Here is a 66,941-nt window from a genome sequence, read left to right on the forward strand (position 1 = left end):
TATATATTTCTTAAAGAAATAAAGGTTAAAGTAGGGGTGTCAAACACATTTGTTATGCTGACCGAATCTGACATAAATGAGACCTTGTTGGGCCAGGCTACGTGTGTCATAAAATGTAATGCCAGGTAGCAGAGGTATAATTTTTATAAAGGACAATTAAAGACTTTAAAATAAAACTTTAAATAAAACATTTTAAAAAGATTAGCACTCTTGCAATATTTTACTTGACAGTAACTGATAACTGATGCCTCTTGCTTTGAATAATTGCATCAAAATCTGGAGACAATGTCTGTGCAATTTTGAGTATGCTGTTCAGGTGTTGTGCAGGTGTGTATATGTTAGTTGCAAGCCTACTTTTTATTTATTGACATTCATTACAGAAATCTCATGGTCAATGCTCGAAGACTAAGACCCAGAGGAAAACATGAAATGGTTGGGCATTGTGAGCTTTTGTACATAAATTGCATCATGTGCTGGTGAACATGTGAAGGCACCATGACACAGACTGAGCGCTATGTGTTTGTCTACAAAACTATAGTCTTCCCTAGATAAATAACTACAACTCCTATGAGGCAGTGCAAGAATACAGAGACAGCAATATATAGTGGGAAGCCTAGGTTAAAAATCCCCAGTCTACAAAGGAAATGTGCTGGTTTGGACGTGGCCTGAACTTGCTTGTCTGAACTTGGTCTGGACACACACCCTCAGCCTAATCCACCTCACTGTATTGTTGTTATTCCTCATCTAAATAGTTCACATTGCTTTCCTACTGAAAAAAGATGATCACAAAGGAATGGATACAATGAAAAGGGGATGCAAACTCAGTTGCACCCAGAAAAGCCCTGGCATAACAAGCCAACAAAATGCACACACACTCTGTCTATATATAGCAATGCAAAAAGCCCATACCTTGAATAAAACTTTGTTGGTCTTAAAAGTGCTTTGTATCTCTCTTGTGTGATAGAGGGAACTGAGCAAAGGAAGCTCTAGCACTTTCCCTCCCTCCCCAGGAGATGAGGAAGGTGAGGAGCCTCAGCCAATAGAAGGAAGAGAGGCTTGGCTCCGTAGCTCTGCTGTGTGATTTAGAGAGCCTGGCAAACAGGCTCTTCTCCCTCCCTTCCTCCCCAAGGGAGGCCCATGGAGAAAACAGAGGCTTTACTCTGTAGTTCCTGTGCAATTGAGCAAGCCTAGAAAAGCAAGCTCTGATGCAGAAGGAAGCAAGAGAGAGGGAGAAGGTAGCAGACTTGCTTGTGGACCTGATAGGAGCCCTTGGGTCACATGTTTGATTCCCCTGGGTTAAAAACTTGCAACCAGTGTTCCCTCTAAGCTGAGTTAGTGTGAGCTAGCTCACAATTTTTTAGCCTCCAGTTCATACATTTTTGTCTCAGCTCAGAAAAAATGGCCCTAGAACAAACTAATTTATGCAGTAGCTCACAACTTGAATGCCAGTAGCTTACAAAGTAGAATTTTTGCTCACGAGACTCCACAGCTTAGAGGGAACATTGCTTGCAACAACAAAATATTTCAATAGCATATAAATCTAAGTTTTATTGCTATGGAAAGCTTTCAGCAAATGCTTCAAAATGTATTCAGTATGTAGAAAATTTGATATGGGTGAATGGAATTCAAATCTCAGTTAAGCAAGTGATTTATGAATATCTCAAGAAAATCAATATCTTTTTGTGTACGTTATTCATGTTGGTATTCATTCAGAGTCTACAAATAATGGAAACCTATAATTGTAATTCATTGAAACAATTTGAATTCTGGATGCTTTTTTCATTCTGGAAAAGTAAAAAAGCAAAATAAAACAAAGATAATCTCACATTTTGCTCATTAAAAAAAGAATGTAATTGCATGTATAAATAACACATGTGATTACTGTTTTAATTTGAACCAAATGTCTCATTGGTATTTATGACAGTCACTTTTATATAGCCTTTCACCCAAGGCACAAAGGAAAGTTGTTAAATATTTGTGAGTCAGCTTCTCTGAATATTTACTTCAAGAAGTGGGGTCATGAGTTAACACAGAGCCCTATTTGTGACACTGTGCCTGGGTGGGGATCTGTTACATCAAACAAGGCAGACTTAACATCCTTGTGGGGAATTGTTCCCTAATGTGACCGTCTTTTGTTTGGATTGGCTGGAAGAATGCTCATGGAGGGTGTCCATCCACCCTGAGAAGTTGACACTGCTTTGCACAGAGTGACCAACAGGCTGGGGAGAAGCATGGAAGCCATGGGGAGGCTTTTTGATTTTTTTTTTAAACAGAATTCTGCATCCCAAGATATCTCATCACTTGGCTACCTTGTTCCAGTCTGAAGGCACCCACTTGTCTTCCTGGGAACTGGATATCTGGCTATATGGGATTTTATATGACCTATTTTCCTGGCTACAGCTGTAGACGTTTTGGCAGGAGCAGGGCAGGGAGGAGCACACTGCTCTAGTGGTGATAATAGAATGGGAGCAGATCAATTGAAGAAAAATTGGCCTGCATGCCATTTTTTGGAATATGGGGATGCCAATAAGGATCTTGGGATGAGATTGCTTGGGGGCTGCCCAGTTTGGGGGCTGCCCACAGGTCACCCAGTGGGGACACCCACTCAGGGGACAGGGGAGACCATAGGGTTGCCAAGTCCAATTCAAGAAATATCTGGGGACTTTGGGGGTGGAGCCAAGAGACTTCGGAGGTGGAGCGAGGAGACATTAGGGGTGGAGCCAAGTTAAAGGCTGTGACAAGCATAATTGAACTCCAAAGGGAATTCTGGCTATCACATTTAAAGGGACAGCACACCTTTTCAATTCCTTCCTTCCATAGGAAATCATGAAGGATAGGGGCACCTTCTTTTGAAGCTCATAGAATTGGACCCCCTGGTCCAATATTTTGGAAACTTGGGAGGTATTTTTGGGAGAGACACTAGATGCTAAACTAAAAATTTGGTGCCTCTACCCCAAACAACAGCCCCCTCAGAACCCCAGATACCCACGGATCAATTCTCCATGATTTTCTATGGGAATAAATCTCTATAGGGAATAACAGAGTTCCCAGCAGACATTTTCCTCCCCTCCCCCTGCTTTCTGATGACCCTGAGGCGGGGGGAGGGCCTCCAAACTGGGGGATTCCCTGCCCCCACCTGGGGATTGGCAACCCTAGGAGACCACCTAGTGGTGGCTGCCCCGATGGAATCCCAGATACCTGCCATTCCCATCCCTAGCCACCTGGCTGGGGAGCAACAGGGCCACATCAATGCTAGATCGGGAGGGGCAGTCGATGCTGGATCTATAGGCCCATGCTGTGCCAGTGCTATTTACAGCTGTAACCAATAAAAGTTATGGCCATTTTTATTCCACATTCATTCCAAATGTTATGTGTAAGTGTTTTACTGGGTTAAAGGGGCAGTGGTTTAGGTCCGTAACCTTGCTGCAACTCCCACCCCCTGGATAGACACTGCAGCCATAACTTGAATACTTGCTTTATTAGACACTGTTTGTTTTGGGACATTGCAGGAAGGCTTTTACCAGGGGAAAGTTTTCAAAAGCATGATCTCCCAGTTGCAATCTGAAGGGACACAACCCAGCTGACCACTTCCCTAGCTCTTCTGTCTTCCTGCTAGCATGTGACTATCCAGCTTTACACAAAAGGAAATGCCTTTAAGATTTTATGTAACCTTTTTAATTTTATCCCACTGTACACAAGCTGTTTAATGGCATGGGAATAAATAATGCAGCTGCCTTAAGGCTAGTTCACATGGTCAGTAAGCAGTTTGTTTGTCCAATGACAGAAATGTTGATGGTAATTTTTAGAATACTTCTGGCACTTTTTGGGTCACTGTATATTTTATTTTATTTGTATTGTATATTTATTTGTATCTTGCATTCACCCCCACCCGCAGACTGTGAAAATGGCTTGGAGACAAAGTGTTAAACCTCCCTCTCTATGTTGCAGTCTATACAGCTGCACTTTAAAGTTTATACAGCAGTATTCATTTTCTTGTTCCTGAGCTAATAGCAGGATTGGTCCAGCAAAATGAAGAGCTAGAATCTGCTGCAGCAATGGTCCAGCTACATTCAGAGTAAAAAGCAGATTCAGAACAAGGAACAGGACAGTAGCTTATAAAGGAACAATAAGAGTTGCTTTAGGTAGGAATGGCTATGAACTGGGAAAATGCAGTTTGTGGATTGAACCTGAACCAAACCACAAAACAAATTGAACTTAAATGGCCTCATACAAGGCTAAACTAGTTCGTGAAGTCTGTGACATAGCAGAACAACCCCCTGATTTGCTAGAGACTCCAGATGACTTTCCTCTACCTGCTCACCAAATTTGGTGAGGACTGGACTTAGGGGGTCTGAATTATGACCCCTCAACATGTGTCCCAGGAAAGTGCTTTTGGTGAAATGTCGGGTGCAACTTCAGCAGTTTATAGAATGGAGCCTGTGCAAGCTAGAGTAATCAAATTCAAAGTGGAAAACCTCAGGATGGCCAACCCACCTCCTCCTCTGGGCCCAGGAGCCACCTGCACTGTTGCAGGTGGCCGCGTCCTGGACCTCATTCACTTGCCATAGACAAGGTGATAGCTGGGTATGGCCAACCCTTCTCCTGCCCTGCCTGGACCTCAGAGCCATTTACACTGTTGTGGGTGGTCATGTCCCTGCCTAGGCCCTGTTCACCTTTCACCATCAAAATGACTACGGGGTATGACCAACCCTCTTCCTGTCCTGCCCTGTCTGAGCCTGAGAGCCACCGTACTGTTGTGGGTGATTACAACCCTGGGCCCCAATGAAGGGATGGCTATAGAGCCATGGAACACAGTGCCATGAAAAGGAAGTCCTGCATACTAATTGCTTTGGAAAGTTAACCATGGAGTCCAATCACCTTGTCAATGGTGCAAATGAAAGGGGATGGCTCTGGAGCCCTGGAACAAAGGGAAGGCCCCCTCATACTCCTCTAAGTAATGCTGTGTCTCCATCTGGGTTCTGGCTTGTTGCTGGTATAACAAGGACATCGTGACTCAGATCTGTGTCCCTGTGTCCCAGAAGGATTGGCCATGACTTTGCCAGTGGTGCAAATGAAAGGGGATGACCTTGGATCCCTAGATCAAAGGGAACCCCCAAACTCCCAAATACCCTGCATCATGCCCCCATCTGGGCTCTGGCTTGCATCTGATATAAGAAGGACATGGCCATTTATAACCCCCAGCCAACTCCCAGGAAGCATTGGCCATACACTGAAGTCACCTTGCCAACCGTGCAAGTGAAAGGGGGTGGCTATGGGTGCATGTAACAAATGGAAGGTCCTTAAAGACTCCTATACAGAGAAGTCCTCAAATGCAGAAGCTAGTGACTAGTGGAAGGATTTGCCATGCACTGTAATCAATCAACATGCCAGTGGTGTCAGTGAAAGGGGATTGCTCTCAAGCCATGGAACAAAGGGAAGACCACTTGAACTTCAAAACAAACCCTTGGGAAAAGCCTTGGCCATGCACAGCTATCATCTTGATAGCAGGTCAAGTGAGAAGCTGGCTCAAAGCCAAGTACAGCAGTCATCCAATCACCTTGGAAGGGTTGCCCATGCACAGATATCAGCTTGATAGTGGGGTGAGTGAAAGAGGAAGACCATAGAGCTCTGGAACAAATGGTGCCATGAAAAGTAAAAATCTTTAAAAACAACAAAAAAGCCTTGGCCATGCACAGCAACCACCTTGCCAGCAGTGCCAGTGAAAGAGGGTGGCTCTGAAGCCATGGAACAAAGGGAAGGCCATAGACTCTGGGATACAATATGGCATGCTCCCCACCAAAGCTTTGGTCAGTCAGATCTGTGATGCCCAGTGAATACCCCAGAAGGATTGGCCATGCATTACAGTCACCTTGCCAGCAGTGCCAGTGAAAGGGGATGGCTCTTTGGAGTAATGGAAGAAACTCTTGCTGTGAAATGAAAGACCTGACAAGTTGCCTTTGGAAAAGCTTTGGCCATGCACTACAATCACTTTGACAATAGTGCCAGTGAAAAGTGATAGCTCTGGAGCCCTGGAATAAATGGAAGGCCTTTTGAGACTCATATACAAGGCTCTGGGAAAAGCCTTGGCCAGGGCTGTTTTTGTAGCAGGAATTCCTTTGCATATTAGGCCATATTAGGCCACATCCCCAATGTAGCCAATCTTCCAAGAGCTTACAGGGCTCTTAGTACAGGGGTGGGTGACCTAACATGCAAAGGAGTTCCTGATACAAAAAACCCCCTGGCTTTGGCCATGCACAGCAATCACCTTGCCTGTGGTGCCAGTGAAAGGGGATGAATCTGGAGCCATGGAACAAGGGAAGGCCCTCCAGACTCCTGTATGCAATATGTTGTGCTCCCCCTGTCCGGCAGCTGGTATAAGAAGGATGCAGTCACCAGGGCGTTTGGGGTAGAAAAAGCCCAGAAGGAACTCATTTGTATATTAGGCCACACCTCCTGACATCACCCTTGTTTCACATAGGGCTTTTCTGTAGAAAAAGCCCAGTAGGAACTCATTTACATATCAGGTCACACCCCCTGACACCAAGCCAGCCAGAACTGTGTTCCTGTGTGTTCCTGCTCAAAAAAAGCCCTGGCAGTCACTCAAACATATATTATTCTACTCTACAACTCAGAGTGCACCCATCTAGTGGGGTAAATTTGTGTATTCTGAAGATAAATGAAACATATGTGAAACTGGCAGGGCCACCCCTCAAGTCTAAAAACACAGGTTACGAAGGACAGAAAGGTAGACCAGGCATCCTCAGAGCTTCACCGGGGGCTCCCTAATATTACCTCACATCCCCGTCTGAATCACTGCCATTGGAGTCCTTTCTTCCAAACAGTGTAATCAATTGCCACTATTTGGGCAGTACCAAAAACGCTTTAGTGTTCTGCAAGAACTCCATGGACTGAGCAGAGGAAGGGGGTTCCAAGACCTGTACTGATGACATGCTGGGGACATCCTCTATGGGAGGCTGAACAGCTACAGATGGGTAGGTGAAGAGAAAGTCTATTAAAAATTAGCTCTGTTTCCCATTGGTAAAGAGAACATGAGTTAAACTTTGTGGGTGTTTGAGCATCCCTAATTTAAACAAGTGATCCTCGCTTGCAATCTGATGTGGAAAATCCAAAAAAGTTGGATTGTACATGATTTGGAAGCACTGCCTCAGAAAGGAGGATAAAGATAAATAACCATTGAGAGAAACAGAAAATACTATGTTTTGCACTGCATGTTTCTGAGTACTAAAGTGTTCATGGAATTTTACATGAGCTTCTGCATGTATTCAGCATATGTGCCAAAATGAACTTTAAGACAATTGCCTGCGGTGAGGATCAAATGTCATGAAAGAGGCAGAAAAAAACCATTCAGAATGAAACCCACTCAGCAGAAATGTCACACACAGGAACTTTATTTGAAGGTACTTATTTCCTTAAAATAATCTAGCCAGTATTAAAAATTAAAAATAGAGTATGAGAAATAAATATAGGTCCTATTCATATTAGTCTGGAATTTCTTTCAGGGCACTCCCTGACCCGAATATCACTGGCATAGAGTGTGCTGGCTTGGTGTGGGAAACTGAGGAGAGTCTGGTGATCTGGGTGGTGTACTGACCACCTAACGCACCACCAGAGAGCCTACTGCCCTGCTGGACGCGGTGTCTGCTTGGGCATTGGACTACCCCAGACTTTTAGTTCTGGGGGATTTCAATGTCCACGGTAACGATGTGGCGTCCTTGTAGGCGCAGGACCTGTGTCATCCATGGAGACACTGGGACTCAACTAATTTATATCGGTTCCCACACACTGAGACAGTCACACGCTGGACTTGATCTCTGGGTCAGGGATATCAGTGGATCTGATAGTGGCAAATGCTGTCCCAGGGTCAGACCACTATGCCTTGAAAGTCCGGCTGGACCTGCAACTCCCACCCTGTTTAGGCGGCAAGCAAGTTTTCGCTCGCCCGCAGAGCCAAATGGACCCAGAGCGGTTTCAGAAGGCCCTGCGGGATCCAATGCCCCCTGGTGGGTCGTTAGATGAGCTTGTGGAGGACTGGCACTCCGAGGCCTTTGAAATGTATTTTGCAGATAAAATCTTGACTCTCCACCGGGACCTCCCCGCCATGGTTGATATAGCATGTGAACTGGAGGCCCCTTGGCCGTCGGAGGGTTCAATATTGGACTGCTTCAGTCAAGGATGTAGACCTCTACATTGGAGGATGTAGACAGGATTTCGGCCACAGTGAAACTTACCACCTGCCCCCTGGACCCCTGTCCATCCTGGCTTGTGATGGTGCAGAAAGCAGGGTTTTAAAGGGACTCTGAGTCCCTTTAAGTCCCTGCTTTATGTTCCTTGCAAAAACCACAAGAACGGAGCCGATGCAATCCCTGCCGCTTAGCTGTTTTGGGATGTCTTGTGCAATCCCTTTAAAATTTAAAAAGACTGCAAGAGGCAACCTGAAAAACAGCTTCATAGAGATGTCTTCCTACCATGCAGCTGCTTAGGGCTGTCTTGTGTAGTCCCTTTAAAGGGACTGCTGATTGAATAGCGGATCCAATTTAAGGTTATGGTCTTGAAACCCTGAAACCCTATATGGCCTGGGACCATCATACCTGCGGGACTTCCTCTCTCCATATGAGCCCCAGAGAACTTTACACTCTTCTGACCAGCATCTCTTTATAGCTTCTGGCCAAGGGATGTCTGCTTAGCCTCAACCAGGGAAAGGGCTTTCTCAGCCCTTCCCTCAACATGGTGGAACGTGCTCTCATATGAGATCAGGGCCCTGCAGGACTTCCTTCAATCTGCAGGACTTCCTTCAATCTGTTTGGCCAGATTTTGGCTGAGGCAGCAGATGTTTAATTATTCTGGCCTCCCCTGCTTATGGCCTTCTCCCAGTGCCTGTTGTCCCTGATATTATTTGGGCAATGGAGCCTCCTGGGGCACCTATTTTCTGCCTGACACGAGGCATAACCTTTTTGTCCTATTTGTTGTGCCATCTATGTTTTATTGTTTTTTTGCTGATGGGTTTTTATATTGTAGTTTTATTGCTGATGGGTTTTTATATTGTAAGCCACCCTGAGTCCACTTGTGGGATACGGCAGGATAAAAATAAATAAAATAAAGTGACTGCACAAGGCAGCCCAAAAAACAGCTGAGTTGGGAATCTCTATCACACATTTTCTGATGGTTATTTAATTGTGTGGCATTAAGGCAATTGTAATAATGGAGCATATCTGAGGGGAAAATATTTCTGTTGCATGTGAAATGTAAACAATTATTTTGTAATTTCATGTGACAAGTACAGAAAGTGATGCCATTTTGGTTTTCAGTAGGAAGCAGCAGGATTGTGGAATGGATTCAAAGCAAAATTCCAAAGTCTTATACACTGGAGGAATCATAGAATCATAGAGTGGAAGAGGCCTTACAGACCTTACTCAACACAGGATCAGCCTAAAACATCCCTGACAAATGTTTGTTCAGTTGATGCTTGAAGACTGCCAGTGAGAGGAGTTCAACACCTGCCTCGGCAGCTGATTCCACTGCGGAACTGCTCTTAATGTCATTTCCCCCCTAACATCCAGCCCATAATTCTAACCCATTATGCCAACAGGAACAGCTCCCTGCCTTCCTCTAAATGACAGCCTTTCAAATACTTAAAAAGAGCAATCATATCCTCCTTAACCCCCTTTTCTCCAGACTGAACATGCCCAAGCTCCTCTGCATTTCCTCATAGGGCTTGGTCTCCTGGACTCTGATCATCTTTGTTGCTCTCTTCTGCACATGCTCCATTCTATCCACATCCTTTTTGAAGTGAGGCCTCCAGAACTGAACATGGTACTCCAGGTGCAGCCTAACCAACGTGGTGTACAGTGCAACTATGACATTGTGATTTGGATGTTATGCTTCTGTTGATAACCCCAGGACTGCATTAGCCTTTTGTTGTCACTGCATCATACCGATTGCTCATATTCAGCATACAGTCCTCCCATACCTCAAAGTCTCGTTCACATACACTACTACCCATAAGTGTTTCTCCCATCCAGTATGGATGCCTGCCATTTTTCAAACTCAGATATAGAACTCAGCATTTATCTTTATCGAATTGCATCTTATTCACATCCCCACAGTTTTTCAGTGTGTGTAAGATCTCTTTGAATACTTGAGCATTGAATGGTGGCTTAGGTATTTATTAAATAAATAAGACACACAAATGCCAGGAAGGAAAGAGCAAAGTGAACTTCCCATGGGAGGGGATTCTATAATCTCAGCATGACACTATTGAGAAGACCAAGTCTCTTTCCCCACCCCCACTGTACATAGTTGGAAGAACACACATAAGATTAGAACCAGTATGTTGCCACAATCCACATATCCCCAGTGGCCCCTTGCCCAGTTCTCTGGGACAGCATGGTGACTGTGGCCCTCTGATCTTTTATATATCTGCTGTTGCAAACTTGGTGGCCCTGAATATATTAAAACCAACACCAAGAAAGGACATAACAGTATGACCCAATATACCTAATGCTGAACAAGAAGACACACCAATGTCTTGAAAACTTATGTTTTACTGCTTGTGACTTTCCCCCTAATCATCTGCATTTGTTAAGACACAGAATAAGCAAATTTGAGCCGTAGTAAAAACATTCTAAACATGCTGCAATGAAGAACTTTGGGCTTATAAATGATCAACTATTGTAGGCTGCCTTTTGTTTTCTGTACTTGGCTCATGATTAATTGTTAACTTAAATGTTTTCATGATATGATGTCATGCAATGAGCTGCAGCATAGTGAGCCTCAGAGAAATACAGCATAAAGGATTTGGGCTTCTGGAAGGTCTAAAATGTTTTCCCACTTGACCATAGTCTTTTGAACAACACATTTGTTCTGAACATGTTTGGGAGGTCCAGTAATCAAACAGGCATTCCAAGAGCATCACAGTGTGCAATTCATCACTGCTGAAACAGTCAGAACAAAATTGAAATAAGTGACACCTGCTCCAGTCCCTTGGTTAGGATGAAACTTACAGTTCCAATCAAGTTTGAGCACAAGCCAAGACCTGGGCAGCTGCTGTGAAGGAAGAGGCACAATATTTTACTTACAAAACAAGCAGTGGCTGCAGAAGTAGACTACTGGAAGGTTACCTTTAGATAAAGTTTTCATTTTAACCTTTTCCATTAGTGTAACTGAGCAAAAGAGAGCAGAAAATCTAGTCAACTTGACTGATTATCAAACACAAAACAAGAACAATATATTTGTTGATGTGCTTTACCAGTAAAATAGTTTCTTTCTTCCATTATTTTGTTTTCAGCCATAGTACATACACAGTAGAACTCAGGTTTCTGGTTCATGTGTTCCAAAGCTGAAAATTCACACATTGTTTCCTTCAGAAAAATGACAATCACACAGATTGGGATAATTTTGTGTACTGTACACTTTTGATATGCATGGTTGCTGGGGTTCTTGTACATGTAACCATAATGACTGAAAAGGAGTAAGCAGAGGGACAATGTGTTCCTTTAGGTGCTTACCAGCATAATGGATTATTTCTCACATTACTTTGTAGCACTGGAGATGCTGAAACATTTTAGATGCCTTGGACCACACTAGAAAGGTATCTGCACTAGTCTTCTGAGCCTTTAAGAGAGGTGATAATGAGAGGGGAAAGAGGGGAGGAGCTGTAGCTCAGTGGTATGGTGAATGCTTTGTTTGAAGAAGGTTCCAGATTCAGTCTCTGGCATCTCTTGTTAAAAGGTTTGGTGGTAGGTTAGGTGGGAAAATCTCTGTGTGTGACCCTGAAGAGCCGCTGCTAGTCAGAATAGATAATAGCAAACTGGATGGACCAGTGGTCAGACTCACTATAAGATATATTCATGTGTGTAGTCTGGCACACATTTAATGATTTATTACCTGAACTGTGCTGCAGCAGTTAATATTGTATAAGATAATACAAGAATTGCGGATATGTGCAAGACAAGGATGATAGGTGGAAGTATAAACTTCTGTTAATTTTGAGATGAAGATACAATTAATATATGATGACAGAATCCATAGAATAAATGAGGGAGTTATGTGACACCCAATGAGAACTGTACTTGTTAAGGAGTCCAAGCCTGGAACCCAATGGGGGTTCAAGTATGTACAAGAAAACAATCATAAAAATATAATAAATGTAATTGAATATTTTTCAGAAATAGTTTTATCTCGAGGCAATACACCACAAAAGAAAGCAAGAAAACTAATTTAACTATGTAACACATTTGAAAACTGCATTAGATGGTTGCCGTCTATTGCAATATAAATGTACCATAGTCCAGACCATTGGACCATCAGAATCCAAGCTAGTTCCCTTCTCCAGGCTCTTAGCTCAATTATAGGGTGTTTTTTGGCCAACCAGCATCAAGTGATGATGACAATTCAATCAGCACACCTTGTTGGAACCTTGTAGGAAGTTATCTCATCACTCCTGATTCTCCCCTCCCATCCTGTGGCTCACAGGTTCTCATAAAGAGCTAATGATCACATTCCTGGCTCTGGCCTTGAAGATGATAAAGACTATGTAGGCAGAGAAGCCTTCCTGCAAGATGGAACAAGCTGTTACTATTCATTTTAACCAGGGCTTTTTTTTTTTTGCAGAAAAAGCCCAGCAGGGACTCATTTACATATTAGGCCACACCCATGGGCACCAAGCCAGCCAGAACTGCGTTCCTGCTCAAAAAAAGCCCTGGTTTTAATCCTTGGGAAGAATCAGTGGGGTTTTGGCTCACAGTACACAATTTTACTTTCTTCCCATGAAGGACCTTGATTTCTTGGTGCCTAGTACAATATTAGGCACAACAATAAAAATAGTTATAAAAATTATTATAATGATTACTCAACAAGTTGACAATGAAATATGAAAAGCCTTTCTATGATATTTGATCTGCAATGGCTTATTCACCCATGCAGGCCAGCTCTGGATGATGAAGCAATCATCTGAACAACATGCATGAGTCAATCATTGGGTGCTTTTACACGGCAACTGTTTGTAAGTGGGTTTTGTCATTCTTACACAGTTGAAAAGCATGTTATTTAGTGTTTGTGAATGCACCCATTGTTTCCCCATAATTTACCCATCCGATCATTAATATTAACTGGAGCTACAGGAAAATCATCATTACTCCTAATATAATGATTTCTGGGGTGATGTTGAAATGCCCAGTCATATGAATGAGCTAATAGCACAGATCCCAACCTTCTAGTCTGGTAGAGAGAGCTTGTTTTATGGGATTCATATGATCAGCCTCCCACCCCGAATGTAGTTGAGTTATTACTTGAATTGTGTGGAGCCCTCTACAGAAAAATGGCTCTTTAAATATCTGAGTAATAATCAAAGGCATTACTTACAGTACCATGGTTATGAGTTGCTCTCATTGATGCTGTACTGGCCCTGGAAATGAACAATGGGAAGTTTACATCAAAATATTAGATTGCATTTGTATATTGTATTCTCAAGTACTGCCTCTTGTTCTCATTTCAAAGAATTTGGATATACATGTTACTTTGTCTTCTCTTTTACTGAAAACAAGATCAAAATCTCATGGGAAAATGTTTGTTAGTAGTCTAGTGCCTAAGGACTTGGACTGGAAATGTATATTTTGGTTGGAATATATAAGTTGTGGTAGTAGCTATTTTAGTCATAGTAATTCAAATTGGAAAATTTCCCCAAAGATAAATCATGATATGTATATGCAATTGAACAAAAATTATATGCTATTATTTTCCCTAGCATTTTCCATTTTTGTTTCCAAGGTACAATTTAGACATGGTGACACTTAGTATTTATGTCTTGCTTCAGACTGTAGTAATCGTAGACCTATTACATTGCTTATTAAATGGCTTATCATATTGATTACATTGATTTATAATGCGTAATTTGCCTTGAGCCTCAGTGACAAGGTCAAACTAGAAACAAAGTAAATAAAAGAAAGAAAGAAAATGGCATCAGTACAGTACCATCGGTCTATACAGTACTCTAAATAGCTAGGAATGTGCATTTAAATATTAAATAATCAAAGCTTGCACCCAAATGCTTTCTTTGTCAGTACATAATTATAATTAAAATTGAATTAAATGACAGAAGACCTAGAAATTTTCAGTGCAAGAGTCCCCAGTGTGTTGCCTGTGGGCACCATGATGCCTTACAACACCTTTCCTTTTTATGAAGGGGGCATATTCTTATTTCCTTTTTGCTCTGTGATGATGTATATCCTTTTCCGCCCCATCAAAGAGATTTTCTTTGAGGCCAGTTCACACATGCATGTACACTGCTTGAATACCTGATTATCTAACATATTGTCATTTACTGGTTTCATTAAAAAGCATCATTTTCCTATCTGCTTCAATCTATCTACATTCTATTTTTACGCAGCCTTGCCTCTGAGGATCACAGAATAGATTCTACCCTCCTCCATGTTTTTTAATGACATAATCTGGTAGATTCTCAGAGGTGTCTGCTGTATAATGGTTCATTCACACACACAGACATTGATTAATCTTGCAATTTATCTTTATGAACAGTGCAGATTTAAGCAGTTACCAAATGTTAAATCCATTAATTTCAAAGGACTTCCAAGGGTGTAACTCTGTTCAGGATTGTATTTTGATAAAGTTGAAAGTGAACTTGTATCAGTCCAAAAAGAAGTCACTCAGGAAGATTTTTGTCTTGTGTAACCATGCAGTAAATGTGCAACAGTATCTATTTACATTATTTATAGTCTGCCTTTCTCACTTCACTCAAAAAGTGAGTCAATGCCATCATCAAGACAGGACATTCAATAAACAATGGAATAGGATTTGAGTTGTAGAACCAACCAGATGTCTAAAAACAGAACTGAAGCAGAGCATGGTTGTTAACATGAGACATTAAATGATGCAAAATTGCAAAATAGGATCCAATCCACAGCAAACGGTACACAGTAGTACAGACCACAGTCCCCAATAATTTCTCTAAGTAACTTTGTGACACCTTTTGTACAGTGCTACTTTATTGCCTGTGTAGAAAAGCTTGCTTGAATATAATTCAGTTTTGCATAGTTTGCAGAAAGCTAGGACAGTGGGACCTTTCCTGCCATCCTAAGGTTCTCTACAAAGGGCAAACAGGTCAAACCCTGCATCAAAGGTAAAAAAAGGGGTAAAGGTAGTCCCCTGTGCAAGCACCAGTCGTTTTCGACTCTGGGGTGACGTTGCTTTCACAACATTTTCACGGCAGACTTTTTACGGGGTGGTTTGCCATTGCCTTCCCCAGTCATCTACACTTTCCCCCTAGCAAGCTGGGTACTCATTTTACTGAACTCGGAAGGATTGAAGGCTAAATCAACCTGGAGCTGGCTACCTGAACCAGCTTCTGCTGGGATTGAACTCAGGTCGTGAGCAGAGGGCTCCGACTGAAGTACTGCAGCTTTTCCACTCTGCGCTATGGGGCTCTTTTGCACCAGAGGATAAATGGACACAAATCTGACATCAAGAATTATAAGACTGAGAATCCTGCAGGAGAACACTTCAGCCTTCCAGGACATTTTATTGCAAAGGAACTTCAGGAACAGACTAGAAAGGGAAACTGCTATGTTAAAGTTGTTACAATGGAACCCCAGACTTAACAGGGATATTGGTTTATCACTCACTATATATGCTAACATCATTCAGTCCTTACATCTGTATTCCCACCAACCCCACAGAAGGGTTATATATCCTCTCTATTATATTTTATTTCTTATTTGGAATAGCAGATTGTAATGTAATGAATATTAGAATATCATGTAATTTGGAATGGTAGATTGGAATGTATTTGTCTTGTCTGGGGACAGGGGAAATACACTGCACAGCCAATTGCCCCACCTCAAAGAAGAGGATGCTGTAAGTTGCCTCCATGTTTGAAAGAAGACACATGAAGTATGGTAGAAGGGCCTCACTTAATTACTTTTAGCATTCCACGGTTAAGAAAGATACACCTGCCTATCAATCTCCAATCCGGACATATTTATTTCCTTCACTATGTTTTTCCTGGAAGTAAACCTAAACAAATGGTGATCCTATAAACTAAGCTTGTCATTCCATTTTGGTTCCTGCATCTGTCAAACAACTTTAATATGCTATATGCTAATTTGCCGCTTATCCTCTCTCTATATTATGAATTGGTAACTTCCATTTCAATGTATCTGAAGAAGTGTGTATGCACATGAAAGCTTATACCTTGAATAAAGCTTTGTTGGTCTTAAAGGTGTCACTGGACTTGAACTTTGTTTCTTTCATTTTTTCTGTTTGTTGTTTCCTGAGTAAAAGACTTTGTCATTTTATGACAGAAATATGTCCTAATCCAGCCCTCTTTAGTTCCCTTGCTCCCAGGATTGCAATGTTTAAATGTTCCATTTTTCACTTTATGATTTCAAACTTAAGAAGAAGAATTGCAGATTTATACCCTGCCCTCCTCTCTGAATCAGAGACTCAGAGCAGTCTACAATCTCCCATATCTTCTCCCCCCACAACAGACACTCTGTGAGGTGGGTGGGGCTGAGAGGGCTCTCACAGCAGTTGCCCTTTCAAGGACAACCTCTGCCAGAGCTATGGCTAACCCAAGGCCATTCCAGCAGGTGCAAGTGGAGGAGTGGAGAATCAAACCCGATTCTCCAGATAAGAGTCCACACACTTAACCACTACACCAAACCTTGATTTGTACCTGTCATGTTCCATGTTCCTATTATATGCATTGAACAGCTTTGGACTTTCTTTTACATCTGTTCACAGAAATAACTGAATATCCTTTCAGCTTCAATCCAGGGTTTAATCCAGGATTTTACAGGGTTTTCAATGTATGAGGTTGTGAGAAGTGGTTTGCTTTCTTCTGTGCAGTAGGACCATTGCCGTCTTCTGTGCAGTATGAATGAGCACAAACCAGGAAAATACAGTTTGGCTTGGTTCACAGCTCATGGCTAAACCATAAATCAAACTGAAGCAGGAGGTTTGTATGTGAACCAGACCAGTTTGTGGTTTGTGGTCCTGCAAACTCCATTTGCAGTCCCTTTCAATTATATTTGCAGAAAAGCAAAAAACAGCTAAGCAATGGGAAACAGCAAGGTGTGCATCCAAGAAGGAGGAACCCCAAAGCAGCCTTCATTAATTTGATAATCTAACTATTTTAAGTGTCAAGTTTGCAATTACAATAATGACATCTACATTTGGTACTTCATTTTATATGATAGTCAGGACACTATCTAAAGCTCCAATAAAATGAAGAATTTACTTCTGAAGTCAGCGTTCCTACTATGATGACTGATGCACAGAATTGCATTGTATGAAAAAATTATTTTCTCTCTTTTACAAAACTGCAGACTCTTTAGTTGTAACCAGTGCGTAACTTTGAAATTAAATACTACACAGCAGCAATAAATGTACCGACCTTTTCTCAGCATTTCATAATTCTGAATACTTTAGCTGAATCTTTTTATACTGCCTGACTAAGATTAATCTAGCATCCTTTAAGATACTGATTCATCTCTTGGCAATTTCAACTAGTCTCTTTTATTACATCCAGATGGGATTATGAAAATGCAAGCCAATTTATAATTTATGAACCAGTGATGCAAAATTTTGACTAGTTATATAATTGAGTTGAAATGTGAAGCACTACAGCAGCATTCTGCAACCTGCTCCACCACCACTACCATAAAAAACCTTCCACAGTTGCAGGGCCAATCACAAAATGGTGGGAGGTTCCAAACCAATCAAATTCTTGCAATGGAAGCAGCTGCTTCTAAACAGATATTCCCTGCAGATGTAAAGATGATCCCACCTGGCTTATTCTGAACACCTCCTGCACTGGGGAGACAGAAGAAAGTCAAACTTGTCTCTTTAATTTAAGGAAGATGTATGGCTTCAATTTCCAAGGAATTAGGAGGGATTGCTACAGAGAGATGTTTCTAAACCCTGGGCCAAGCCAAGGGCTGTGATATGCCCACCTAGGATGAACGCAGCACTTTGCCAAAAACTATTGGGGTGTAAACTGTAGGTTTCCTTTTTTCCCCCTCTTGCACTTGAGGATTTTTAGATTTTTATCCCCAGCATTCAAGAAGCAAGTGAGCACTGGCGGGAGGGGGGGCGGGGGGGTGGGTTTACAAAAAAAAAATATCAATATTTTTCAGGTTCAGGTAAATTGAACCCAAGAAATATTAATATTTCCCAATATTCCTGAACCCCAATATTGGTATGGTATTCAGGATTGCCAATTTTTTTTGCTCTATTTTACCCTATGAGGACCATTAATAGACTATAATGGAGAACTGATCTGGGGGTATCTGAGGTTATGGAGGGGCTGTTTTTTGAGATAGAGGCACCAAATTTGCAGCATAGATGCTGGTGCCTCTCCTTAAAAAACTTCCCAAGTTTAAAAAAGATTTGACCAGAGAGTCAAATTCTATGGACCCCAGAAGAAGGTATCCCCATCTTCCATTGTTTCCAATGGAGGGGGAAAAAGGCATTTAAAGGGATGTGGTTTCTTTAAGTGCCTTCTCCAAGCTACAGTTCATGAACTTGAAAGGCATTTAAAGGGACTAAGAGCTCTTTAAAATGCCGAGTTACTGTGGCTATCCACAGGTCCTGTAAAATCACAAATATTTTTTGGAGTTGCCATTTTCTGATAGCTGAATCACTAGCCCCCTTGGTGATTGGCTGAGAAAATACTTGATAAATTCTGGTGATGTATTGGGTATTCTTTTGGCTCTGTTTATGAGCACACATCCCTGGTGGGCACCAGAAAACACATTAACAGAGAACACACTGGGAATCAGTGCATTAGAAAAGTTTTTCTTTATAAATTGAAATAAAACATTCCTGGAATTTGCAATTATTTCAAAAGTGAGATGCAAGTGTGAGTTGCATGGTCACTTGAAACTTCACACTGCTGAAAAAGCAGAAAGAAGGGAGATGAACCACAGATATGAGAATCGGATACAAATAAAAGAGAAAAGTCCTAGCAGGGCTCCAATACAAGCTGAAGTCTGACCCTTTTGTATGCATTCTACTTTTGTTTTTTAAATTATGATAATGTACAAGACCGTACAAAGAGAGCCACCTTGTGGCAACAAAGAGTATTCTATACAAAATAGGAGGGCCTCATAGTTGTACAATTCTTTGACTCAAAGTGGAAGAAAAGGCTTCTGTATACTTTTAGCCAAAGTTATGAGTACTGTCACTTGTACCATTTAATGTTTCCCAGAGTCAAATTGTACCTAATTACAAAGTTGGGATATGATGTTCATGTTCTGGTCATGCATCTAAGTGTCAAGACAGGAGGAAGGATAGTTTGGAATTTAATCAGAAAGAAAAGAAACCAGGTCAGAGTTTCTGGAGCTGTTTGCTTGAGGGTCATGGGTTTGCTTCAGAATTACTACTGCCAAATTTGTAAAATTCTATTTCCTCTCCCTCAGAGTCACCTTGTTTATTTAGACACAAAAGTCTACAAGTCCCCAATAATCTTTTTTTCAAGAGGAAACTCCCCTTTTATTCATTCCTGGAATTTCCTATCAACTAAGGAAAGCAGAGAATGCAAAATAACCACAACTTTCTGCATTTATTCACTCTGTTATCACTGAGAGTACAACAGCTGTCTCCTCTGCCAGTCTTGAAAGAAGCAAAACCAGGCCAACTAGAGTTGATGTAGGTATCTCTACATATTTGGTATGAATTTTTTAAAACATTGAGAGAAGATGCGGAAAAGAGAAATTAGCCTGCTCAAACCCTTAATAACCTAGAAAGGGAAGTCAACACTAGGTAAACTGTCCAGACCTAAGCCAGTTCCCAGACTCACAGAAAGCCCTCCCCCAACCTCAAGAGCCACACACAAGGGAAAAACAGTAATCAGGGGCTGCAAAACTGGCAGCTCCTGACTCACTAGAGTTGGCAGGAGCTCACTAGGGGCCCCTGAGAGCTGGAATGGCAGCAGAGAAGAAAGCAGCAAGCACGGCAGTGTTGCATCACCAAGAGAGGCAGTCTACCAATACAGAGGAGGGAGAACAAGCAGCATGGGCAGCCACTGAGAGTGAGCAGTTTCCTGGGAAGCCAGCCCAGCTGGTGGGAATTTCCCTTCTGGCAGATATTCTTGGTCAACTAATCAGTCACTGATAGGCAGCCCAAGGGAGGACCTATTATGAAGACAGTAGGAAGAAACCAGCTCTATCTGCTTTGACAGGTCAGACCATCTAGAACAGGGCTGTCAAACTCCCAGCCCATGAGCACACCCAGTGTTATGTATGTGCCTTAAAGTATCTACTTCCTGACAGCTCATTGGAGCTAGGAAAGCAGAGCTTGGGGACTATATTAACAATGGATAGTGGGATCCAAATACCTGCCACCTTGCACCTATCACAGACCCCTGCCTGTTTGAATGAACCAATGGCAGGCTAGCGCAGGAGATTAGAGTTGTATATAGGTTTGGCCCACAGGCCCTTAGTCAGTCTTTGTTGTGAGCAGCCTTCACCATGCTTCCCTTAATAAAGAGCTGTCCTCACTATGATCTCGTCTCAGCAATGCTTTGAACCCACTATATTATAGTGGCAACGAAGGTGGGATCCTGGTAGGTGATGCAGCAACCGGCAATACACCGTGCCTTGCAGCAAGCTCCCGCTCCACGCATAGCACCACCATTGCTCACAAGGGTCGCCACTCCAGGACAGGAGATGAGTCAAAGCCAAGCTTCCGGCTCCGCCAGCGCCGGATAAACTAATTCTCCAAGGGCCAACCTTGACCAGGCCACGGCGCCTGGCCCCCATGGGCAACTGCCAGAGTTCAACCCCAATCAACCTGAAAGATGGGACCAATGGGTGAAGTGACTCAACTTCTATCTCCTCTATCACCACATCGAAAATGAGCGGAAGCAAAAACAGCTTTTGCTCAGCCTCTGCGAAGAAGACATGCTAGCGCTGGCAGAAAGCCTGATGTCGCTGGTGCGGCTGACCGATGACGCCGCCACATACAAGGCCACTGAGCATTTCTCACCCAGCCGACGTTCACGGCCCTGCGACTAGAATACCACAAGAGGGTACAGAAGGCCGGCAAGACCGCTTCGACTTTCTTAGTGGAGCTGTGCCACCTGGCCCGAGATTGTGTTTTCGCAAGCCTCGACGAAGCGCTGCTGTGCCGTTACGTGGCAGGCGTCTGCGACGAGAAGATACAGGCCAAACTGATGAGGCACAAGAAACTTATGCTGGCAGACGCCCTGGATGAGAAGACCACCTACGAGAAGTCACATAAGGAGCGTCAGGCCACTGCAACGAACCAGCTTGCCATCGGGTCCAACTCGGAAGACTCCAGTGAGGAAGGCGCACTGCAGACACACCGGGCCCCGAAGCACCAACAGCTACATGCCACTGACCATACCCCGACGAGAGGATGCGCCAGCTGCGGGAAAGCCCACGAGTGCCATTCCTGCAAGTTTCAGAATACCGTCTACCACACGTGTGGAAAAACGAGGCACCTCGCATGGCTCTGTCAGTTAAAGTTGCTGCGCCCTGGTGGAAAACCAAGACAGAAAGATGGCTACCACCATGAGGTTGCGTTCGTGGATGACATCCAGGTGCTCACTGAGGCGAGGGACCAGGTATGCTAGCTTCCCATGCCCTCCCTGGGAAAGTAGAAGGTGACTGTGCTCATAGCGGGCAGGCCCTGCCAGATGGAAGTCGATTCGGGGGCAGGCCAGACGGTGATATCGGCCCGGACATCCAGGGAACTGTGCCCAAGGAGGGAAGCCCAGTTGAGCCCATTCCCCTTCATAGTCCGGGACTTTCAGAAGAGGGAGGTCGCAGTACTGGGAGTAGGAAATGTCCATGTAGAATATGGCCAGTTTTGTGGCTGGATGCCCCTGATTGTAGTCGCGGGGGACCTGTGAATTCTACTGGGGCAGTCCTGGTTCAAGGCCCTGGGAATCTGGGTAACTGGCATCCATCACGCGCCTGCGCCCTCCTAGACCAATTTCCAGAGGGTGTGCGAAGAATTCCCCACCATTTTCGACGGCAGTCTGGGTACCTGCATGGGAGAACCAGTGACCCTACAACTAGACCCCAATGTACAGCCCATTAGATTGAAGGCCCGGTGGGTACCCCTGGCATTAAAGCCCAAGATAGAGAAGGAGTTGGATCGCCTCATAGCTCAAGGGGTACTGGAGCCGGTGGCGAACACCAAATGGGAAACCCCCATAGTCACTCCAGTGAAGCCCAACGGCAGCATGCGCATTTGTGCAGATTACAAATGTACGATAAACAAGGCATTGCAAGGCCATGGTTATCCGGTGCTGGTGGTGGGTCACATGTTGGCCTCGCTGGCAGGAGCTAAGATTTTTGGGAAACTTGATTTGGCCCAGGCTTATCAGCAGCTTCCAGTAGACGCCACCACCGCAGATGCACAGACTATTGTCCCACACAGGGGGGCTTTCAGGGTCAAATGGCTGAAGTTCGGCATCAGCGTGGCCCCGGGGATCTTCCAGAACTTAATGGACTCTCTCCTTAAAGGCATTCCCGGGGTCCAGCCATTCTTCGATGATGTGTTGCTTGCCTCAGCCACAGAGGAGGAATTCGCATCTGGCCTCTGAGCAGTTTTACAGTACGTTTCGACGGGGCGGGGTTGAAGGTCAAGAAAGAGAAATGTGAACTGGGGGTGACCAGCACTGACTACCTGTGGTACAGGGTGGATGAACAAGGGATTCACCCGGGTAGGGACAAAATCAGGGCGATTTGTGATGCACTGGCCCCCAGGAACAAAGTGCAATGACAATCATTTATGGGACTTCTCGATTTCTACCAGCCTTCCTTCCCCACAAGGCAGGAGTAGCAGAACCTCTGCACCACCTACTGGACAAAAGGGCTCTGTGGATTTGGGGTCGCCGGCAAGCCTTGGTGTTTCAGGTGGTAAGGACATTTTTACTTCCAAAGCTTGCTAGCGCACTTTGACAAGTGGCTGCCAGTTGTTTTGGCTTGCGATGGGTCTCCATACAGGGTGGGGTTGGTCTTAGCTCATGTGCTGCCGGATAGCTGCGAGGTCCTGGTGGCATACTATTCCTGAATTTTGCAAAAGCCGGAGTGCAACTACATGCAGATTGACAAGAAGGGTCTGGCTATAGTTGCAGGGGTAAAGAAATTTCATGACTATTTGTACAGCCGGCCCTTCACAATACACACAGACCACAAGCCCTTGCTAGGACTGTTTGCCCCTGACTGCCAGACGCCACAAATGCTTTCACTGAGGGTCTTGTGGTGATCCATCTTCCTTGCAGGATACCAATACGGCCTGTGCTACCGACTGGGGAAGGCGATGGGCCATGCAGACGCGTTGAGCCGACTGCCACTGCCTTCCATGGACCAAGATCCTGCCCCGGCTTACCAGATTATGTTGTTGGAGTCCCTTCCGGACCACCCGGTACATGCTACGGACATTGCCTGATGCTCCAGGAAAGACAAGACCCTCCCACGGGTCCTGGACTGGGTGTGGAAGGGATGGCTGGCGGCCCGGAGTTCTCTGTGTCTGTATCCCACCGGGATGAATTGTCTGTACATGCGGGGTGTCTGTTGTGGGAAAACAAGGTGGTGGTACCCCCGGTTTTAAGGCAGTGGGTCCTCAGTGCACTACACGAGACACATCCCGGTATTGTGCGCATGAAGGCGCTAGCCCGGAGTTATGTCTGGTGGTCAGGGATCGATGACGCCATTGAGTCCTGAGTAGCTCATTGCCAGTCATGCCAGGAGACTTGGCCAGCTCCGCCTAGAGCCCCAGGTCAACAGTGGGAACACACACGAAACCCCTGGTCCTGCCTGAATTTAGATTTTACAGGGCCCTTCCAGGGACAGGGATTCTTGCTGATCATAGATTCCCACTCCAAGTGGTTAGAGGTAATCCCAGTAGCATCCACTTTCACCAGGGCGGCAGTAGGGGCGCTCCGAAGGGTTTTCGCCACACACAGGTTGCCAGACACCCTTGTCTCGGACAATGGGACAGCATTCACTTTGGTTGAGTTCCAAAACTTTTGTGGCTGAAATATAATAAAGCATATAAGGTCGGCCCCCGTCCATCCCGCCACAAATGGCCAAGTGGAGTGGATAGTGCGGGCTACCGAAGAATTGCTCCGCTGCATCATCCAGGGCGACTGGGAAGCACGCCTAGCTGAATGTCTGCTCACCCAACACTACACCCCTAGTATGGTAACCGGCTGAAGCCCAGCGGAACTGCTCATGGGTGTGAGGCTTAACACATTACTAGACTGCATGCACCTGGACCGGGCCCCAAACCTACTGACGGTCCGGGTGCCCAGAGGGTTTGACACAGGGGACCTGGTGTTAGCTAAAAATTTTGGAGGGGGAGTGGCATGGATACCAGCCCAAGTCTCCAGGGTACTGGGAGCAGTAATGTATGAGGTCATCTCAGAAGAGGGATTGACAATGAGGTGACACATAGATCAGTTTCAGCCCCATGAGGCACCAGGGGGTGGGGTAGTAAGCCCCGATGCCTCACTGGCCGACAGCCCAGAGGTGGAGACAGAAGAAACGGCAGCCTTGGCAGCTGCGGCTCAACAGATACCCGTGCCGCAAGGGGAATTGGAACATCCAGCCGGGGCCAAGCATCAGGAAGACCTCGAACCATTGGCCAAGGCTACTATGCCACCGGATCCCCAGCCCGCTGCACCCGAGGCCACAAGCCCCCCCGCCTGAGGCCCCAGAACTCAGAAGCTCAACATGCAAGTGGCACAAGCCTACAGAACTACGTACAATAGGGCTTGCGAACTTAGGGGGGAGGGATGTTATGTTTGTGCCTTAAAATATCTGCTTCCTGCCGGCTCATTGGAGCCAGGAAAGCAGAGCTTGGGGACTGTATAACAACAGGTAGTGGGATCCAAATACCTGCCACCCTGCACCTATCACCAACCTCTGCCTTTTTGAATGAACCAATGGCAGGCTAGCGCGGGAAATTTGAATTGTATATAGATTTGGCCCACAGGCCCTTAGTCAGTCTTTTTTGGGAGCAGTCTTCACCATGCTTCTCTTAATAAAGAGCTGTCCTCACTATGATCTCGTCTTGGCAATGCTTTGAACCCACTATATTATACCCAGCCTGCCCAGGGCTTCAATCATGCCCACAGAAATTTTCTTCCCTCTCCAGCTCCTTCTTCCTTCTTTTTGCCTGCTTTAGCAGGAAGCTCTTCTGGGCTTGCAAAGCTGCAAGGAAAATGTGGCATGGATTTTCCATTAAGGGCTCTGCAACCAGACAGACTGGTTTATCTGGGCCCAGAGACCTTAATGGGAAATCCATTCCATATTTTTCTTGCAACTTTGTGCTGCAGTGTATTTCAATGGAGTGGAGCTGAAGCAGTTTCACTTTTGCAGTGTTTATGGCCAGTCGAAGCTCCTTGCAAATAAAGGGTTGATGCTTTGAGCCAGCTTGGGTCTGACAAATGGACCCAAGATGCCCATCATGAGAACTGATGCCTAGTGTGTACTCTAATCTGAGAACACTCAGCCAAAGGGAAATATTACACTGGAGAGCCATTGACAATCTGAGTAGATCTGGGGGTGGGGGAGTGAGAAGAAACCTGTTTCCTAGACTCAGAGCATTTTATATTTTTAGGTTCTGCTGTGCATCCTTGTGCTTTTTCTTAATGTTTTATTTTAAAAATTGCATTGCCAAATCCCACTGGCTCCCCACCTTTCCATTTTAAACAATCACAAGAGTTTTAAGCATATTTGTATTTTAAGTTAAAAAAAAATTAATTGTATTTATCTGTATCCTTTATAAAGATTACATATCTGCTACCTGGCATTACATTTTATGGGACATGTGGCTTGGCCTCACAAAGCCCCATTTGTGTCATATCCAGTCCTTGTAACAAATGTGTTCAATATTCCTGATCTTGACATTGCTGAGCTAGATATATTAACAGATTTAATAAATGGGAAATCTAGACAAGAGGCCTCTAAGAAATAGAAGAAATTGTATGATTGGTTTAAAATCAACTAAGGAGAAATTAACTGAAGTATTATTGCAACCCTGAAACCAAATGATTAAAGCTATTGGAGATACTAATGTAGACTCATTGTTTAAGATTAAAGTGGAATGTACTCACATCCTACCTCTGTATGTATATGTTGAAGAGTGTAACTAACTACGGTATAAGAATATTTGTGTCAGTTTGATTTTTTCTTTTTTTGTTTACAATATTTTTGTATGTAAATAATTAATAAAGCTAAATACTAAGTTAAAAAAAATAGAGAGTCAGGAACTGTGAAGGCTAGGGAAGAGGCAGGGTCAAACCCAACTCAATTCTCACAACAGGCCAAGAAGGAAATAATGGATTTTGCTACAATCCTGTGAGAAGGGAAAAGAAAGGAATCAGGTGGTGTAATCTCCTCTTCTTCCCATTCTGAAGTCTGGGGAACATCAGAGGGTGATTCCCACATGATGACAGAAGGACAGGCTTTGAGGCAGGCCAGGGGGAGCATCACATAATGTTAAGCAGAGTTACACTGTCCTGAGCCCATTCAATCCTTCTGTTATTGTCTACCACCAGTGAGTGAAGAGGGCTTTATTTTGTTAGGTATTCCCTCAGTGATCCTTCCTTTCTGCCCTTTGTTTGCCGACGTGTGTGAGTGCATGTATTTTAACTTGGTTTTAATGGTTTAATGATTTTAAATGAATTTGTGTTATGACTGTTTAAAAAATTTGCTAGCCTCCTTGGTAGCCCTGATGAGGCAGAAAGTTTGGGTGTAAATTTTGTAAATAAAATTTTAGTTCAGCAGGGTCACCCTTACACTTTTTATGATAGTTTGTGTCTTCGTGTAATCTTTACAAGTCCACAAGTTAACTATATGAATAAGATAAAGTTTTCAAAAATCCTGTGCATATTTATATGGAGGTACGTCCCATTTAACTCAGTAGAACTTACTTATGAGTTGACCCCCATGAGATTGGCCTATATAACTGGTGTTTCATTTCATTCAGGAATCTTGACTATCAATATTCAGATTCAGATTTATTATTGTTATGGTACATAACCAATAAAAACAATTTAAGAAGCCAATCCATTCAAATTCGAGGTACTCAAACATTTGGACATGGTTGTTACAGTGGAATAAAAATATTTTAAAAAGGGAGCTTTGCAAAATTATAAAATATACAAAAAAATAAAGTCAGCTTCAAAGCACAGACTGTGCTGGTTGCCCTGGTGGATGACCCCCAGCAGCATCTGGATCAAGGAGGCTCGGCGGTACTGATGTTGTTGGACCTATTGGCAGCGTTCAATACGGTCAGCCATCGGTTGCTGACCTGCCATCTCACCAATGCAGGGATTCAGGGGTTGGCCTTGCAATGGCTTTCCTCCTTCCTTGATGGTCGGGAACAAGGGTGGCGATTGGGGGTGAACTGTCCCGGAGACACATACTTGACTGCGGGGTGCCTCAGTAGGTGGTGCTCTCCCCGATGTTGTTCAACATCAACATGCGCCTCCTTGCCCAGATTGCTTGGAGGTATGGGTTGGGTTCTCCCCAGTACGCTGATGACACCCAGCTCTATCTACTGATGGATGGATGGCCTGACTATGTCCCAGAAAATCTGGACCTGGTGCTACAAGCCCAGAGACATGCACTTTACTGTGGGGTGCCTCAGAGGGTGGTGCTCTCCCTGATGTTGTTCAACATCAATATCCGCCTCCTTGCCCAGATTGCCCAGAGGTATGGGTTGGGTTCTCACCAGTACGCTGATGACACCCAGCTCTATCTACTGATGGCTGGCTGGCCTGACTGTGTCCCAGAAAATCTGGACCTGGTGCTACAAGCCGTGGCCGGATGTCTTAGGCTGAGTAGATTGCGAAGACAGAGGTCCTTTGTTTGAGTTGTGGCGGTCTGGGAAGGGAAATTCCCCTACCAGCATTTGACAGTGCACCACTGGCAATGGCGCACAAGGTCAAGAGCTTGGGGGTGCTACTGGAGCCTGCCTTGACAATGGAGGCCCAGATAGCAGCCACTGCTAAATCTGCATTTTTCCATCTTAGGCAGACAAGGCAGTTGGTCTCCTTCCTGGAGCATGGCAACCTGGCAACAGTGATCCATGCAACCGTCAGCTCGAGGCTGGACTGCTGTAATGCCATCTACATGGGGCTGCCCTTGTGCCAAACCCGGAAGCTGCAGCTAGTGCAGAATGCGGCTTCTCGGCTGTTATTGGGACTCCCCAGGTGGGAGCACATTCAGCTGAAACTGCGGGAACTGCACTGGCTGCCAATAGTATACCGGATTTGTTACAAGGTGCTGGTTATTACCTTTAAAGCCCTATATTGCCTAGGACCTGCCTACTTTAGGGATCATCTCCCCCCACATGTTCCCCAGAGAGTACTTAGCTCGGGATCACAAAATGTATTAGTAATCCCCGGGCCAAAGGAGGTCCGATTGAAATCAACTAGAGACAGGGCCTTCTCAATTGTAGCCCCCTTCTGGTGGAACCAACTGCCAGATGAAGTGAGGGCCTTGCGGAACCTTGTGCAGTTCCGCAGGGCCTGCAAGACTGTCCTCTTCCAGCTGGCATTCAATTGACTCGGCACCGGTATTTAAGAGAAGTGGAAGAAGGCCGTTGCCACCAGAATAGCACCAACTCAATATTCTGTTTTATTCTGTTTAACTGTTTTAATCATTGTATATCTATTTTATTATTGAATGTGTAATTTTAATACTCATTAATTTAATTGTGGGATTTTATGTTGTGAGCCGCCCTGAGCCTACTTTGGCGGGGAAGAAGACGATATTGGATTTATATCCCGCCCTCCACTCCGAAGAGTCTCAGAGCGGCTCACAATCTCCTTTACCTTCCTCCCCCACAACAGACACCCTGTGAGGTGGGTGGGGCTGAGAGGGCTCTCACAGCAGCTGTCCTTTCAAGGACAACCTCTGCCAGAGCTATGGCTGATCCAAGGCCATGCTAGCAGGTGCAAGTGGAGGAGTAGGGAATCAAACCCGGTTCTCCCAGATAAGAGTCCGCACACTTAACCACTACACCAAACTGGAGGGCGGGATATAAATAAAATAAAATAAATAAATAAAATAAAGTCCCTCCTTTACAAAATAGTCACGAATTCTCCTGGCAGCCGCCAGAAATCTGGCATAATCATATGTAAATTGGGGATTAGAGTCAGTTAACAATATATTTCTAGCTTTGGAGTCCATAGGGCCCTGGCATCTCTCTAGCAAAGGATGAATATACCTAACACGTATGCTTTTGTATAGTCCACACCCAGGCAAAACATGGTCAATTGTTTCCAGTTTAACTGGACAGCAAGGGCAAACCCTCTCTGCCATTGGCACCTTTCTGTAATGGCCTTCAATGACTGCAGTTGGAAAAATATTGCATCGGGCCAGAGAAAAGGCCCTCCTGTGAGATGGTATTACTAGATTTGAAAGGTAAGGGGCTGGAATCACCACATATCTCCTTTGTGGGGGAACTAGATAATCCAGGACCTTGGCAATATCATTCTGTCTTTCAATGTCTTGTAATCTCTGTTTGACTATGGCTTTAGCTTGATCTAAAACCATTATCTAGAGAGATTCCTGTGAAAAACCAAGCACAGACAATGTCTGATGAATAGCTCTGACCCAGGATGAGCAGTGCCTATCCATTAAAATTAATGAGATGATACTCAAAGGGCAATGACTAAGATTAGGCCAAGTGTTGATTGAAATTAAGTTTACCCTAGCCTCTACCCTTAGCAAACCAGATTCTAGGTGTAGTGCAGCACTGGAAACACTATTTGGGAAATGAAAAATAGCTCTCAGAAATTTAGACTGTATTTTCTTGAGTGGGGTAAAATTTGATGAAATTGGACCCAAGGTAGTTCCATAGGTGAATTTTGGGATTGTTTTAGCCAAATATAATTTCAGTGTCACTGGTATAAAGTGCCCTCCTTTCATAAGAAGGAATCTGATGATAGCCTGAGTTGATTTGTGACCCAAATTAGCAGCATGTTCATGATGGGTCTTCTTTGTCCCTGTGGACTGAATCATGACCCCAGGTATTTATAAGTTTCCCTCCCTTTACTCAAGGAATCCAAATTGGATTACTTTTTTTCAGCAATTCCATTGCAAAACAGGTTTAAATGTTTGGGGGTTGATATTGAGGGGGGAGAATACCCCACCCAACAAATTATTGCAGAGAGTGAGCAAGTTCCACCTGGTCCCTTATCTCCTTGTGGCAGGCAAGACAGTATTAGTTGATGAATCTTTAAAGGACTATCAATAAAGGACTATCAATTCTGAGGATTCGGTCCATGGATTTTGTCACAGATCTCATTGACTTCTGTAGGGGATAGGTTGTTACACATAACAATGTTTAATGAGGATACATTAGCTAATTTTCATTTTTACTATCCATGCTGGAACTCACTGCCAAGGGTACTTAATGTTGTAAAACCTGTTTGGAAATGGACTTTCTACCTACATACCTCATGACTGAAGACAATTTATCCTTCAAATGATCCACAGAGATTCCACAAAACTAGTCAGAAGCAAAAAAAAAAAAAGTGGTGCAGTGTCAGGACTTAGAAAGCTCCTGGGCAAAGGAAAAGTAGCAAGATCTCAAGCTTAAATCTTTTGTCTTTAGGCTCTATAACTCCAGCCTCCCTTTTAAAATAATAACTGGACTTCTTTTTCTATGCCAATCTCTCTCTGAGCTTCATACCTGAAATAAGTACCTCTCTCCTTGTCCAAAAATCTCAGGTTCTATTTTCTGCTGGTTGTAAGCTATATCCTAATGACAGCTGGGTCTAGATTACGAAGCACCTTCCAATTCTCCCTCCAACTACCCTTGATGGTGAAAGAAGCTGTGATAACAGTATGGATAGCAATTGGTGCACTCACAAAAATGTCTACTTGTTAATTTTATTAGCTGGTAACATTTTTGGTATCATGGTAGCATGTGTCTCCCTGTTCAAATTGCCTTCTACAAGGTAACCTTTTTTGCTGGTGCATTGTGAACTTTAGTGGCATCTCCAGGATCCAGAAACTTTAACTAGAAGCTTGTGCTGGCTTTAAGGAAGTGGAGAATAACAATTCACTTATATCACTTTATGCAGTCTCACCAGTGTTATGTACTTGTCTGTGCTTCCTCTGAGCTGCCCTATAAGGCTATAGTAAGTAGATTTTGTTTAAATACTTAGTTTACCCAGGGCCTTTTTTGTAGGAAAAAAACCCAGCAGGAACTCATTTGCATATTAGGCCAAACCCCCTGGCATCACCATTGTTTCAGATAGGGCATTTTTGTAGAAAAGGCCCAGCAGGAACTCATTTGCATATTAGGCCACACCCCTGACACCAACCCAGCTGGAACTGCATTGTGTTCCTGCTCAAAAAATGCCTTGAGTTTACCTTTAAGAACAGGTGCTTGTTAGTTTGCTTGCCTGTTGCAGCAGTATGCCATACTATGACACTATTTCCCCCTTGCCATCGGGCAGTTTTTTCCCCCTCTCTGTTATTGTTTGTCCCAAAGGCATTTTCTCTCTCCAAGTTCTCAAGTGATAAATAATCACACTGGCAACACTGAGAAAAAGCCAGTTTTTTCACCAGATTTTTCTTAGAAGCTTCAGCTCTTCATCTGTATCCCACTAAACCCAACTGTTACTAATTCAACATATGCACATAAGGGCTGTAAATTTGTCTGGACTTTGGGCTTTTTAAATTGCCTGTTGATGCTGTGAATAAAGCTTCATTTATAAGGTAGAGCCATGTTGGCTGGCTTGCAAATAAGATCATACCCTGTGGTCAAGAATATCCTTGCTACTTCTTTTATTTTTGACTACACTCCCCTGTCTATGTTAAGAAGAACTATTTGTCTTCATAAACCAAATGAGAGCAGGAAGTTATGTTGAGAACTAAAAGCAGTAGAACCCAGAAAAAGATATTTGTTAGAGCCTCCCTTTTTATGGTGAGTGTTTTATACTTAAATGACAAATAGTGGGTTGGGTGGCATTTGAGACTGATCATTCAAGACTGTAGAGCTAAGGCTTGATTTTAAAAGGTCTGTGGGTATACTTGAGTTATGTGATAGCTCCTTCCTCCAAATGGAATCAGCTAAAATTGTTCCTTCTCAATCTGTGCCAGCGGATTTTATCTCTTCTATTTTTCCCATCACCTCTGGGTCAAAGAATCCTTTCCTGAAATCTCCAGAAAGGTAAATCTAGCCCCTCATCCCTCCCAAGTCTCCATGTCTGTTCCAGGTGTAAGATTCCAGCCAAGGTGCGAGTTGGCAATTTCATTGCCTGGAGGGTCATCTGCATTTGCAAAATTTTGATGGCTGGTATTTACTAGAATTATTGGCAAAATGGGCAATTCTTGGAAACAACTGATTTCCCCCTTCCTGCCTGTCTTCCACTAACAACCCTCCCCACCCTTTTATAAACCAAATGTAGAGGTTTTGCAAAGCCCAGATATCACAACAGAATTCATTTCTCCGCACAGGGCACAGACACAAGGCTTGTGTGGAGGATCTAAGTTGGTGCACTGGACAGTACCGGGAGAGACAATCCTACAAATATCCTGTTTGCAAACCATTTAAGCCCTAAAAGATAAGAAACAGCATTCTGAATTGTGCCCTAAAATAATTCAGATCTTTTAGCCCTGGGATGTTATGATCCCTGTATCCCAACTAGGCTTCCCAAATCCCCCGCTTTGCCTGGTGACCCCCGATTTGAAGCCTTCTTCTCCCGCTAGCCAAAACTCTGGAAAGCGGGGGGGGGGGGGGGAATGGCGGCCCTTCCCACCCAGCCCCGATCTCAGCAACTTTTCCTTGCCCTGCCCTTCCCACCCAGCCCCGATTGCAGCAGCCTTTCTTCAGTTTTCCCAGGCTGCTTCCGGTCCCAATCAGCTGGCTGGCGGGAGAGGGGGGGAGAGAGGGAGCCCCGCCTGCAAAGGACCATGTGCCTTTGCACCTCCAGAGGCTTGACTTGAAAGGCTTCCATTTAGGATGGTGTGTCTGTGTGTGTTTCTGTGAAGAAGCTGGCAGCAAATGGTGAGTTGAGAGGCTGATCCGCTGCTTCAGACTGGCCAGAAAGAGGGGGGGGGGAGAGAGGGAAACGTCTTCATTATTTCCTATGTGATCGATTCTCATAGGGTATAATGGGGAATTGTTCTGGAGGTTTCGGGGGCTCTGGGGGAGCTGTTTTTTGAGGTAGAGGCACCAAATTTTCAATATAGTATCTAGTGCCTCTTCCCAAAGTACCCCCCAAGTTTCAAAATATTACACACACAAACCACTGTTATAATTTTGTGTCTTAAAAAAAGAGACTTGTACCAGCTTCTCATTAGCATTGCTCAACCCCCTGTTTTCCCCAGCACAAGTGATTGATTTCCTACCAGTTGCTCCATAGATGCATTTTGACCCACTGCTCCTTCCACTTCCCCTCATGGTTTCCTAATCCTTAAAAGACAATATCACAGAGCTGCGAGGGGAACTGGAGGGAGCTGCACATCAAAATGAGTCCACAGAACAACTGGTGGGAAATCGATTGCTTGCGCTGGGAAAAACAGAAGCATAAGAGTGGAGACATACTAGTGAGAAATTGGCATGTTCTATTTAAGTTTGAGAAGTGATAGATCACAAATACTGTGGTTCAGTTTGCTCACCCTCTGGTTCTTCGGCCCCCTTCAAACAGACTTTGTAATCTGTTTTAGCTGCTGGTTGCTAATGGATTTTTGGGGTCATTTCAGACACAATCATTTTGGCTCCAGCTAATGGATTTTTAAAAAATCTTTTCATTCAAAGCCACTTGTGCTCCCATTTGCAAAGAGGACTGACCCCCCTCCCCTTTTTGAAAATTCCTTTCTTCTGTTCTCTGATGATCTTTGTTTGAAATGTCAGTGGTGCTACTTAAAGTGCCACCTTTCCCCCAGCATTTTCCACAGAAAATTCTTTTTTTGCCATTTTTTAAAAATTCTTACTTCTGTGCTATTGCACTGGACCAAAATAGCAATTCAGTGCTATAGTGACAGTATTCAGATACTTGGAGTTGTCAAGTGACCTAGAAACTAGAGGTGAAAAGTACCTCTTTGGGTGATGAATTTTCAGGGCATTCAATGAATGATATTACAGTAGTCAATAACCAACAGCGTTCATAGCAAATGACCTGACATTCAGCCATCCATGGAGCCTGTGAACAGTGAGCCAGGATTGGCCAGTACATGACTTGTTGCCAAGACAATCTCAGATATATATATCTCAGGGTGGCAAAATTTTTCTTTGTGGGTTGAAGTTTGGTGAGTGTACAGTGTTGTGTGTTGGTTGCAGTTTGGCTAGGGTTTTTGCATGGAGTCATCTGTGAGGAAAATTACTGGTGCAAGGCAAGTAGCATAGAGGGAGCAGGAAACTATGTTCTTTCAATCTGTGGAAAGAGAGAATTCAGCAGGTATTGTGATCCTCTCATAGGATTTTTTAAAAAAGGATTTCAGAGATGTCCCAGAGTGGGCATAAGTGACAAAAAGAAAAATTGTGCAACTTGAATGCAAATGCATTGTTGTGCACAATTCCAGGTTAGGGTATATACCAGCCACATGTCCCTATTATAGAAAGTTGCAATAGGATTATGAAAAGAGATGCTACTGTGAAGCCAGTGATTATCATGCGGCATCAATCCTGGCTCACCGTTCATAGACTATATGGATGGCTGAACCTCAGGTCAATTGCTGCAAACACCTTTGGTTAGAAACTATTGTAATACCAGTCACTGCATGCACTGAGCTCCCATCGCCCTATAACTTACTTTTCACCTCTTGTTTCTATGTAACGTGATACCTGCAAGGATCTGATTGTTATTATAGCACTGAATTGCTGTTTTGTGAAAGCTAGAATGTTAAAAAAGTTGGAAAAGGTGTGGGAGGAAGCAATACATTTTGAAATGGGCAGAGTGCTTCAGACACAGCTCATTAATGGATTTTAATAATAATAATAATAATAATAATAATAATAATAAGTTTTTATTTATACCTCGCCCTCCCCACCAAGGCAGGCTCAGGGCGGCTTACAAAGCATGATATAAATATCATGATATAGCAATAAAACAAAGAAATACAATCAATAAACAGGTGACATAAATAAATACAATATATAAATTAGCATTAAAATTAATCTAAAAACAATACAATGGTGCTACAATCTCTGTTTGTACAAAATGGCTTGATATTAATTCTGGTTTCATCTTAAAAGGCTAGTTGGAAGAGGGCGGTTTTGCAAGCCCTACAGAACTGATTAAAATCCCGTAGGGCCCGCACCTCTTCCGGTAGCTGATTCCACCATTGGGGTGCTTTTATAGAGAAGGCCTGTTCCCTGGTTGTTTTTAATTTGGCCTCCTTAGGCCCCGGGATTTCCAGAAGATTTTGTGAGCTGGAACGCAGTGCTCTCTGGGGAACATATGGGGAGAGGCAGTCCCTCAGGTAGGCAGGTCCTCGGCCATATAGGGCTTTAAAGGTGATAACCAGCACCTTGTAACGAGCCCAGTATACAATTGGCGGCCAGTGCAGTTCCCGCAGCCTAGGCTGCACATGTTCCCACCAAGGTAGTCCCACTAGCAGTCTGGCTGCTGCATTCTGCACTAGCTGCAGTTTCTGAGTTCGGTACAGGGGCAGCCCCATGTAGCCCCATTACAGTAATCCAACCTCGAGGTGACCGTCACATGGATTACTGTTGCCAGGTCGCCCCGTTCCAGGAAGGGGGCCAACTACCTCGCCCGCCTAAGGTGGAAAAAGGCAGATTTGGTGGTGGCTGCTATCTGGGCCTCCATTGTCAAGGAAGACTCCAGTAGCACTCCCAAGCTCTTGACCTCGCGCACCAGTACCAATGGCGCCCTGTCAAAAGCTGGAAGGGAGATCCCTCCTTCCAGACCGCTGTGACCTAGACAAAGGACTTCTGTCTTCGCTGGATTCAATTTCAGCCCGCTCAACTTAATCCAATCAGCCATGATCCAGATTTATAGGGACGTCGGGAGCTCGGCCGCCCATCAATAGATAGAGCTGGGTGTCATCAGCATACTGGTGACAACCCAGCCCATATCTCCGGGCAATCTGGGCAAGGGGGCGCATGTAGATGTTAAATAACATCGGAGAGAGAACTGCCCCCTGAGGCACACCACAATTAAGTAGGTGCCTCTGGAACAGCTCTCCCCCAATCGTCACCCTTTGTCCCCGACCTTCAAGGAAAGAGGAAAGCCACTGAAATGCTAACCCCTGGATCCCTGCGTCAGCAAGGCGGCGGGTCAGCAGCCGGTGATCGACCATATTGAACGCTGCCGATAGGTCCAACAACAGCAATACTGCCACACCGCCTTGATCCAGATGTTGCCGGAGATCATCCATGAGGGCGACCAACACTGTCTCCATCCCGTGGCCCGAGCGGAAGCCGGACTGGAAAGGATCTAAGGTGGAAGCGTCATCCAGAAAACTGCAACTGCAATGCCACTGCCCTCTCTATAACTGCCCCAAAAGGGCAAGTTTGAGACTGGCCGGTAATGTGCCAATTCGGCCGGATCTGATGTAGCCTTTTTCAGGAGGGGGCAGACTACTGCCTCCTTCAGAGGGGTTGGAAAAAGACCCTCCGAAAGAGATCTATTTATGATGTCCCATATAGGACATCTTAGCTCCTCCTGGCAAGCTTTAATTAGCCAGGAGGGGCATGGATCCAGATCACAAGCTGTTGGGCGTGCAGCAGAGAGGATTCTGTCAACTTCCTCCAAGCTGAGAGGGTCGAAACGATCCAGGGTCAAACCAGAAGACAGGCACGGAGCCTCGAGTTTACATACTGTATCCAACATGGCAGGGCAGTCGTGACGGAGTGATTGGACTTTGTCTGCAAAAAATTTCGCAAAAGCCTCACAGCCTATCTCTAATTCCTTAACGTTTGGTTTGCCTTGTGGCAATGTAGTAAGATTCCGAATTGTTCTAAACAATTGTGCCGGGTGCGAATTTGCAGACGCAATCAATCTTAGCCGCAAAGTACATCTTCTTTGCGGCCTTGACTGCCATCTCATAGGACCTCATAAATTCCCTATAAGATGCTGTAGTCGTTTCGTCTCGAGTATGCCACCATTGCCTCTCTAGCCGTCTGAGACCCTGTTTCAGCTGGCGTAATTCCGGGTTGTACCACAGAGCCAGCCTAGTCCGGGGTCGCAGAGGGCGCCGAGGTGCGATCTCATCAATGGCCCTAGAGAGTTGGCTATTCCAGGTCTCAGTCAGGCCATCAAGGGAATTACCAGAGGGCCAGGGATCTCGTAGAGCCATCTGGAACCGTTCCGGGTCCATTTGGCTCTGGGGGCAAGCCATAATACGCTCGTCGCCTAAGCAGGTTTGGGGTGGAATGTCCATATGAGCCCTGAGAGAGAGGTGGTCCGACCATGGCACTGCTTCTGTAGTTACATTGTCCACCATAACCCTGGCCGCAAAGATCAAGACTAACATGTGCCCAGCCTGGTGAGTGGGGGTTGCAACAAATTGAGAGAGTCCCAGTGTCGCCATGGATGACACTAGGTCCGTCGTTGGATTAGAGGCCGGGTCATCCGCATGGACATTGAAGTCACCCAGGATCATCAGCCTTGGGTGCTCCAATGCCCAGCCTGCCACGGCCTCAAGCAGGGACGGTAAAGCGTTGGCTGGTGTGCTAGGCGAATGGTACACCAGCCAAATTGCCAACCCCTCTCCAACCTCCCACGCCAGACCTGCACATTCAATGCCCTTGATCTTTGGAGCAGGGAGCGCCCTGAAGGAGTAAGCCTCCTTCACTATCTGAAACTTCTGTCCCCATATAAAGAATTCAGTCAACAACTGATAACAACTGACTTAGAATGGCAATGTGCAAGGAACCTTATTGGATTTATGTTCATTAAAAAACCCTTTATGAGAAGCTACTCATTCCCAAATAAATAAGAAACAGCAAACTCTTCAAGGGCAGACAAGGAGCAAGCTAAGAAGGTCTACTCAGAAGGTGGGTCCAGTTTTATTCGATGGGTCTTACTCCCCGGAAAGTGATTGTAAGATTGCAGCCACACTTACCTAAGCTCTGTGCCATTATGTGGTTGGAGAAGCTTATTATTTCTTCAAATGAGCAAAACACTATCTAATATTTCAGCATGACTGTGTATCCAGTGATAGAGCTCCTGTCCTGACTCCTAACTGATCATAAAGAAGTGTCATGACAATAGAAAGGATAAGTCTGGACCAGAGGAGACTCATGATTTAGCCATTCCCACACCAAACCTGACTCCATGTGACCACATTGATTCTGACATCTGTGCTGAAATTTTATTGTACTTTTACTGCATTGTCTTCTGCCTTTGTAACCCATTTTCCATATATGGTATGGTATGTTTTAGACAGGGGTTTGTTTGCTTGTTTGCATTGTTTTCCAGTTCTTTAATCCTAGTCCTACTATATTGTTAACTGGATGTTCTATGCTGTCTGACTGAATTGGGATTTTTTTTTCCATTTTATATTTTGCAATTTGCCTTGAGTCTTAGCAAGAAAGGCAGGAAAAAATGAATTAAAAATATATTTCTTTTCTAAACTTCTTAATGAATTTAATAAAATCAAATAAGTGACATATATAAAATCTGAATCTTTAAACAAGAATTTATAAAGGAAGGCAAACAACTGGAACAATCACTGCCACACAGCTGAAGAATTGAGGAATCTAGTTTTTTTAGCATCCCTGAAAACCAATTTTTGTAGCAGAGCTGAAACCTTTGGACAAATCTAAATTACTTATGAAAGAGCTGGAGTTTTTCTATATTCATGTTCAAATGTATGACCTTGAGTGGCCTCTTGTCATAACACTTCCCTGAAAGAATATTATTTGAGGGAGGGGAAGGGGAGAAAATGATACAAAAGAAACCAATTGCTTCCATTTCTCCCCTCCTCACAAGATCAGTTTTCATTACCCTCATGGGAGGGGGGGGGAAGGATGACAGGAATCCCACAATGCTCAAAGTATGCCTAATAAATGGTGCAACTACTTTACTGAAGTAGACTTGCTCATTTATTACAAAGAATAGCTGTTTTGTCCCTTCTGTCTGTGCACCTTTGTAATAAAAGTAATAACTCCCAGCAGAAAATGTGTGATTAACAGAGCCATTGACTAGGGGATAGTGATTCCTGAAATGTTCTGTTATCATATGCTTCATGCAACAAGAACATGCCATCTCTGATTATTATGGGTTTTTTGGCAGAAACATCAAATGAGTAGTGTCTTGAGTCACCTATAGTACCTTTACAAAAAAAAATCAAAACTAATAAACGAGCCAGGGAACAGCATGAAGAAGGCAAAGATGCCTAACACCAAACAAAGATATCTGAACTAGTAAATGAAAGCAGAAGACTGGGAAAATGCATGTTCTGTACCTGAGAAACACTGAGAGGGAGGGAGGGAGCATCAAAATGGCACAAAATGTTCTCTACAGTGAGAATGTAAGTTGCCCTTAAAAATGTCTTTCTGTTTTCCTTAATGTAATTACACACACACACACTAGAATCACTGAAGTTTTCACAATGGGTGTTTTGTACACAAACTTCTCATTTTATGTTGTTATGAACTTTGTTGTCTGAGGATATATATATATATATATATATATATATATATTTATTTATTTTCTACTGGGTTAATTTAAAATAGCTGTACATTAACCATGGTTCTAATTCTAATAGTCTACTACTTTTGCATTCTGAGAATTGTAAGGCAACAGAATTTAACGGCATTGTTCTTGGTCTGAATTCAGATATCTGTCATGTTAAAAGGCAGGGAGAGACTTCTGATACTGTAGAATTGCCATCACCTTTAATAGCACTAAATAGTATCACCTATACACTGAAGCAATGGGCAAGGATACATCTGTTGAATTGCAACTCAAACAACTACTAAAAGGCACAGATAGCATAACTGTTAAAATTGCAAAGATGCAAATGGGCACTTTGCTGTGAATGAGTAAATCTTTCCAGCTTTGTATCAACAAGCACTTTCCAAGATATCTGCTTTCTAATACTATTGCACATTGCAAAATGGAGTCAGATTAAGTACATCTGGAGAAAAAGAAATAGATGCATGTCTTTACCACTTTTATAAAGCTAACTTCAGCTACTTCTCAGACAACACCCAGTTTTATGACTTCAGTGGACAATTTGTGTTCACAAAAGAAAGAAGAACTAGGAACATATTTCCTGTTCCTACAGTGATCTTAAAAAAAATCCAAGTGAACACATTTCTGCAAAATATATAACAACATCATAACCAAATAGCTTTTTAACACTTTAGACATAAATTATGGTGACAGACCTAATTCAGACTATTGTTTGCTTCATATATTTCAATTTCTAGCCATAGTACAAAACCCTAAACTGCAGACAAATGGATCAGTTCTATGCTTTATGGCTCATAATCAAAGAAGAAAATGAGAGAATGGAGGGAGGCAGATCTATGTGCATAGCAAAAAAGGAGATTGTCTTTATGGGTTATGGTGCCTTTATTCAGTTCTGTAGAATACAGAACTGAGAACTGTACAGCGTGCACACACATTAAGCCACATGATTTGGTGTCAGTGCACAGTGAGTTCCCCAATCAGGTCTACCCTACAGCATACTGAGGCAGTACTAAGAAAGTGGATTCCTTTGAAATCTGGTGTTAGAGGGGAGTTTTATGGATACTGTAGATGACCAAAAAGACAAATAAGTGGGTTCTAGATCAAATCAAGCCTGAAGTCTCCCAAGAAGCTAAAATGATACTTAAGCTGAGGATGTCATACTTTGGTCACATTATGAGAAACAAGTCTCACTGGAAAATATAATAATGCTACAAAAAGTTGAAAACAGCAGGAAAAGAGGAAGACACAACATGAGATGGATTAATTAAGGAAGCCATGACCCTTGTTTGCAAGACATGAGCAAAGCTATTAATGATAGGATTCTTTGAAGGCCATTAATTCATAGAGTCACCATAAATCAGAAGCAACTTAATGACACTTAATACCAACACAATGAAATATATAATATCTGACTACAAACGGTGTGTGTGTGTGTGATATTCACAATACTGAATGTTCCCTGGAAACCAAGCTTTCTTTCAACTAGAGAAACACAGCAGAGAATGAATTGTCCACTGAAGAAAAAAATCCCAAGTTCAATGAGAATATACTTGGAGTCATGGACATAGCTGAGGTACAGAAAAATGAAAATAGTGCCTGTTCTAGCTTGATTTCCATATGGAGGAGAATAAATCTGGACTACTTCAGAATGAAGGTTGGAGGATTACATTTCTAATGCCTCCCCATTAGGGTTGCCAAGTCCAATTCAAGAAATATCTAGGGACTTTGGGGGTGGAGCCAGGAGACTTTGGGGGTGGAGCCAGAAGCAAGGGTGTGACAAGCATAATTGAATGTCAAGGGAGTTCTGGCCATCACATCTTTTAAATCCCTTCCCTCCATAGGAAACAATGAAGGATAGGGGCACCTTCTTTGGGGGCTCATAGAATTGGACCTCCTGGTCCAATCTTTTAGAAATTTGGGGGGTATTTTGGGGGAGAGGCCCTGGATGCTATGCTGCAAATTTGGTGCCTCTACCTAAAAAAACAGCCTCCCCAGAGCCCCAGATACCCGTGGATCAATTCTCCGTTATTTCCTATGAGAATAAATCTCTATAGGGAATAATAGTTACCTCCCCTCTCCCCCCCACACTTTCTTTCTCTCACTCACACACACACTTAACTTTCTCTGGTGCCTCCACAACGAGGTCTGGAAAGTACAGGGGCTATGCTGCTCTCTTTTACACACACACTCACTTGTCTGAAAGAAAGCAAAACACTGTGAAGCCTACAACCCTGTGAGGTAGGTTAAGCTGAGTGACAGGCCCAAGGTCCCCCAGGGAGCTTCCATGGCAGAGTGGGGATTTGAACCTGGGTCTCCAAGCTCCTAGTTAACTAGTAACACTCTAAGATGAGGAAGAAGAAGAGGAAGAAGATATTGGATTTATAACCAGCCCTTCACTCTGAATCTCAGAGCGGCTCACAGTCTTCTTTATCTTCCTCCTCCACAATAAACACCCTGTGAGGTGGGTGGGGTTGAGAGAGCTCTTGCAGCAGCTGCCCTTTCAAGGACAACTCTGTGAGGGATATGGCTGACCCAAGGCCATTCCAGCAGCTGCAAGTGGAGGTGGGGAATGGAACCCGGTTTTCCCCCGAAGACCAGGACACCAGCAGCATGGGGACAAAGGCCACTCCCTGCGTAAAGGCGCAGGGCATCCTCCCGTGCCACCCAGGGCGGGTCCCCTTGGGGATCAGCAGCTGCCTTTCGCCGGCAATAGGCATGGAGGCGGAGGCTGTGCGGCTTGGAGGGCTTGTTAGCCGCCTTGAGGGTGAAGTCACAAAGTGCTTGAAGTCGCACCAGTTTCCCCTGCAGGGGCCTCAGCCTGATGAACGCACAAACACCCACTCTCTCTTCACTTATCTCCGTAGGGGGACTGGCCTCACTTTTCTGCGCTATTCTTCCCTCACGGGGTCACTTCTTTTTTGGAAAGCATGCAACCATTTGTCTGTTCTGCCTTCCTCACACCCGCTGGTCTGCCCTGGGGGTAAGGTGTTCCTCCCACTCCCCCCAAGCAAGTATGGTGTAATGGTTAGTGTGTTGTGCTGGAATCCAGAAGGGTCAAGTCCCAAACTTGGCACAAAGTTTGATGGGTAAAACTACCTCATCGGGTTGTTGCGATAATAAAATAAGGATAACTATTCAAGAACAGCTTGCTGGATCAGATCAGTGATCCATCTAGTCCAGCATACTGTTTCATACTACGGTTGCCAATCCCCAGGTGGGGGCAGAGGATCCCCCAGTTTGGAGGCCCTCCCCCTGCTTCAGGGTCGTCAGAAAGCGGAGGAAGGGGAGGGAAATGTCTGCTGGGAACTCCATTATTCCCTATGGTGATTTATTCCCATAGAAAATAATGGAGAATTGATCAGCGGGTATCTGGGGCTCTGCGGGGGCTGTTTTTTGACGTAGATGCACCAAAGTTTCAGTACAGTATCTAGTGCCTCTCCCCAAAATGTCCCCCAAGTTTCAAAACTATTGGACCAGGGGATCCAATTCTATGAGCCCCAAAAGAAGGTGCCCCTATCCTTCATTATTTCCTACGGAAGGAAGGCATTGAAAAGGTTGCTGTCCCTTTAAATGTGATGGCCAGAACTCCCTTTGGAGTTGTCACAGCCTTGATCTTGGCTCCACCCCTAATGTCTCCTGGCACCACCCCCAAAGTCTCCTGGCTCCACCCCCAAAGTCCCCAGATATTTCTTAAATTGGGCTCGATTTATAACCCGCCCTGAGCCGCCTCAGTGGGGAGGGCGGGATATAAATTGAATAAAATGAAATGAAAATGAACACTTGGCAACCCTATTTCATACAGTAGCCAACCATTTGCTCTTGAGTGATGAGCAAGCAGGTCACAGAGGCCCATATCCCAGCCCTGGCATTCAGAGGTCTGCTACGTCTATAGATGGAGACTCCCTTCAGTCACCATAGCTTGTAGCCATTGATGGACCTCTCTCCATGAATTTGTCTACCCCTCCTCTTTAAGGCTACCTAAACTTGTGGCCATCACTACTTCCTCTGGCAGTGAATGCCAGTTTAATTTGTTGTTCAGTAAAGAAATATTTATTTGCAATATCCTTTTGAGATACAGTAACCAGAACTGTGCACAGACTGCCTAATGAGACCACACTACTACAGTTTTATACAAGTACATTACAATATTGGCTTTTATTTTTAATCCCTTTCCTAATTATTTTTAGCATGCATGGTATATTTATTTACATATATGTAATGGAACAGTCTGCTCCTCCCCTAATATATGTGTGATTTAGTTTGGTCCTTTTGGATGGAGTTATTGTTTCAGTTTTCAGTTTTGTATGTTAGCTGAAGTTGTTGGAGTTGTCTTTTTGCAAATAAATGGCTGATGTTTTGAGCCGTCTTGTCTCTGCTGAATGGGCAGGTGCCTAGGTTAGTACCCTAACCTGACAACTCACAGCCAAAGCAAAAGATTACAGCATGAAGTTTGTCTTTTTTCACCACAACCACACATTTCTTTTTGAATGCCTTCTTTTTGACCCAGGTTTATTAGCAATAGAATAATTAGCAAGCGTTTTCACATTCTGACATGTTACGGTTTTTAACTTTTGTACCACTTTGCATTTCAAACCCCACCAGTTATATGTAGTTCTGCTTACTGTACCTCATTCCTCGTCTTAAGAAGTGTGCATGCACAAGGAAGCTTACGTTCTGAATAAAACTACGTTGGTCTTAAAAGTGCAATTGACTCCTATTTTGTTCCATTATATAATCTGTTTTTTGTAAAGAAAAAGTTGTGGAAAAGCAGGAAGAGAAAGTGACCGCGAAACAGTTTTTTTTAATATGTCAAGATTCTGTAGTTACAGGAAATGCTTTTTGCAAAAAAATAAAACCGCTGCAGGACAATTCCTGGAAACCGTCTTTTATTTTACACCCCCCCCCTTCCCGTTTATGTCACACCATTTCCACAAAACCACGGCGATTCTGCAGCACAGCCCAGGTCATTTTCACTTTCGCTTCTGCCTCAAGTCGCAGTTGAGAGCCAGAACAATAGAGAGCCCGCGCCAAGAAGAACAGCTAGACGTACCGTAAGTATACTGAACTGATACGACGCGGGGAGTTCTGATTCGGGGCTTCCCAAGCGCTTTTCTCGGCGCTTTTCGCAGACCCTGTCTAGGATCAAAGCAGGAAGTCAAGTTCACCTTTAAGCCCAACCAATCTTTATTCAGCACTTAAGCTTTCGTGTGCTCCCTTAAGCCACTTCATCAGATGAGGGGATCAGGTATTGTGTGCAACATGACTCCTGCTTTGTTCTACGCCTTCAGACCAACGCGGCTGCCCACTTGGATCTACCTATTTAGGATCGGAAGCGGGAAGTTTCCCTTCTCACTTCCCCTCAACCTCTCGCAGCCCGCATCCTTGCTGCGGAACTGTTATTGGCCCCTTGCGGTAAACGTATTGGTGGAGTTTACAGTTTACCGTCACCCGTCGTTTACAGTTTACTGCCAGATATAGTTATTAAAACAGATTAAGTAATTGTCAGACTTTGCGGGACTGTCTGATAGGAACCGTATTGTTGGGATCTCAGAGAGATACTGTACTGGCGTGGTGCGCATGCCTGAGGTTTTTTTTTAAAAAAGTTCATTATGTTCTTAGGTATGTTTTTCTGTTCTAGGTTTCACTTTGCGTTGCACCAATAAATATTTTTAACCGTTTACTAATTGCAGCCAAACGATTGTGGCAGCAATAGCAAAACGAAGGCACACAGTTTGCAAACAGGCAACTCCTAGCCTATGCGTATTGCTGAAAAGACCCAGTAAACCCGTTCACTGACAATATGTCAAAGTGCATTCCCGTTTACCTTTGCTATGTGACTAATTTCTTAGAAACCCTGCATATTCTAGAGCTGTAAACTCAGATTCAGTGGGAGCTCACAGGAGCACAGCTGCCTCCTTCTGAGAGTTCCACCTCCTTGTCCATTGAATAGTATGTGCAGCTGCATAAAGATCCCTGGATGAGCTCCACCACCTATTTTTCTATGAAATGACTCCTGTGTAAAGTTGCAGTCACAAGTGCAGTTCCATCTATCAGTTCAGTTCAGTTTATTTATACTGCACCAAGCCAACTATAAAAGCCTAACAATTTAAACAAATTTGAACATTAAATGGCAAAATTATCCATGGTTGAAATAGAATAAATAAAATGAATAAAATCAAGATATATGCATTTTTAATACAAAGACAAGCATTACAAAACTTAGCTACCTGTCCATGTATCACCAATCATGCCCCAAACCTAAGATCTCCTGCTTACAAGTAAGTGTACTTACATCTTAGGCTTTTGAAATCAGTGTTAATACTGATTTCATGCATTATTATGTATGCTTATTATGTATGTTCATGGAAATCTGCCTGAATTTGTGGATGTGGTATGTTTTAAATTTAATTCCTCCAGTGGCTAATGCTTTGGTGTTCTAGCTGTTCACACAGATAATGTTCATGAGCTGCTCTTGATCTGCATAGCATTCACACCCACAGAGTTGGATCACTTTGTGCTCAAGGTGGGGAGGGTGATTTTTATTTGCTTTCACTGACTGTCCCTTCTTACTGCACCCTAGGGTTGCCAACTCTTGGTCAGAGAATTCCTGGAGATATTTGGGGGGGGGGGACCTAAAGGTGGGGTTTGGAAAGGGGAGGGACCTCAGCCAGGTATAATACCATGGAATTCATCCTTCAAAGCGTTTTCTTCAGGGGAAAAGGTCTCTGCTGTTTGGAGATTAATTGCAATTCTGGGAGATCTCCAAGCCCCACTCTCATTCCACACCATACCACATGACTTTGTGTCCACACAGGTCCCACTATCCCTAGCATAAGTTCTCTGGAGGTCTGCTTCCTCTGGCACTTGAAGTTGCAAAATTTGTAGGCTTCAGATCACAATCTTGGCAGCTGACCAACCCTTGAATGGTATGAAATCCTTCCTTCTCTGCTAAACACCCTTCCACCAACAGTAGACAGCCGTGTATGTAAACAGTTTTTAAATTTTTGAGGTGTTAGATTCATAAATATTTCAGAAACTCAACAACAAAGGAAGCCTCACACAGTCAACAACTCTTTTGGTTCATAACTAGGGAAGTTTCCAATATAAGCAATCTGTATTCACTGTGGAGTTACCCTCTTTTTGCACAATGTATGTGATTTTTTTTTTTAAAAATCAAAACCACTATTTTTGTTTTTGATCTCTGCTTTAATATGACATCACATTTCTCCCTCTGCAGCCTCTGCAAGAGATTATAGAAACCCTTTGGTTCTTCACTGTCAGTCACTGTGACAATGAGTCACTGAGGTAGTAAAAGCCAATTTCCTGGTTTCCTGGTGGAACTCAGATGGTGGAACTCAGTGTAAATCAAGGGAAGCTGGGGGAGGGGATAAAATCTGGTATTGGAGGATTAACTTGCACCCACATACATTCTTCAACAAGTTTCAGTTTTCATTTATTTTATTTCATGTTTATCTCACCATTCCTTGAGGAGATCTCAGAGGGATATATATATATCTCCTCCTAATAACCCTTCCCCCCCTCCTGACAGCTCAAGTGTTGTGGCTGATTTGAACCATGGTCTCCCCTGATTTAGCCCAACTTCCTAACTACTGCCATTCACTTGTACAGAAACATAAAGCACTGCTGTATTGTAGCACAGGCAGAATCCTCTCAGCAACCCTGACAGAGCAGCATGACAGAGTAGCATGGCTTTGTGCAACAGAGGTCCCTTTGAAGAATAACAGTGTAATACAATGGTTGGAGTGTGAAAACCAGATGAAGCTCACTGACTTGTTGAGCCCATCAGTTTCTCTTAGCCTGCCTTACTGGACACTGTTGGATAAAATCTCTTGTGAATTAGGGCGGGGTATAAATTAAAAAAAAAATCAAAAATTAAATTAAAATGGTGTAAGGGGAAAAGCTGAGCTACCTAACAGGCTAGGTAGTGAATGTACAGAGCTGATTTGTCCACATTCTCCCAGCTGCCTTTTTAATGAACATTTCAGTGATCATTTGTATAAGCCTGGTATGAAACTGGGTCTTCTGATTGATGTTGAAAATGAAAATTCAGATTGTAGTATATAAAACCTGACATGGATTCTTTGTAACCTCTCTTTTTAGATTCAGAATGGCTGATGTCAAATCCCGCTTGACCAAGCAGGAGAAAGTGCTATTGCTACGTCTCTTGGGAAGCAAGCACATAAGCCTTCTCTATAAGGGCAGTGTTCATGGTTTCAATATTAATACTTTCCATTATATATGCAACCGACAAGGCCCAACTGTGACAGTGGCATACAATGCAAGTGGTTACATTTTTGGAGGCTTTACGGTTCAGAGTTACAGTTCCTCTGGGGCGTACCTAAACGATGACAAAGCATTTCTCTTTCGATTGAAAGGGAAAGAGAATGAATCGAGCCCAGTAAAAATCCCGGTCAAAATTGCCCAAGAGGCTGTATATGACAACAGTGAATATGGTCCTTATTTTGGAGCAGGCTCCCTTGTGTTGTTGTCGGAAAACAAAGCAGCTGTTGCCACAAACGCAAGTGTTGCTTCCTACACTTTCCATGCTGAAGACTTACATGGGAATGACCAGGTTCTCACAGAATGTGAAGTGTATCGAGTTGAAGGTAAACTGAAAAGGGGGGGGGGGTGTTTTCTTGTTCAAGTCAGCTTTTTTGTATTCTCATAACATTCCGGGTTTTTCATAGATGTTGGAGATATTATGGAGATTCCATGGAGGAAGAATGGATGGACAGCTGGGTAGGTTAACAGCTTTATAGCATACCTTTGGGCCAAATGAGATTTTTTAAAAAAAGATTTGTGATTAGGATTTTCTATGGATGTTTATTGGCTGCTTGGAAGATTAAGGAAGGGTTGTGGCGTAAAACAGAATTTGATCCTTTCCTCTTATGCCTGTTTCATGATTTAAAACATACACCTGAAATCAGTTAGTTCTGCATAGAGGAAAAGAAAGGTTCAGTCACTTCTGCTCCTGCCTCCCCACCCCCACCGAGCTGCTTGTAGCTGCAGAGGGTACTTTGATTGTAGAATAGACATGAAAGGAAAGGTTTAAACTCTCTCATCCACTAAAACTTCACTTCTAAGCAGTCTCCTGGGGCTTCTTATTAGCTTTATTTTTAAAATGCAGAAGATCCTAGTGCAGGGTCTTTCTCTTATCTAATTCAGCCCTTTGTTACAGCCTATGTCTGTATGCTTTATAAATACACTGGGCAGACACTTATTTTGGAAAACAGGTAGCAGATCTCAGTAGACTGGGGTAACATAAGAACCACTCATAAACTACAGTATAGGTAATAAGGCTTCTGTTGTGTTTTACGCAACATAATCTCAGTAGTGTGATTTATGGTAAGGTTTGCTGCAGTGGGAGTCAACAAGATGTTCCTGTTGCTTTGTGGAATAGCCAATTGCTATGTTTTCTTAAAAAAAATGTAGGAGGAGGGAGGCTTAAAAGACAATCAGTTATGCACTGGGAAAGAAAGAGTCTTTCTTCCTGTGTCATTTTCCCAAATTGACTTCCCCTTCCCTCCTGTGCTGCCATTTGCATCATTTCCTCATGGCACTATATGTTTTCCATACAGGCAAAATGATTATCCCTCTTGCAAAAATGTTCTGTCCCCCTGTGGCTTCAATCAAAATGATTCCTTTCAATTCCAAAGCATTCACTTTTTTGTAGCTAGTACTTGCAGTTTAATAAATAGAATATATCCATTACGGATCACCAGTTATTGCATCTAGTTAAACAGTTCTTTGTCAAGGACCATGGTGTCTCAGATTATGTATTACATTTGTGGCACAGTGGAGGGAGACACACACACACACAAAGGTGAGTATATAAATGTATTTACCTTGTTGAGAGATAAATATATAAATTTCTTTTAAAATTTTAACAGGGAAAGAGAGAAACTGATGGAAGAAATAAGAACTTACAAGCCTTGCCTGAATAGTGTGCCGCAGTTTCGAGTTCTGATTCTTGGGCCAGTCGGAGCTGGCAAGTCCAGCTTTTTCAACTCTGTGAATTCTGCATTCCGGGGATATGTGACAAGCCAAGCTATAGCTGGATCAGATTCCACAAGTGTGACCATGCAGGTAGTTATATATGGATAAATTTTAAAACTACTCTTTTTGTTGATGTTTAGAATATTTTATTTTCTCAAATATTAGTTATTTTAGCTTTGACAATAGTGCCATTTAACCCCAATATTGTCTTTTCATTATCTTGTCATGTTAATCTGTTGCCCATTCTAATCTGTCTACTGAAAATCAGAGTAAAAGTCTAAAGATTGTTTTATTTCATTCTGTGCTTCTAAGATATGGTCTAATACATCTCAGTATTGTTGACAGGATATGTGATTTCCCATTTAGTATATCTGCCTATTAGATTTTTTTTCTATCTAATGATATTTGAGTAGCATACATGGTTCTCTTCTCCATTCTCCATTCCAACATTATAACAAATCTGTGTCAAGACCAATATTCCCTCTAAGCTTGTGGAGTCTTGTGAGCAAAAATTCTACTTTGTGAGCTACTGACATTAACGTTGCGAGCTACTGCATAAATTAGTTTGCTCGGGGGCCATTTTTCCTGAGCTAGGACAAAAACGTGTGAGCCGGAGGCTAAAAAAAGTGTGAGCTAGCTCACACTAACTCAGTTTAGAGGAAACACTGGTCAAGACTAAATCTACCCTGCAGGGGTGTGGTTCCCAATCCCCGGAACCCTGAGCAAGAAAGTTACAAAATATGGTAACATTTGAATGATAGGAACATTTAAGTTTAACAGCAAAATTTTCTAGTTGCTACAATAGAGCTGGGATTAAAGAACTGGAAGAAAAAAGCATATTATCCCTAATATATACCATGTCTTTTTTTTGTTTCCAAACCACAGTATAGGACTTACCAAGTTAAAAATGGAAGGGATGGAAATTCACTGCCCATTGTTTTCTGCGACACTATGGGACTAGAAGAAAAACAAGGAGCTGGTCTGGAAATTGAGGAGGTACCCAACATATTAAAAGGACATGTTCCCGATAGGTATCAGGTATGATCTATCATTTAACATTCTGAACTTCATTTTAAACAGTTTAATATTTGTTTTAAACTGTTTTATATTTGTAATTTAAGTATTCATAGTTACTGTGATTTTATCCTCACTATAGGCACATCCTGTAGCTTCTGGAGTTGGTCATCAGAGTAAGGACTGTTTTACATATGGTGGTTTCTTGGAAGCACAGTTGAATAGAGGATGCTCCATTTAGCAATGCGTTTGGGGAAAATGGCTTACCATGTGGTTACAGCAATTTCCTTCCACACCATCGATTTGTTTCTTTTTATGTGGCTTCTGGTCATCTGGTAAAAATGATTGGAACCACATGGAAAGCTCCTTTCACAAAGAGGCTGCCCATGTGTGCATTTTCAAGTGTCAACCTGCCATTGATTTCCTGTGCAAGCCATACCTCTGACTGTGGCTGTGGTAGTGTACCTCAGTTCCAGCCTGTAGCATTCTAGTGTTTGATGTAGTGCTTTTCATTGATGTCTCCCATGCATGGTTCTTGAGCCCTTGCAAGATATGTTGAAATTTACACAAATTTGCTTGTTCGGTAACAATGATTAGAAAGACTGTTTTAGGTTGTTCTTTGGGCTTGTGACTAGCTTAGCAGCTTTGCATAAAATAGTATGAAATTCTCATACAACTAAATATGCAAAGGAGTAGCTAGATATATGAGTGTGTGCTAAGAAAATATGCTAACCGAAATATCTTCTAATGGAAATTGCAAAATGGATGGGCCTCTCTTTGATTTTTTTTTTAAAACAAGACTTAAAAATGTGGTGGACAGGCAGCACTACAAGAACCATAATGGAGGAATTCTGAAATAATATTAAATTAGCAGAAAACTACTGACCAATTTCCCACTCACCTTACACTGCTTTCACGTTCGTCTTCGCAGTGGTGCTTCCTTCTCATTTCACACTGGCCGTTTTCGCACTCACGTTTTACTGGCGCCACGACCATCCTGACGCCGGCGAATCTGCATGGCTTTCGCACCAGAAGCTCCGGCGCTCCCAGAAGCGCCGGCTACTTCCGTCGCTAAGCCAGCGCAAACGGAAATCGCAAAGATGCAGGAAAACGTTTGCGCTGGCTTAGCGACGGAAAGCGCCGGCGCTTCTGGGAGCGCCGGCGCTTCTGTTGCGAAATCCATGCAGATTCGCCGGCGTCAGGAGGGTCGTGGCGCCAGTAAAACGTGAGTGCGAAAACACCCACTATCTGCCCTGGGGCTGCAGCATACGTCGGTGTTTCATGCAGCAAACAGAAACCGCTAAAAACCAGTTTCTGTTTGCTGTGCGAAAACACCAACGCTTGCTGCAGCCCTGGGGCAGATAGTGTGAAATCGGAAGGAAGCCTTGCTGAGAAGACGAATGTGAGAGTGGCATAGGGTGAGTGGGAAATCAGTCACTGGGTTCTTACAAAAACATTGATCAAAATATCTTGGCTAGCATTTAGGTGGGACACAAATTTGATAGTGTGTTTTATAGGACACATAATACACCATAGATTTTTCTTCTGCCCTTACACCAAGGAGCTCAGGATGATATGCATATTTATCCATTTTATCCTCACAACAGCACTGTGAGGTGCAATAATAATAATAATAGAAGAAGAAGAAGCAAATGTTGAGTTTGCAAGACAAAGGATGAAACAGTTGACACACAGTCAGTGCCTGCAGTAAAATTGCTCAAATTGACTCTAAAGAACATCACAATAGAGTTGCAGGTAAGTTGCACTGAAGTATTCACAAGAAGTATGGCTTACCATCAGCCAGAACTTCATGGGAGCACAAACCAGACAAGATCATGGAGAATTGAGACTTCTGATTACAAACAGAAAAACACCAGGAGCATAACACCCCTGGTATTACATTAACATCACAATCCCAGGAGGCAGCAGAATAGAAAAGAAGAAAATAGGAGATCACAAAATACCAGTACCTACAAATAGAGCCCTGCGGCGCAGAGTGGCAAAGCTGCAGTATTACAGTCCCTTTAAAAATAATAATAATAATAACAATAATAATAATAATAATAATAATAATAATAATAATAATAATAATAATAATAATAATAATATTTATTATGTGTACATATATCAACATGTTTATACATCTCATATAAATACATTTTGTTTTTTGGTTATTGTCTTCTACAAATCAAACTGAATACTAATAACAAATAAATAAACTTCTTCCTCTTTATCTTATTTCCTTTCTTTACCCGATTTCACCCAATCCCTGTACCATTTTTCCTTATTCTTGATCTAATCCTAATTATATTTTTTCTTTTTGTTTCTTTACTTCTTTCACATACTTACATCTTTACACACTTAATTTTTAAAACTTTAAACTATCTTCTCTCGTGCCTGCAAAAGAAAGCCGGACAGGGCTACCTCCAAAACTGGGTGCTGCAGAAAAATCTCTACAGTCGGAGGCGGGGGGGGGCACACCCACCGCCTCCTTGCTAATCCAATTAACAATTCAATTTCCATTTTCCATTCCCATTTATCATATCTTTAGCTAACTTCTAACTATATAATGTGCATATTCTCCTATTAATTGCTCTCAACTTCTCAAGAAAAAATAATTTCCCGATTCAGACTCTTCCAGACTTTTGTTTAATTACACTATCAATTAGTTCCTTGCCAGATGCCTCATTATATGCAGTAAAAGTTTGATTTTCCATATTGACCATTAGATGGCCTAGTGGTAACCACCTATACTGAATTCCTTTTTCACGTAGAATCTTCGTTGTTTCTCAAGGGTGTTTTCCCACAGAGCTTACCGCGGAGCGATGTCCCTCTTCACAGCGCAGCGTCTGCGTGGATTTCCCACCAGCTGCTCCGCAGAACCAGGAAGTGCCGGGCCTTTTGCGTCACAAATGTAAACAGCTAAAAACCAGTTTACGTTAGCGACGCAAAAGCCGCGGCTCTTCCTGGTTCTGCGGAGCAGTTGGTGGGAAATCCATGCAGTTGCGTGGTGAAGAAGGATGTCGCTCTGTGGTAAGCTCTGTGGGAAAACGCCCTAAGTCTCCTCCTTACATTAATTACTTCAGCTGAGATATCAGGAAATCAAAAAACTATTCAAGGCACAGTCCCTGTTTTTCCCTGGTGATTTTAAAAAGTTTGTTCTTCATCTGCAGTTGTTTAAATTCAACAACAATGTCTGGGGAAACTTCAGGAGCCTTTTTGGAAATGTTTAATCAGAAGGCAGAGGTAACAATCTCTTGGGAAGGCTCTGCTTTTCCTTCTGTGAGAAGAATCTGACTCAGCCATCTATTTAAAGCTGTAGTAAGATTTTCGGTCTCTCCAAAATTTACATATATTCCACGAAGCTTGGCATTTCTTCCTCTCAGTTTTAACTCCTGATCTTATTTTTGGCCCAGGACTCAAAATCCTTAAAGTCTTTAAAATCTTCTGTTGTCTTTTTTGCCGTCTGATATGCAGCTTCAACTTTCTTACCAGTTGTTTTCAGTGCTGCAGTGAGTTCATCCAATTTCTTATTAATTGGTTTGACTGACTGTTTGAAAAGTCCCAAGTTCTTTTTTTAATTGTCCAACCTCTCCACTAAGAGACCCTGCATCTTTCTTAATTTCATTCTTTATCTCCGTTAGGGCATGCAGTATCGCAGTCTGTTTGCTTCAGGGAGGAGTACTCCCCCCCGGCCACCATTTCATCTAAAAGAGAAGTCTCCAAGTCAGAAGCTTAAGATTCTTCTTAGTTTTACCCTTTCTAGGAGGTCTATTGGGAGGGTTTTTAGTACCTTTCTTTGCTCTGGTCCTTCCCATACTTGACTTTGATGTTCTTTCCAAACCTGGCTGTGTTATCTGGGAGTAGTCATTAATCTTGTGCAGGAATAGCAGGAGCGTAGGAGGGATGCAACCGGCCAGAAGCTCAGTCTCTACGCCCCTGCACTACTGCAGTCATAAGCTCTTCTCACGACCTGAGTTCAATCCCGGCAGAAGCTGGGTTTAGGTAGCTGGTTCCAGGTTTACTCAGCCTTCCATCCTTCCGAGGTCAGTAAAGTGAATACCCAGCTTGCTGGGGCGGGGAAGTGTAGATGACTGGGGAAGGCAATTGGAAACCACCCCCTAAAAAGTCTGCCGTGAAAATGTTGTGAAAGCAATGTCACCTCAGAGTCAGAAAAGACTGGTGCTTGCACAGGGGACTACCTTTACCTTTTTATAAATAGAGTGCCTCTGGGAGAAGAAGGTTACCATTGTACCAGTTGTCAAATGGAACCCTTAGAGCAGTGCCTAGAAGTCTCAAGAAACCAGAACACTCTGAGCACTGAAGCAAATAACACTAGCTCATCTCTAAAGACAATGTTGCTTGGAAGAGCAAGAATCCTGCAAAGATACATTTGCAGTTTCCAAGAACTTGGCTAGACGTTGAACTGAGGAACACCATTTACCAGTCAAATAGCTGACTGTGCCAATTCATCATCATAAACATTTTTATGCTGCCTCTCTATGAAATCAGGGTCCATAGTTAGGCTGCGAGTGACTGGCCTGAGATCACCCAGAGAGCTTCATGGAAGAGTGTGTTTGGTCTTCCAGATCCTAATCCCAACACTTTAGCCACTTTAACACACTAATGCTTACATTTCTGGGTTTGGCTCTTTCTATTTTAATTGTTCCTGAGTCCAGTCAGCATGAAGCCAGTGGAAGAAGGATGATGCAAATGCTGTTACTTCAGTCTAATTGGAAATAGTGACATTGGCAGAAATGCTTCTCGCAATAGTGTTTCTGCAGACTTGTCCATTAAATAGCCCCTTTAATGGATGTGTGCTGCCAGAGGAATGTGATGGGAATAGCCCACTGATGCAATCGGTAGGGCTCAATCATGAAGGGACTAATGATCTGTCATTTCACATGTTTCATGAAAGGAGTTTCATGTCGATAAAAGTAAATGACTTTAACTATTTGTATCCACCTTATTATTGACTTTTATTATGATTGTTATTACTGGGTTTCCTTCTCAGTTCAATCCATCCTCCATTATACAACCAAATGCACCTGGCTACATCAGGAACCCAGCTCTGAAGGACCAGGTTCATTGTGTTCTATTTGTTATTGATGGGGCCAAAGTTGAGATTCTACATGAAAATCTGGCAGCAAAGCTGAGAGAAATACGACGGAAAGCAAATTTACTTGGTTAGTTTTGTATGTTTCTGTTCCATATAGCCTTATCCGTAAATGTTTCTACAAACCAATATTTCAGAACTGACATATGAAAGACATAGTCTTTAAAATGTTACCAAGTCTTCATCATCTCTCAAACAGAAGGTCGTTCATCTGTATCAGAATGCTATCCATATATTGTGTGAGCTGACAGGTTCTTGATGAACATTTTGTGTTGAAATTCCAACAGATATTTAATACTCCTACCAACTATGGACTGCTTAGCCAGAATTAGATGATTAGAGGTTTTATTCCATATTGCTAACATATTAGCATATGTAGCAAATGATGCAACTAGCTCAGTATTTCCTACCTACAATAACAGAAGAAGAGAACCCATACTAAGGGCCCATCTAGTTCAGCAGCCTGTTCCACAGAGGCCAACATGATACATCAGAAGACACAGAAGCAGAGACAGAAAGGTTCCCTCTATTTTCCTCTCCAATAACTGACAGTGAGGGATGTTGCATGTATGAAGATGGAGGTGCCGTTTAGCCATCATGGCTAAAAACTAGTGAATGAACTTTCCTTCATGAATTTGGTTTTTAAAGTTGTAATGGGCTGTGAGTTCTGCAAGTGTCGTGTATTATATAAGAAGTATTTTGTTCTGTATCTACTTCCCAAAGACTTCATTGGACACCTAATAATTCTAGTATTTTAGGAGAGAAAGAAGTTCTGTTTACCCACTTTTGACATATTGTGCAAAAGAGCTATAAACATTAATTTATATAATCTGATTGGTAGTGACTCAGGCATCTCCTGCTACCAATTATCCTTTAACTGGACATCTCAGGGATTGAGCCTGAGGTTTTTTACATGTAAAGCATGCATTCTGTCACTGAACCCTCTTTGTGTTTTGAACTTAACTCATATTGTGGCCAAACAATGAAAAACATTTTAAGGTGCTGTTTCTACACCCATTAAATGGCCATCCCATTTTTTTTTTAAAAAGCAAATAGTGCCAAATTACCAAATACGAATAAGTCAAGAATCAATTTCTAATCTAGTGTGATCTGTGTTTTCTGAAGAATTAATCCTTTTTTTCATCACAATTTTCCCAATGACACCTCTCCCTTCTTCCTCTCTGGGGCAGTGGCAAATAGCAGCTTTGGAGGAAAAATGATCAGGAAAAATGGTTTGGAAATGTTGGAGTCTTGATCAGAGTTCTTGCCCCACATTGGTTAAACTTAACAGATTTAAGCAAAAACAAAAAAAAGCCCTCATTAAGTTAATTTCTGTTCTACATTTGTTGTCAAAGTCAGTGGTTCACAGGCTCTGGACATTTTCTGTCTCTGTCTGCAGACTTTGCAAAGAAGAATCAGATCAGGGGTGGCCAAACTTGTTTAACTTAAGAGCCACATAGAATAAACATCAGATGTTTGAGAGCTGCAAGACATAACATCAGATGTTTGAAAGAAGGAAGGAAGGAAGGAAATAGATGGGGGGAGGAGAGCAACTTTGAATGTATTCTCCAAGCCACTGGCTGGCTTGGCTCGGAGAAGGGATTTAAAGAGAGAAATGCCTTCTTCAAGCCAGGGTGGTGGGGTGGTAGGGGCTTTGAGAGCCACACAATAGGTGTGAAAAAGCCACATGTGGCTTCTCAGCCACAGTTTGGCCATCCCTGAGCCAGATGGACCAAGACACACTCATCCTCAAGGTCTGTTCATTTACCCTCTTTACTGCACAAGGAAATAGGCTTTGCTGTCTAATCTGCTGTGATGTAGTATTCCTGGTTCTTCTCGAGTGATTTTAAAAAACATGGCTTGTTTTGTTGATTGCTAAGCAAAAATGTGAAACCCTTTCATATCACAAGAGCTTGAAAGTTAGTTGATGGTCATATATAACTATTTTCATAACCCATTGTCTTGCTACAGATGTGCCACAGTTGGTTATATTAACTAAAGTGGATGAAATTTGCAGTTTTCTCGAGGAAGATATTTCATATGTGTATAAAAGCAAACTGGTTGAGAAGCAGGTAAGATGTGGTTCTTTCTCTGGATATTAGCTTGGTAGTCTTAAATGGTCATAATCGTTTAAGCTGCACTAGTATCTGCACTGAGTATGCTATAAAGAAAAGTGTTTCCTCACTTTTGTTTTGTCTAAATAAAACTTTGGTTCATGCTGTAGAGGCCTACAGGTATTTTTCCAGAGACACTTAAAAGTCCAGAGTCAGTATGACCTTGTAGTGAAGATAGCTTACATATGGAACAGGAAGGGAGTACTGCCTTACCCTGGCCTACCAATCAGTGCACACCAAACCACTGAGATATCGTTCGCATGTGTGGGAAAGAGGCGAGAGTAATCTGCAGTACAGTTTCGTTTCTGTCCCTGGGACAAACCCTTCTACATCATGAGCCTAGCAACAAATAGAGAGAATTACATTAGCTCTCTAGTTTCTGATTAGCCTAACAGGCCTGAGACCCATCAAAGACCCTTTCCAGAAATCTAGTTAGCTTTTGCCCTTCAAGGGCTCAATGGCTACTTAGCACCAAGTTACTCTGCTCAGGTTCTCATGGCATCCATCTTGAACTGCTTTTGTTGTCTCTGAAGACCAGAGACACTGTGTTGCTGAACCTGACAGCTGAAACTTGGAACTTTGCTTTACTATACTAGCTAAGCTGGATAAGCATAGTGTTTGTTGTTCTATTCCTTCACAGTATTTTAAAGTATTTTTTGCACCTTAATAAAAATAATTACATTTTTTTTCTTCTTGTGGATTTTTGCCTTCATTAACCTCAAAGCCTAAGTCCAGAAGCCTGGACCTTTGACCACCTACCTGGTAATGTTTTAGCTTGAGAAACTCAGTCGGCAGTCCTACCTGCAGAGCTGACTTTTCTTGTTAACTCTCCGAGAGGGCAGGATACTTGTCCTTTTGCTCCTGTGCTGGGGGAATAGATAAAAAGGACTGGTGGCACCTATTAGATGAGTGAGACTTTTGTTTTGCCCTTTCCTCCCTTAAAGCAAAAGTTCTTAGCCTGGTTTGGGGTTGAGAATTGTATCGTATGCTTACTTCTGCATTCACTCTCAGGGCCATATGAAATAAATCCTAATAACAGCCATGTTATGGAAGGCTGCCTATTGGATGAATGAACTAACTCAGCATGGGGCCAAATCCATTTGCGGAAAACCAGCCTGTGTGCCAGAGTATTGGACTTCCCTTATGCCTGGGATCTTGGAGTGAGGGCTTTCTCAAGGGTTGCCAACAGTTTATGGCGGCATACTTAGCTAGGGGCTGCCGATGGTTTATGGGGCATGCCCATCTTGGGGGCTGCCAACACACTTAAGTGGCAGGTGGTAATTATACTTGTGGAAACTGGCAGCATGCCATCCCATGGGTCTTCCCACCTCAGCAGGCAGGCTGAGGGTGGGACAGGGTACATTGACTGGCAGGTGGGTCAGTCAGTGCCAGATTCAGTGGACCCATGCTGTGCCAAGGCCTCTTACAGTAACCAATAAAAGTTGTGGCCATTTTATTCCAAAACATTATGTGTGATTGTGTTATTGGCCAGTGGCTATAAAAGGGTCTTCACCTTCACTGCCCTGTCCCCTCCTCTAAGTGCTGGGACTGCAAACAATAATGCAAGAAAGCAGACTGAGAAATAACAAGCCACATTTTATCTCCTACACAGATGCAGTTAACATCAGAAAGACTTGGGATCCCTTTGTCTCAGATAGTTCCTGTTAAAAATTATTCCTCTGAGCTGGACATTAAGTTTGATGTTGATATCCTCATTCTTATGGCAGTGAGACAAATGCTGCGGTTAGCTGAAGGATTCCTTAACAATGTTCCTTTTGACCACTGTTCTGATTCAGATTTGTACAAGTGACCATATTTCTGTCTGAAATGTTTTGAAGTTGATTCTGCTTGAGGGAAGATGCCAGTCTACTCACTTTTAGGACTGCTTAGTCTATATTTAATTACATTATATCACATTAGAGTTAATTGTGGTTTCTCATGAAAATATGTTTAAAAATGTAAGGTATTATTAAATGTCATTGTATTGTTTAATATTTTACTTCTTTTATTTTTTCCCAAGAGGACCAATGTTGTCTGCAATTTTTTTAACCTCATTTTATTCTCATAACAACCCTGCCTAAAGTCACCCAGTGAACTTTTCATCACCAAAGAATGGCTTCCCCAAGCCATAATCTAATCACTGCACTATACCAGTTGGGGAGGTGGGTGGATTGAATGCCCCTCAAAAGAGAGACACTTTCAGTGAGCCACAACAGGTTTGTGTGAGAATTATTACATCTTTATTTGAAGGAACTGTAGGGCTCTTTTTCTAGCAGGAGCTCCTCTGCCCCCCTGATGTAGCCAATCCTCCTGGAGTTTACAGTAGGCTCCGTAATCAGAGCCCTCTAACCTCTTGGAGGATTAGCTACATCAGGGGATATGACCTAATATGCAGAGGAGCTCCTGCTAGAAAAAGAGCTCTGGGTAAGCTCCGGAAATAGAATGGCTTTGTTTTAATGATATTTTCCTTTGATTGGTTTTGAGAACAGGGTCTGAGAGTTCCCATTCCTCTTCTGATGCCACTCAGGATCAGAATTAGTACCCACTTTACTGACCCTTTCAAGCAGCAGCAAGCATGCACATATCTTCTTGCAAAGCTTTATTAATTTCCACCTGTGAATGTGATTGATGCTGGGTTGGGAAAAATCCAGAATTTAAGTCTACAGAGGGAATATATTGTAGGTAGATTAACTGTTTGTTCACTTGAAAATATGTTTTGTTTTGCCTTCTTTTGTTTTTTTTGAAACAAATCTGAAAATCTTTAATGATATGTTATCTTGCAATATATCTTGTTAGCTTCCAGCAGTTAAGCAATGCAATATTGTCATTTGTGCAAACACACGTTTTGAGCAGAATAAGTAATATATACTTTTGTTTGTTGCCATCTATATGATTTTTTGCAGCACTTACTTGAATCAATAAATATTTTCAAGAATATATTTGTTCAGATTCTTTACTCTGAAAATTCAATGAAGTATAGAATACTTACATTATATTAAACTTTCTTACATAAAGGTATTAGCTTGGTCCTGCTCTAGCATGGTGCAGGGACCACTTTTTGTCCATCTTCTCTCTGCATAAGGAGGATACTGGGTTTGAGGCTGGGTAGCTGATATATCGTGGCCTCCTGGGAGAAACAGAAGTAGATACATTGAGTACCGTATGTTTCACCTTGCCAAGGCAGGCACTAACCTAGTGGACCTGGAGAAGATGGTTGTGCTGCTCCTGCTTGGTTGGGCTCATCATAGTTAAAGTGGTTTGGTATCAGCCTTTAAGCTGTTGCTGTGCAGGCGAGGCATAACCTTGGCCTTTTCTGCATTATTGAGGCACAGATGTGGTCTGAACCACAGAGCAGAGATTGTAGATGAAACCTCATTGCAGAACAGTAAAAAGGTAAAGGTAGTCCCCTGTGCAAGAACCAGTTGTTTCCGACTCTGGGGTGACGTCGCATCACGACGTTTTCATAGCAGACTTTTTATGGGGTGGTTTGTCATTGCCTTCCCCAGTCATCTACACTTTTCCTCCAGCAAGCTGGGTACTCATTTTACTGACCTTGGAAGGATGGAAGGGTAAATAAACCTTGAGGTGGCTACCTGAACCCAGCTTCCTCTGGGATCGAACTCAGGTCATGAGCAGAGAGCTTGGACTGCAGTACTGCAGCTTACCATTCTGCGCCACGGGGCTCTTTTTCTGCAGAACAGTAGTCTCAACTAAAAGGAATGGGGAAGTATAATAAGCAATATGTACTTAAAAGCTGCAAAGCTCTGCCCACAGGGAATCACTCAATTAAGGCTTCTAGATTTTACTGGCACATGCTGTTGCTTCTGCTAAAGTTAACCCCAAGTGTGAGCTGTTGAAAATCAAGGGGGCTGAATCTAGTGCTTGATTTCTGTTAATGGGAGGGGCCAATATTCACTGATTCCCCCTTTCCTAAAGAAAAATGTAGTCTGAAAAACAAATGTTGCATGCATTTAATATGGCTTGAATGTATGTTATTGAGGAGCTCTAAGGTTTGAAATGTAACATGTTTTCTTTTATAAAATAACATACTATATTTTTGGTAGCATTTTTGGTTTTTTTTCCCGAGGAAACAAAAATGTGATCAAGTTTGCCCTCTAGTGGAAAAACGTCCAGAAGTCATCAATTTATTAAGCACTATTCAGAATGCTCTAAAAATTAATGCTAGGTTTCTTCTCTGGACCAGATATTCCTAGCTGGAACACTGCACAGGTCTTCCAGACAAAATTGAACATGTAGAAAATAATTGATGACATGGACTTAAACACCTTTTTGTTTTTTTAAAAAATGCAATGCTTATTTAGAATCACTGGCTGATGGATTTTCTCACCTTTTACTTAAGGAGCCAGCATGTAGCAACAAGAAGTTTGGTCATATGGGGAAGACTAGCACTGGACCATGTGACAATGTGGATTTGTGCAATGTTGCTGATTGCACTGTGCAATTTGAATGCCTGAAACATCCTGCACTTCCCCTATTAATATTGTCAGCTCACATGAAAGTTAGACTAGAACCAACGGTTGAAATTAAGAGTTTTTTGCTAAACATTAGGAAAAACTTCCTGACAGAGCGGTTCCTCAGTGGAACAGGTTTCCTCATAAGATGATGGGTTCTCCTTCCTTGAAGGTTTTTAAACAGGCTAGATGGTCATCCAACAGCAGTGCTGATTCTGTGAGCTTAGGCAGATCATGAGGGGAAGGGCAGGAAGGGATGCATCTGTGCTTAGTAGGGATGTGCAAAAAAAAAAAAATTCGGAATTACACGGATTCGGAAGTACACGGGGGGAAAAAATTCGGATTCCCCATGCACTACTGAATACCGTATTCGGAATAGCTGCATATACGGTAGATGCACGGCTATTACCGAATATACGGCCCTATTATACCCTATGGGCCATTGAAATCAATGGCAAATAGGGTATATTTGAAGCCACCTGGAGGGGGGCGGGTTTGAGGGAGAGCCCCCAAATTTGCAGGGGACTCTCCCCTCCAACCCCCCCAAGTCCCAAAAAGATTGGGCCAGGGGATCCCATTCCAGGGGTACTCAAAGAGGGTGCCCCTATTCCATCATTATACCCTATGGGCCATTGAAATCAATGGCAAATAGGGTATAATTGAAGCCGCCTGGAGGGGAGGGGGTTTGAGGGAGAGCCCCCAAATTTGCAGGGGACCTGCAGGGGACTCTCTCCTCCAACCCCCCCAAGTCCCAAAAAGATTGGGCCAGGGGGTCCATGTCTTTGGGCTCCCCAAAAGGCCCATTGCCAACAATGATGGGGAAAGCCCAATTAGCCACTTCCTGCACTACAATTGCTGTGGGGAAAGTGGCTCTGGCCAGAGGGGGGTTTGAGGGAGAGGCCCCAAAACTGCAGGGCAGCTTCAGGGGACTCCCCAGCATGCAACCCCCCTGCCCCCAAAAGACAGCACCCATCTGTGGGCACCCCAAAAGGAACACTGCTCCCAATGGTGAGAAAAAAACCAATTAGAGCCACTTCCTCACTGCAATTGTCATGGGAAGTGTGGCTCTGAGGAGCAGGAGGTTTTGAGGAGAGCCCCCCAAACTGCTGTGCAGCTTCAGGGCACTGTCCCACACAAAACCCACAAGGGCAAAAAAAAATTGGACCAGGGGGTCCAATTCCAGGGGCACCCAAAGCCAAACCTAACTTCACACCAGAGAATCTCTATAGGCCCCAAATGCACTACATCCCTCTATCTAATCTATGAACCCTGGGCCTGCAGGCCTGGCACCAATATAAACCCAGTTACCAACGTCACTGCCACACAAAACACAATCTGCTCAAGGTCTGCTCTGCAGACCTGGCTGCAGCAAACCCAGATGCCAGCTCTCCAGCCCTGCCCCAAACAACACGGGGAGAGCTGGCCAACCACAAAAAGAGTAACAGCAGCAGCACAACACAGCACAGCAGCAACAAATCAAACACTGAATACTTTTAAAACAGTAAAAAATTAACTTTTAACAATACAGGAACTTTGCCACCCTCTCCCCCCCAAAAAAACCCTTCACCCTAACCCCAAGAAATCCAAGCCACCCAAATCAGGAGAAGTAAAAGGACACTGCACTTTTAAAAGTCCTCTCACTAAATTAAGATATGGGCAAATTGGCAAACCCCCCCCACCCCAGGCCCCCTCCCCAAGCAGAAACCCCCAAATAAGCTACCCCACCACCACCCAAATCTGGATAAGTAAAGGGACTCTAAGTCTTTAAAAAAAGTCCTTTTACCAACAATAAATAAAAACAAGAACCCAAGAGAGTGTCTTACCTTGTCTTCTCTGAGTGAGAGAGGCAGTCTGAGTGAGAGAGGCAGCAGCTTAAGCGAAGGGCCAGCCAGCCACTGCCAGCCCTTTGCACAATCTCTCACACACAGCATGGAGGAGTCAGCCAGGAAGGGAAGACTCCTTAGAAAGCAATTCAAAGCATGCATTTGCAATGCATTTTGCAAATGCATGCTTTGGATTGGCTGCTGGGGCTCCTCTTCCCCCTCCCCCCCTCCCTGATCCCAGGGAGGTTAAGGCAGAGGCGGGAAGAAGCCACTAAAGGCGCCAAAGCAGCTCCTTTGAAGCTCCAGAAGCTAATTGCCGCCTTTTGAATTGACAGCTGTGTGCTTACGAATAGCTATTCGTAACTACACAGCGAGCCTATTTGGCTGCCGTATAATGGGCGCTTATGGAAGTCGGCTGCAGGCTATTCCGTATGCGGCCGAATCAGCACTGATTCGGCTGTAAATACGGCTCAGCCGAGCCGAATGCACATCCCTAGTGCTTAGTTCTTGCAGCCCTCTCTTACACACCCAGGAAATGATCACCACTTTGGGGTCAGTCAGCAATTTTTCTCCAAGCCAATCTGGCCAGGAATCCTGGATGTTTTTTGCCATCTTGTGGGTATAGAGCAGGAGTCACTAGAGGTAGGGGGAAGGTATTTGTGAATTTCCTGCACTGCGCAGGGGGTTGGACTAGATTTTCCTGGAAATTCTTTCCAATTCTATTATTCTCTTATTCTAACTGAAACTCTTCCAGTGATCTGCTACTAGTCTGAACAATGATAGCATTATTTGCTTGCTCTGTGAGAATCTCCAGGTCTGGACATTTGGGGACTTGGAAATGATAAGACTAGGTGGGTCAGGAGGTTGTACTGAAGAAAGGAAAGGGGTGAAATCACAATTTTGCATCAGCAAAACTCGGACTTATGGAAGAGAAAGGAGATGATAAAATTTTGTCCATCAACATCAATGCATCTTTTTTACCCCCAGGGGTATTAGTCTATTAGTAGAAGGAAGATACAAATGATCTTAAGGGACCCTTCACATCCGGGCCACTTGCTATTTGAGATTTTACCGTCAGGTAGGCGATATAGAGTGTTGAAGGCAAAGACAAATAGATTCAAGGGCAGCTTCTATCCAAGTGCCGTGGTTAAGCTAAATGCAGGGTTATGAATGGTTATGTGTTTTTAGATGCATTTAAATGGTCTATGTATATGTCCTTTTGTGGGTGTTGATGTGTTGGTATGTTTGTGGAAGAGCACCTCATTTCATTGCTCTCATTTTCTTGAGAACAATGACAATAAATTTATCTATCTATCTATCTATCTATCTATCTATCTATCTATCTATCTATCTATCTATCTATCTATCTATCTATGTGGATCTCATGACCCTGGGAATAAACTGTCCTGGAACTGGTAGGGACTACTGCAGGCAGGCCTCATTTTGGGTAGGAACTCACAGGAGTGGGGCTGCAGAACCTCTAAATTTATTGTGCTTTCTTTCTTATTCTCCCCCCCCCAAAAAAAAAATAAAATAAAATAAAAACCTTGCTTCTGGGCTACATTATTCAACCCCCCTGTGAGAATTTTGCTGAACTTTAAGATATGACATGCTTTCTAATATTTTTACCCACCAAAAATGGGAAAATAACCAAAACATATAAAGCAGTCAGATGGAAATCTTTATCATGCCATTGTGGCCACAGAGGAGAAAGTAATTTTAATGTATGATGGGAGTAAGCTTTTGTGACAATAATAATTTAAGAAGCATTTCAAGGTAGATGCTGAACTGATATAATTTAGTACACCTTCCGGTGATGTCTGTGGTGTGTGGCATATGCAAATGAGTTGTGCTAATAAGCTCTGGCACCTCTTTTTCTACAAAATGATCCTTGGCTGCAGGAAAGGGAATGCAGGAAGTATCCCTGATCTTTATGTCCCTATAAGCTTCTAGGAATGGTATCTTATTCTTAAGCACAGAGGTCACTACACTGAAACCTGAACCAAAGGTAGTCAGCCTATCTGACTTCTTTTTAAAAAGCCTCTCACAAAAGGAAGATTTCGGAATTTGTATGGGCTGGGAAGAAACCAAGGATTAAAATGAAAGTTTTAATAGATGCTAAAGAAAGAGGAGGATTCCAATTACCAGATTTAAGATTATATCATGAAGCAGTTTGTTTAGTGTGGATAAAAGATTGGGTGATGCTGTTGAATAAAAAACTTTTAGTGTTGGAAGGTCATGGAAATAAATTCTGCTGGCACACCTATATGTATTATGGGAAGAAAAAGATGGATATTTTTTCTCTCACCATTATATAAGAAATAATTTGTTGAATACCTGGATGAAATATAAGAAATATGGTGATGAAAGAAAACCATTATGGATAGTGCCAGCAGAAGTATTAAAAATAACAGCTGAGACAGGTGAGGAAAAATGGCTGTCATACAATCAACTATTAAAAATACAAAGTGGCAAAATAGAATTGAATTGAATAGAATAGAATTGAAAACTGCTGTGTTGAATAACAAATACGATTGGTTTCAAATGCAACCAATAAAGAGTTTGATGGAAAATGATATTAAAACTGAAGGAATAAGACGAGAGCAAACAGAAATGGAAAAAGTTCTGCTTGGAGATAATGAAAAATTAATTTCAAAAACTTATGTTACTTTTAAAATGGTCTACAGAAGATGTAGTGAAATCTCAAATGATTAAATGGGCAATAAATGTAAATAAAGA

The 66,941-nt window shown here is 43.0% G+C and overlaps 1 protein-coding gene across 2 annotated transcripts; it reads left to right on the plus strand.

The window, feature by feature from the left end:
• Nucleotides 1–44,665: 44,665 nt before the first annotated feature.
• LOC132566743 (interferon-induced protein 44-like) lies at nucleotides 44,666–59,784 on the plus strand. Of its 2 annotated transcripts, none has more exons than XM_060232081.1 (8): nucleotides 44,666–44,692; nucleotides 47,768–48,273; nucleotides 48,355–48,406; nucleotides 49,558–49,753; nucleotides 50,549–50,701; nucleotides 55,692–55,863; nucleotides 57,765–57,865; nucleotides 59,520–59,778. In XM_060232081.1, exons 2-8 carry the CDS (start codon nucleotides 47,775–47,777, stop codon nucleotides 59,715–59,717), a joined length of 1,371 nt encoding a protein of 456 aa, XP_060088064.1. In that variant the 5' UTR covers nucleotides 44,666–44,692; nucleotides 47,768–47,774; the 3' UTR covers nucleotides 59,718–59,778. The 2 variants fall into 2 exon arrangements, with proteins under 2 accessions (XP_060088064.1, XP_060088063.1); XM_060232080.1 differs by lacking the exon at nucleotides 44,666–44,692 and adding an exon at nucleotides 46,475–46,572 and having other exon boundaries at nucleotides 59,520–59,784.
• The last annotated feature ends 7,157 nt before the right edge of the window (nucleotides 59,785–66,941 follow it).

Source organism: Heteronotia binoei, chromosome 2 (genome assembly GCF_032191835.1).
Source record: "Heteronotia binoei isolate CCM8104 ecotype False Entrance Well chromosome 2, APGP_CSIRO_Hbin_v1, whole genome shotgun sequence".
In the NCBI taxonomy this organism is placed as follows: Eukaryota; Metazoa; Chordata; class Lepidosauria; order Squamata; family Gekkonidae; genus Heteronotia; species Heteronotia binoei.

Coding starts and splice junctions, on each gene's coding strand:
- LOC132566743 (XM_060232081.1), top strand. CDS start 47,775: ATGGCTGATGTCAAATCCCGCTTGACCAAGCAGGAGAAAGTGCTATTG. Junction 55,864..57,764: donor ACGGAAAGCAAATTTACTTG/GTTAGTTTTGTA, acceptor GTCTTGCTACAG/ATGTGCCACAGTTGGTTATA. Junction 57,866..59,519: donor GCAAACTGGTTGAGAAGCAG/GTAAGATGTGGT, acceptor TCTCCTACACAG/ATGCAGTTAACATCAGAAAG.